We start from the raw sequence: 72,089 nt of genomic DNA on the forward strand, positions 1-72,089 counted from the left end.
CTAGTATTCTTCTGCAAAAAAAATTAGCACAGCTGATGCTAATGCAAAATGAGTTATTGCCTTTTTTATGCATTTAAAAATTGTTAAAATTAGAGAAACGAGAAAAGTTGGAAAAATTACGAGAAGAAAGAAAATATTACTTTTCTTTTTAGTAAATTTTGTATCAGTTGTGAAAACTTAGGTTTCGTACCTGATTAGGTGATCAATGGCTTTGGAGCGAGAAAAACTGGTTTGTATGAGGGAAAAAAGAATGAATGGGCTACAAATTTTATAAATAAGAGGTTGCAAGTTCTAAAAAATCGGTTATGAGAAAAATACAAAGTTAAAAAAGCGTTGAAAAAGTTGAAAGAAAGGTTGAAATGAAAAATTTGATTTGCTGAAATGAGTTTGAAAGGAGCACTTGAATATTAACATATATTTTTTGGAGTTGAAACCAAGTATGTTCGAATTGGTTGTTGATTTTGACAATTGGGTTGGGTATGAAGAGTAGTTTTTGGTGAAAGGAAGTCTGGGTGATTGGATGTTAAATTTTTGAGTCTAGTTTTTCATTTGTGAGATGATTGGGGCGTTTTGAGAGGTAGAACAGCTTTAGGCTAAGTGATCGTGTCAAATTTTATCTTTCAGGCTGACTTAATTTTTTTCATCTGGAGGAAGGCGGGGGGATCTAAATTGAGACAATATTGTTGGTTTTTGTGTTGATTGCTAGAAGAGGGTTTTGACTTTTCATGATATTTATTTCAGTTGTCAAGAAGAAGGGTAGTGCTCATTTTCGACCTGATTTTCTTTTAGTTATAGTTTAAGATTTAGTTCAAAATGGAGTTATATCGGCTAATAATAGTGGTGGTGTATAGAAAGAAATGAGATGATATCAAATCTATTTGATTGGCTGAAATTAAACTAGTTATTTTGAGAGAGAAACTGAATGTTTGTAATTAAAAATTGTTTTCAATTTTTCCTTAAAAAACTAATTAGAGTTGTCTAATTAATCAGAAGGTTTCTAAAATTCTATTTTCTTTAATACTTTAGATTGTAGAATAAAGGTTTTTTAATCTTTTCTTGGTTGATTTCTAAGGCGAGATGGGTTGATTTTTTGTGATTTTTGTTTGAATTTGGATAAGAGTGAGAGTTTATGATTAAAATTTTGCTTTTGATCTATTTGTTTATGATATGTCTTTTTGAAGTATATCTGATGACTAGGGTAGAGAATTAGAGTTTGTTGTTTTCTATTGATCGTTGTTTTCTGTGGTTTTGTCAACGATGTGTTGTCCTGTGAAGGAGTATAATTGTGTTAATTCGCGAAAGGCGTATTCCTTCGGATAGTATGGTAAAAGATTATTTCTATGTTGTATTGTTTCTTTTTTATTGTGACCTATAAGTTTGTAGGTGACGACTGTAGGTTTTTCTATAATTTAAAAAGGTCCTTTTTAAATAGATTGTAGCTTTTTACGGTTCCTTTTAATATTACAAAACTTGGGGAAAAATCTGTTTCTATTTTCAGGTTTGATGTTGGTAAAAAACTTGATTTTTTTTTCAGGCTGATTAGTTTGTCTTTGTAGCATTTTTTTGAAAAATTTTTGATAGATTTCATTATATTTTTAATCCCGGCTTAAGATCCTTCTTTATGAGTTCCAGAAGCTAATTTTAAAAATTAAAGATGGTGGAAATAGTCTTCGTCAGGAGTGTGAAGTGGTAGATTACAACAAACTGAGTCTTTATTGGGTTCACAGTAAGCTTGTACATTTTTGAAAGGTTTCATATGAACATTTTTGCTTTACGTGGTTTTTGGTTAAAAGTCAATTCATATGGTAATAGTCCAAGTGATGTTGTGGTTTTAGAATTATGTCAAATGAGAATAATTTTACATCTGCTGACCTTTCGGTGTACTTTTTATCGTCTCCAATTTTAATACAACGGAGGTATTCTTGTAGTGAACGATTCATGCCTTCAACTATTCAGTTTGTCGATGGGGCATGGGATGTTCTAGGTTGTGTTTGATTTTTTAGAGGTGACATATTGTAATGATTTCGTTATTTTTAAGTTCTGTTCCATTGTCTGAGACAATGATTTCAGGTAATTCAAATTTTGCTATCCAGTGTTCAAAAATTGTTGTATAAGCATGATAAGCGTTGCCGCGAGGTACAGAGTTGAGTGCTACATAGTGTGTAAATGCATCTACTTTTACCTATAAATATAAATTTGCTTCTAGGAGGGTGACATAGGGTCTTTGGTATCAAAAGAGATTTGTTATTGAAATAAGGACTTCGTCCTTTAAAATCTTGTTTTTTCGCTATTTGATTTTGATGTAGGAAAGGGTTATTTAACTGACGTGCTATGCAATCATTGCGAAGTACTTTTATCCAAATTAGTTCATTTGAAAAGATAAAAGTTTTGAGAGAAAATTGATCATGACTTTTTCTGATCCTGTATGTCCTTTTGTATGCACGGAATGTGAAATATGAAATTAAAATTAGGCTAATGGGAAGCAGGGTAATTTTGTTTCAAGTGAATGATTTTCTATGAAGTCAGTTTTTTCTGTTTATTGGTGTAATATTAAATTTTTGTAAAAGTTTTATTTCCTAGAATTGTGATATCGGGTTTTGTTCTTTATATTTGTGCCAAGATTCAAGTTATCAGATAACAGGGTCCAAATTCCGGTGTTTTTGTAAAAACTGAAGTGCTATTGTTTCTGTGTTTGGTAGAAAAGTGTTTGAAGTTTCTTTTTTTGAATGAGGTATATTATCAAGATGGTTTTGTTAATTAAATAGAATTTTTGATTGTATATTCTTGGTTTGAATGGAGGGGTCTGGCAAATTTATGGCTTCTGCTAGGTTTTCCTTTTCCAATAATGGGAATGAGTTATTCCGATGTGGTTTTTGGCTAGACTTCTTTTTTTGTGTATTATTTTTTTAACCATGATGAGTATAGTATTGGTTTGACTGAGATTTTTCCTAATGAATCTACTTCATAATGGCTGTTTTGGTAAACAAAGTATAATGTAAAATAGTCTAATGTGTTTATTTGTTTATAACCAGAGTCAATTTTCGCTGCATATTTATATTCTGGTCTTGATTTTTTTGCAAGGAAGAAGTTTTTTGGTGGTTTTTCTACAGTTGTTTTTCGTGTTACCAGTGCGTTCCGGCTAAGTGTATCTGGTAAAGCAAGGTTTTTGTCTGCTGTCCAAACAGTATGTAGGTTTGGAAAGTTCAATAAAACAAGTTGAACTCTTAAAAATTTATGGTATGGATTAGATTTTTGTTTGAATAGAAAAATTATAAGTTTATGATCTGCGAAAAAAACTGTTGGATGTTTTGATCCAAAGTTTAAGATTTCATATTCTGTTAAGGTATATATTATGGTTGTAAATTCTCTCATAAGGGCAGAGAGTCTAATTTCTGCTTGCCTATAAAGTCTTGAATTTGCTGATTTGAGGTTCAATTAATTTGTATCTTTATGTTATTGTAGAAGTGCTGCGCCAATTCCGAAGTTGGAAGCATCGCAAATAGCGTAAAACATTCGGTCTGGATCTGGGAATGTGTTCGGAACTTGCTCCATTAGAAGAGTTTTTTTTCATCAAAGCGTTTTTGGATGATCATATGTGCGTTCAATTTGTTGTCGGAGAAAATTCTAAGTTGGTCTGAGATATTGTAGCAGTTTGTATGCGTATTTACTTAACAAGCTTAACATTCGAAAGAATTCTTAGATTTTTTTTGTTTGGTGGGAGTTGGAGTTTTAATATTGCATCTGTTTGCGATTTCAAAGGTGTAATTGTGATGCCTTCAATGATATGTCAAAAGAATTTTTTTACGAAAGAGGAACAAATGTGATTTAATCTGGGGATGCTATCATGTTATCTTTCAATAAAAACTGGTGGTATTTAGTTGTGTGACTGTATGAAAACATCGTAAAAAAATGTTCATAAGATTTTGCTAAGAAAAAGTGGTCTAAAAATCTTACTCATAAATAATGAAAAAGCTGCTGGTATATGGATATACCATAGAATAGTCTATTAAATTCGAATTGCTGATTTCTAATAACAAATTGTGTTAGTCGACATGATTTTTTCTCTAAATGCTTTTGATTGTATGCGCTATTCATATTGGGCCAATTGCATTTCGATTTATCGATTGGAGAGATTAAATATCGTGCGTCTAGAACGATTTTAAGTGACTCTCCTTTAGCGAGATTATTTACGGGTTTGATGAATGTGTTTCTTTTGGGTCGTTGCTTTTTGTTTACCGGTGAGATAATTTCATAGTGTTCGAGAATATCTATTTAAAGTCTATTTTCTTTGTTTTGTAATTTTTTTTGGTTCATTACTTGCGCGTTTTTTTGAAAACTGTGTCGGGTTTCAGTGGAAGATGTAAGGGTGAATATATTTTTGCAGCATCAAATGTTGTCCAAACACTTGTTGATTAACTTGGGACTGTTGAAAATTGAACATGGTCAAAAATTGTTGTTTTTCATTTGTATATTTCGAGATTTGGAAAAATGGTTCAAAATAGGAGGTTTTTGTCAGAAATTGTGTTTCGTTTTGAATCAATAATAATATTAATAATGATTAATAATGGGTAATTTTTCATTAAAAATTTTTGATTGACAATTATCTAGTAATTTACTCTGAAAGCTTTTTCTTGTGTAGGGTGAATTGTTGCATTTGTTTCGCAAATTCTAAAATTCCTTAAGGAAGTGTAAATTTGGTAGGTGAATTTTTGTATACATGTAGGGCTATTAAATCTGTGTTTGTATCTTTAGTGTAATCGATAGTTGAAATCGTTAATTTAATGAACTGATCAATTGGCTGGTTCCTTTTTGGTATTAGGATTTTTTTTTAGCTGGTTCCTTTTTAGTATTAACTAGGATTCCAACTATCTTGTGTTTAATGTCCTTTATGTGGTTTTTTATTTGAAGGGCTTACGTAAAAATTTGATTTGTTCTATTGTTCGAGTTGGAATAAGCAACAATTGATTTTTTCTATAGTTTGTTAAACTTCTGCTCTGTGCAGTAGCTAGTTTACTTGAGGTTTTTGAGGGGAAAATTTTGGATGTGATGTTGAACTTCAATCCATGTAGGTATGTTAATTATGTTTGGTTATGCGCAAATATCAATTAGAAACATTATTTCAAGATCTGGTCATTGAAAGTATTTTGTTTTTCGGGCTTTTTTTTAAAAGTGGTTTTTTCCAAATTTTTTTTTTGGTGATAATATTTTATGTGTTGTATTCTGGTAACTATTGTAGAGTTTCTTTTATATGTGGAGTGTAATTTGTTGTTTCTTGGTTGTTATCTGGTTTTTGAGGATTAGAACTGATATTTTCCTTTTGGTAATGATTCGATTCAATTGGTGTTTCATTTTCACGTTCTATCTGTGCTTTCACAGTGTATGTGGTTTAAATGTGTTTTTGAAATTTCCGTGTTGTCGATACCTGGACGGTCTGAAATTGTTTTATCTGTAGAATGTACTTGATTAATTTGTCTTTGATTCGTCGGTGTACTACTTCTGTAGTTTTGATTTGTTGTGTTTGAATATCGAAAATTATTTCGCTGTGGTGACTGAGAATGATTTTTTGATCTGTTCCAATAATCAAAATTTTTTTCCTTCTGTGGTTATCACGGATTTTGTTTTGATAATTTTTATAATATGGTCTGTTGTTAAAATAGTTTTGTGGTCTATTAGTTGAGTAGTTCCGATTTTGTTTACTTCAAAAGTTTCGATTTCGATTATTTGAAGAGTTTCTTGAACGGTCATTGGAATAGTATCTATTCCGAGAGTTTGAAAATGAACGGTTTGTATTATAGCTTGAGTAATTACTTCTATTTAGGTTTGATCTAGAAAATTGTTTTGAGACCAGTTGTTTTGAATATATGATCTGCTATATCTGTTTGGTGAGTAATTTTGTGAATCTAGTCAATCTGGTGATTTTCCGAGATCTTTTTTTTTGTAAAAAATTGTGGTTAGTTGTTGCCATAGCTATATGGGAGTTTTTTTGAGCTAATGTTTTTTTGAATAGTTTTATTCGGTAAAATTGTAGAAAAAAACATATTTTTTCATGTTTTGATGAGAAGTTTTGCTTGGTTCTCTGTGTTTTGGTGGTCTATTTTGATGGTCTTGTTGTTTTTGTCTACATTCAGCAATGCTAAGTCCATATATGCGGCAATAATTACACCATTTTTTGAATAAAGGTTTGTCTTTGAAGTTTGGATTATTTTCCTAGATGTTATTTTTTTCAGTTAATTTCTTTGCTAGTTCAACTTGGGCATCTGTGAAGTTGTAGTATGAACGTTGTTTACATATTTTAGTTTCAAATTTTTTGTTTCTTTTAATTTTAGTGTGGTTTCGGCTTTTTCTAGCTTGTCTACTTATTTTCGAAAAACTTTTTTGGGCTCTCGGATTGATAATAGATGTGATGCTTTTTTTTTGCAATTTTGCGTAATTGTGGTTTTAGAGTCATCATTAATTTTTTGGTCATTTTTGTGTGTTTGTCATAATTTGTTTTGGAACAATTAGTTTTTTGTGCTTAGGTTCCATTTCTTACGGCGAATTGTTATTGTTCGTTTGGAAGTCTGCAATTTTTGTTTCAAAAAATTTTTTGAAGTTGTTTGCTTCTTTCAGAGATGAACCTTTTTGGAAATTCTAATAAGAATCGTTACCAGTCACGTTTAGATTCTATAGGTAAAACTGAAAACCATTTTTGAGCTGCGCCATCTTGTGTGATTTATTTGATGCTGTAAGCCTATTAATCCAATTTTGATGAAGTGGTGTAATTTTTGGTTCTGGACCTATGTTAAAAATTAAATTTATTGTAACTGAATTTAGCTAGTCTTCTACTGAATATTCAGGGTCTGTTCCTGTGAATACCACGAGTGGTTCATTAGATGTGATAGATGACCCACCCATAAGGTTTGGATTCATTGTCATTTGAAGTGATTCTGCTGTGTTTGGCGGGTGTTTAAAATTTGTCAGTTGAGTTTTTGTAATTTCGTTTTGTTGTAAATAATATGGTAAAAGAATATCTTTTGTCTTGCGTCATGTTGGTAACCTTGGATTTCTGTATGATTTTGTGATTGCATGTTAATACTTGATTGTGCCAATTTTTATCGTAGAGGAAGAAGTTGTTGTGTTTGTCGTGTTTGTTCTGATGTTCTGAGTTCATGTAGGGTTCAAATATATCTGGTTGTTAAATTTCATCTGGCTGGGTAATTTGTACCAATTGGCTTTTGAGGGTTTTTTTTTGTATTATCGTTAGTTTTGGTTATTTAATCTTCTTCTTCAGAATAGTGTGGTTGACTTCTTGTAAAGTGTCTGTTTCTTGAATTTTTATTGAAATTTTCGTTTTTCATTAGAAAATGCTGATTGAGATACTGGTTTTGGTATCTGTTGGGTGTAACTCTATTCTTGGAATTTATTTTGCGTTGTGTAAAGAGGTTTAGTTTTCGGGTTGTTAATGTTATTGTTTGCAAAAAAAGTCATGTTTTTTGATTTGCAAAGTTATTTCTGTACATATGTTTTTGGTTTGTTAGTTTGTCGTATTCTAGCTATTGGTCTTTTTGTTTGATAATCCATATTGAAGTAATTTGGAATAACTGATGGTTTGACTGAGGGTTGTAGTGTTGTTTATGGGAAGGGAGTGTTCTTTTATCTAATGTTGTGAGTGTTGGTTGAATTGGCGAAAAACTCTGTTGTCTTGTTGTAGTTATTGTTACTACTACTTCTTCGCTTTCAAATTGTGATGGGGTTTACATATCGTGTTGTCTCAGATTTCTAATTCCATTAGGGGTGTTCTGTTTGTTTATATATGCTGAAATTAAAAATTTTTTACTTGTTCTATCATTAAATGGTGTGTTATATTTTAAGGGTGTGTTGTCAGTGGTGAGTGAGAGTACTCTTAGAGAATCTTTGTGAACAGAGACAATGGCCGTTGCTGCGGTTCCATTTCGTACGGCGAATTGTTATTGTTCGTTTGGAAGTCTACAATTTTTGTTGCACAAAAACGTTTTGAAGTTGTTTGCTTCTTTCAGAGAAGAACATTTTTGGAAATTTCAATGTGAATCGTTACCAGTCAGGTTTAGTTTCTATAGGTAAAACTGAAAACCATTTTTGAGGTGCGTCATCTTGTATGATTTAATTGATGCTGTAAGCTTATTAATCCTATTTTTATGAAGTTGTGTAATTTTTGGTTCTGGACCTATGTTAGAAATTAAATTTATTGTAACTGAATTTAGCTAGTCTTCTACAGAAAATTCAGGGTCTGTTCCTGTGAAAACCACGAGTGGTTCATTAGATGTGATAGATGACCCACCCATAAGGTTTGAATTCATTGTCATTTGAAGTGATTCTGCTGGGTTTGGTGTTTGTTTGAAATTTGTCAGTTGAGTTTTTGTAATTTCGTGTTGTTGTAAATAATATGGTAAAAGAATATCTTTTGTCTTGCGTCATGTGGGTAACCTTGGTTTTCTGTATGATTTTTTGATTGCATGTTAAAACTTGATTGTGCCAATTTTTATCGTAGAGGAAGAAGTTGTTGTGTTTGTTGTGTTTGTTCTGAGTTCATGTAGGGTTCAAGTATATCTGGTTGTTAAATTTCATCTGGCTGGGTAATTTGTACCAATTGGCTTTTGAGGGTTATTTTCGTATTGTCGTTAGTTTTGGTTAATTTAATCTTCTTCTTCAGAATAGTGTGGTTGACTTCTTGTAAAGTGTCTGTTTCTTGAATTTTTTTTTGAAATTTTCGTTTTTCATTAAAAAATGCTGATTGAGATGCTGCTTTTGGTATCTGTTTGGTGTAACTCTATTCTTGGAATTTATTTTGCGTTGTGTAAAGAGGTTTAGTTTTCGGGTTGTTAATGTTATTGTTTGCAAAAAAGTCATGTTTTTTGATTTGCAAAGTTATTTCTGTTCATATGTTTTTGTTTTGTTAGTTTGTCGTGTTCTAGCTATTGTTCTTTTTGTTTGATAATACATATTGGAGTATTTTGGAATAACTGATGGTTTGACTGAGGGTTGTAGTGTTGTTTATGGGAAGGGAGTGTTTTCTTATCTAATGTTGTGAGTGTTGGGTGAATTGGCGAAAAACTCTGTTGTGTTGTTGTAGTTATTGCTCCTACTACTTCTTCGCTTTTAAATTGTGATGGGGTTTAAATATCGTGTTGTGTCAGATTTCTAATTCCATTAGGGGCGTTCTGTTTGTTTATATATGCTGAAATTAAATTTTTATTACATGTCCTATCATTAAATGGTGTGTTATAATTTAAGGGTGTGTTGTCAGTGGTGAGTGGGATTACTCTTAGAGAATCTTTGTGTACAGAGACAATGGCCGTTGCTGCGGTTCCATTTCTTACGGCGAATTGTTATTGTTCGTTTGGAAGTCTGCAATTTTTATTTCATAAAGTTTTTTGAAGTTGTTTGCTTGTTTCAGAGATGAACATTTTTGGAAATTCTAATGTGAATCGTTACCAGTCAGGTTTAGTTTCTATAGGTAAAACTGAAAACCATTTTTGAGCTGCGCCATCTTGTGTGATTTCATTGATGCTAAAAGCCTATTAAATCATTTTTGATGAAGTTGTGTAATTTTTGGTTCTGCACCTATGGTAAAAATTAAATTTATTGTAACTGCATTTAGTCTTCAGCTAGTCTTCTACTGATTATTCATGGTCTGTTCCTGTGAAAACCACGAGTGGTTCATTAGATGTGATAGATGACCCACCCATAAGGTTTGTATTCATTGTCATTTGAAGTGATTCTGCTGTGTTTGGTGTTTGTTTAAAATTTTTCAGTTGAGTTTTTGTAATTTCGTGTTGTTTTAAATAATATGCTAAAAGAATATCTTTTGTCTTGCGCCATGTTGGTAACTGTGGATTTCTGTATGATTTTGTGATTGCGTGTTAATACTTGATTGTGCCAATTTTTATCGTAGAGGAAGCAGTTGTTGTGTTTGTTGTGTTTGTTCTGAGTTCATGTAGGGTTCAAATATATCTGGTTGTTAAATTTCATCTGGCTGGGTAATTTGTACCAATTGACTTTTGAGGGTTATTTTCGTATTGTCGTTAGGTTTGGTTAATTTAATCTTCTTCTTCAGAATAGTGTGGTTGACTTCTTGTAAAGTGTCTGTTTCTTAGATTTTTATTGAAATTTTCGTTTTTCATTAAAAAAATGCTGATTGAGATACTGGTTTTGGTATCTGTTGGGTTTAACTCTATTCTTGGAATTTATTTTGCGTTGTGTAAGGAGGTTTAGTTTTCGGGTTGTTAGTGTTATTGTTTGCAAAAAAAGTCATGTTTTTTGATTCGCAAAAGTTTTTCAGTTCAAATGTTTTTGTTTTCTTAGTTTGTCGTGTTATAGCTATTGGTCTTTTTGTTTGATAGTACATATTGGAGTATTTTGGAATAACTGATGGTTTGACTGAGGGTTGTAGTGTTGTTTTAATGGAAGGGATTGTTTTTTATCTAATGTTGTGAGTGTTGGGTGAATTGGCGAAAAACTCTTGTGTTGTTGTAGTTATTGTTTCTACTACTTCTTCGCTTTCAAATTGTGATGGGGTTTAAATATCGTGTTGTGTCAGATTTCTAATTCCATTAGGGGTGTTCTGTTTGTTTATATATGCTGAAATTAAATTTTATTACTTGTTCTATCATTAAATGATGTGTTATAATTTAAGGGTGTGTTGTCAGTGGTGAGTGGGATTACTCTTAGAGAATCTTTATGTACAGAGACAATGGCCGTTGCTGCGCTTGAAATATCGTTAGAGATTTTGACAAACAAAATATGAGACTTTTCACTGTCCCATAAATAATCTGTTTCGTTTGCTAATTTTTTTACATTGTCTGAAGTGTGTGGTCAAAATTTTTTTATTTTGAAGAGGTTAAATCTAAATTTCGTTGCAAATAAACTATGCTCAACCGTGCTAGGATTCTTTGTAGGTCACTTGCATGTCGAGATATTTGCCGTGGTGATACATATAATTTTTTTGTTTGATTCTAATAAAGAAACATAACAACTAATTGTAGAACAAACATCATTTGTGGGAACTGCGATTGCTTTTGTTAGTTTTTATGTTGAATATTTTTGATACATTCTTTGAAAAGTTTTGAGAAATTTGATTCTATATCATTCGTTTGTATTCGCTGTGAAGTTTGATGTGTCTTTGGTTTTAAAACTTAAATGTAAATATTCCGTAATATGAAGTAAATTTACTGATAATCTTGGATTATATAATGTCCAGTGTAGATGGGTTGGAGAGAGAGTATATCGATTCGTTAGAATGATTTTGTACTTTCTCGCTAGCTAAGTTTTTGTTAAGAGAAATTAATTAACCTTACATAGGGTTGTGATTTGTGATCAAGGGTTGGAGGATAGGAAATTAACTCACAAGGTTCGGGTATAATTAGAACATAAATAGATTGTTGGATACTACTTTAGATTTTTCTAAGCTTATGATTGTTTCAACCTGGGTTACCTAAGAGAGGTGGTTCAAGTGAAGGATGAGTAACCGAAAATCTTTGCTGTTCTTCTTAGTTGGAAGGGTTAGTTGTTCAAAAATATCTACTTATATTTGGTCGTTGATAAGGGTTGGAGAGTGAATCGACGTTTGAGGTCGTTTGACACTTTTTACTAGGAGGTGGGGAGAACAAAATTGTTCTGATTGATCCAAGGAAAGCCTTGATGATTAAATATCTTTTAATAAAATAAAAGTTAGAATGAAGTTTTAAATTAAATATCCGAGGATAGCCTTGATGATCTGATTTAAGGAAATTTTTGTTATTACAAAACAAAGATAGGCGTTGGCATTTTTTAAGCTTAGTAAAATACAACAAAAATGGAAAAAAGGTTGACTTAAAATTTAGAGATTTATATGATATTATTTTTCAAATGAGTATGGTTGTGCTTTTGAAGAACAAAGATCCTGTATTGTACAAGGATGAAGGTGTGAATCCTTGAGAAACATGGACCCTTTTATAAACTTAAACGAATTTTATATTAATTTTTTAACTAATTTTCGTATATTTTTTTGAAAATTTTCAATTTCACAAAAATTGTTAACTTACTGCAGGTTTAATGAAATGATCGAGACTTGTATCTTTTTTTCAGTCATTATTATGTTATAAAACATGGTTATACATCATAGAGATACTTTGTTTGGGTATGAATTTTAGTGCTCCTAGTTTTAAAAGTAAAATTTTATTACGCTAATGAATAAAAGTCTACTGCATAGAGAATTTTGTAGAGAAATAGTCGTTGCACGATATACATGTGCTCGGTCTGGTGTTTGGATTTTGAGATGGTGTTTGCTGTGTTGTTTGAAGTAATGAATTAGACTTTTTGAGACATAGAGACATACCTAATAAGTTTTCTATACTATCTAACATTTTGAGATATGCCTTTGAAATTTGGATTATTTTCATAGATGTTTTAGATTTGAGTAATTTTCTCTGCTAGTTCAACTTGGGGTTTTTAAAATCTGTGATGTTGCTGTTTGAATGTTGTTTACTTATTGTAGTTTCAAATTATTTTTTTTTTTTTAGTTTAGTGTGATTTCGGCTTTTTCGAGCTTGTCTACTTATTTTCGAAAAGATTTTTTGGGCTCTCGGATTGATGATAGATGTGATGCTCTCTTTTTTTAAATGCAATTTTGCGTAATTGTGGTTTTAGAATCATCATTAATTTTTTGGTCATTTTCGTGTTTTTGTCATAATGTGTATTAAGACAATAAGTTTTTTGTGCTATGGTTCCATTTCTTACGTCAAATTGTTAATGTTCGTTTGGAAGTCTACAATTTTTGTTGCACAAAAACGTTTTGAAGTTGTTTGCTTCTTTCAGAGATGAACGTTTTTGGAAATTTCAATGTGAATCGTTACCAGTCAGGTTTAGTTTCTTTTAGGTAAAACTGAAAACCTTTTTTGAGCTGCGCCATCTTGTGTGATTTCATTGATGCTAAAAGCCTATTATTTCAATTTTGATGAAGTTGTGTAATTTTTGGTTCTGGACCTATGGTAAAAATTAAATTTATTGTAACTGCATTTAGCTAGTCTTCTACTGATTATTCAGGGTCTGTTCCTGTGAAAACCACGAGTGGTTCATTAGATGTGATAGATGACCCACCCATAAGGTTTGGATTCATTGTCATTTGAAGTGATTCTGCTGTGTTTGGTGTTTGTTTAAAATTTGTCAAATGAGTTTTTGTAATTTCGTGTTGTTGTAAATAATATGCTAAAAGAAAATCTTTTGTCTTGCGTCATGTTGGTAACCTTGGATTTCTGTATGATTTTGTGATTGCGTGTTAATACTTGATTGTGCCAATTTTTATCGTAGAGGAAGAAGTTTCAAATTATTTGTTTTTTTTAGTTTAGTGTGATTTCGGCTTTTTCGAGCTTGTCTACTTATTTTCGAAAAGATTTTTTGGGCTCTCGGATTGATGATAGATGTGATGCTCTCTTTTTTAAAATGCAATTTTGCGTAATTGTGGTTTTAGAGTCATCATTAGTTTTTTGGTCATTTTCGTGTTTTTGTCATAATGTGTATTGAGACAATAAGTTTTTTGTGCTATGGTTCCATTTCTTACGGCGAATTGTTATTGTTCGTTTGGAAGTCTACAATTTTTGTTGCACAAAAACGTTTTGAAGTTGTTTGCTTCTTTCAGAGATGAACATTTTTGGAAATTTCAATGTGAATCGTTACCAGTCAGGTTTAGTTTCTATAGGTAAAACTGAAAACCTTTTTTGAGCTGCGCCATCTTGTGTGATTTCATTGATGCTAAAAGCCTATTAATTCAATTTTGATGAAGTTGTGTAATTTTTGGTTCTGGACTTATGGTAAAAATTAAATTTATTGTAACTGCATTTAGCTAGTCTTCTACTGATTATTCAGGGTCTGTTCCTGTGAAAACCACGAGTGGTTCATTAGATGTGATAGATGACCCACCCATAAGGTTTGGATTCATTGTCATTTGAAGTGATTCTGCTGTGTTTGGTGTTTGTTTAAAATTTGTCAGTTGAGTTTTTGTAATTTCTTGTTGTTGTAAATAATATGGTAAAAGAATATCTTTTGTCTTGCATCATGTTGGTAACCTTGGATTTCTGTATGATTTTGTGATTGCGTGTTAATTCTTGATTGTGCCAATTTTTATCGTAGAGGAAGAAGTTGTTGTGTTTGTTGTGTTTGTTCGGAGTTCATGTAGGGTTCAAATATATCTGGTTGTTAAATTTCATCTGGCTGGGTAATTTGTACCAATTGACTTTTGAGGGTTATTTTCGTATTGTCGTTAGTTTTGGTTAATTTAATCTTCTTCTTCAGAATAGTGTGGTTGACTTCTTGTAAAGTGTCTGTTTCTTAGATTTTTATTAAAATTTTCGTTTTTCATTAAAAAATGCTGATTGAGATACTGGTTTTGGTATCTGTTGGGTGTAACTCTATTCTTGGAATTTATTTTGCGTTGTGTAAAGAGGCTTAGTTTTCGGGTTGTTAATGTTATTGTTTGCAAAAAAAGTCATGTTTTTTGATTTGCAAAGTTTTTTCAGCTCATATGTTTTTGTTTTGTTAGTTTGTCGTGCTCTAGCTATTGGTCTTTTTGTTTGATAATATATATTGGAGTATTTTGGAATAACTGATGGTTTGACTGAGGGTTGTAGTGTTGTTTTAATGGAAGGGAGTGTTTTTATCTAATGTTGTGAGTGTTGGGTGAATTGGCGAAAAACTCTGTTGTGTTGTTGTAGTTATTGTTTCTACTACTTCTTCGCTCTCAAATTGTGATGGGGTTTAAATATAGTGTTGTGTCAGATTTCTAATTCCTTTAAGGGTTTCCTGTTTGTTCATATATGCTATAAATAAACAATTCTTACTTGTACTATCATTAAATGGTGTGTTATAATTTAAGGGTGTGTTGTCAGTGGTGAGTGGCATTACTCTTAGAGAATCTTTATGTACAGAGACAATGGCCGTTGCTGCGCTTGAAATATCGTTAGAGATTTTGACAAACAAAGTATGAGACGTTTCACTGTCCCATAAATAATCTGTTTCGTTTGCTAATTTTTCTACATTGTCTGAAGTGTGTGGTCAAAATTTTTTTATTTTGAAGAGGTTAAATCTAAATTTCGTTGCAAATAAACTATGCTCAACCGTGCTAGGATTCTTTGTAGGTCACTTGCATGTCGAGATATTTGCCGTGGTGATACATATAATTTTTTGTTTGATTCTAATAAAGAAACATAACAATTAATTGTAGAACAAACATCATTTGTGGGAACTGAGATTGCTTTTTGTTAGTTTTTATGTTGAATATTTTTGATATATTCTTTGAAAAGTTTTGAGAAATTTGATTCTATATCATTCGTTTGTATTCGCTGTGGTGTTTGATGTGTCTTTGGTTTTAAAACTTAAATGTAAATATTCCGTAATATGAAGTAACTTTACTAATAATCTTGGATTATATAATGTCCAGTGTAGATGGGTTGGAGAGAGAGTATATCGATTCGTTAGAATGATTTTGTACTTTCTCGCTAGCTAAGTTTTTGTTAAGAGAAATTAATTAACCTTACATAGGGTTGTGATTTGTGATCAAGGGTTGGAGGATAGGAAATTAACTCACAAGGTTCGGGTATAATTAGAACATAAATAGATCGTTAGATACTACTTTAGGTTTTTCTAAGCTTATGATTGTTTCAGCCTGGGTTACCTAAGAGAGGTGGTTCAAGTGAAGGATGAGTAACCGAAAATATTTGCTGTTCATCTTAGTTGGGAGGGTTAGTTGTTCAAAAATATCTACTGATATTTTGTCGTTGATAAGGGTTGGAGAGTGAATCGACGTTTGAGGTCGTTTGACACTTTTAACTAGGAGGTGGGGAGAACAAAATTATTCTGATTGATCCAAGGAAAGCCTTGATGATTAAATATCTTTTAATAAAATAAAAGTTAGAATGAAATTATAAATTAAATATCCGAGGATAGCCTTGATGATCTGATTCAAGGAAATTTTTGTTATTACAAAACAAAGATAGGCGTTGGCATTTTTTAAGCTTAGTAAAATACAACAAAAATTGAAAAAAGGTTGACTTAAAATTTAGAGATTTATATGATATTATTTTTCAAATGAGTATGGTTGTGCTTTTGAAGAACAAAGATCCTGTATTGTACAAGGATGAAGGTGTGAATCCTTGAGAAACATGGACCCTTTTATAAACTTAAACGAATTTTATATTAATTTTTTAACTAATTTTCGTATATTTTTTTGAAAATTTTCAATTTCACAAAAATTGTTAACATACTGCAGGTTTAATGAAATGATCGAGACTTGTATCTTTTTTTCAGTCATTATTATGTTATAAAACATGGTTATACATCATAGAGATACTTTGTTTGGGTATGAATTTTAGTGCTCCAAGTAAAATTTTATTACGCTAATGAATAAAAGTCTACTGCATAGAGAATTTTGTAGAGAAATAGTCGTTGCACGATATACATGTGCTCGGTCTGGTGTTTGGATTTTGAGATGGTGTTTGCTGTGTTGTTTGAAGTAATGAATTAGACTTTTTGAGACATAGAGACATACCTAATAAGTTTTCTATACTATCTAACATTTTGAGATATGCCTTTGAAATTTGGATTATTTTCATAGATGTTTTAGATTTGAGTAATTTTCTCTGCTAGTTCAACTTGGGGTTTTTAAAATCTGTGATGTTGCTGTTTGAATGTTGTTTACTTATTGTAGTTTCAAATTATTTGTTTTTTTTTAGTTTAGTGTGATTTCGGCTTTTTCGAGCTTGTCTACTTATTTTCGAAAAGATTTTTTGGGCTCTCGGATTGATGATAGATGTGATGCTCTCTTTTTTTAAATGCAATTTTGCGTAATTGTGGTTTTAGAATCATCATTAATTTTTTGGTCATTTTCGTGTTTTTGTCATAATGTGTATTAAGACAATAAGTTTTTTGTGCTATGGTTCCATTTCTTACGTCAAATTGTTAATGTTCGTTTGGAAGTCTACAATTTTTGTTGCACAAAAACGTTTTGAAGTTGTTTGCTTCTTTCAGAGATGAACGTTTTTGGAAATTTCAATGTGAATCGTTACCAGTCAGGTTTAGTTTCTTTTAGGTAAAACTGAAAACCTTTTTTGAGCTGCGCCATCTTGTGTGATTTCATTGATGCTAAAAGCCTATTAATTCAATTTTGATGAAGTTGTGTAATTTTTGGTTCTGGACCTATGGTAAAAATTAAATTTATTGTAACTGCATTTAGCTAGTCTTCTACTGATTATTCAGGGTCTGTTCCTGTGAAAACCACGAGTGGTTCATTAGATGTGATAGATGACCCAACCATAAGGTTTGGATTCATTGTCATTTGAAGTGCTTCTGCTGTGTTTGGTGTTTGTTTAAAATTTGTCAAATGAGTTTTTTGTAATTTCGTGTTGTTGTAAATAATATGCTAAAAGAAAATATTTTGTCTTGCGTCATGTTGGTAACCTTGGATTTCTGTATGATTTTGTGATTGCGTGTTAATACTTGATTGTGCCAATTTTTATCGTAGAGGAAGAAGTTTCAAATTATTTGTTTTTTTAGTTTAGTGTGATTTCGGCTTTTTCGAGCTTGTCTACTTATTTTCGAAAAGATTTTTTGGGCTCTCGGATTGATGATAGATAGGATGCTCTCTTTTTTTTAAATGCAATTTTGCGTAATTGTGGTTTTAGAGTCATCATTAATTTTTTAGTCATTTTCTTTTTTGTCATAATGTGTATTAAGACAATAAGTTTTTTGTGCTATGGTTTCATTTCTTACGGCGAATTGTTATTGTTCGTTTGGAAGTCTACAATTTTTGTTGCACAGAAACGTTTTGAAGTTGTTTGCTTCTTTCAGAGATGAACATTTTTGGAAATTTCAATGTGAATCGTTACCAGTCAGGTTTAGTTTCTATAGGTAAAACTGAAAACCTTTTTTGAGCTGCGCCATCTTGTGTGATTTCATTGATGCTAAAAGCCTCTTAATTCAATTTTGATGAAGTTGTGTAATTTTTGGTTCTGGACCTATGGTAAAAATTAAATTTATTGTAACTGCATTTAGCTAGTCTTCTACTGATTATTCAGGGTCTGTTCCTGTGAAAACCACGAGTGGTTCATTAGATGTGATAGATAACCCACCCATAAGGTTTGGATTCATTGTCATTTGAAGTGATTCTGCTGTGTTTGGTGTTTGTTTAAAATTTTTCAAATGAGTTTTTGTAATTTCGTGTTGTTGTAAATAATATGCTAAAAGAATATCTTTTGTCTTGCGTCATGTTGGTAACCTTGGATTTCTGTATGATTTTGTGATTGCGTGTTAATACTTGATTGTGCCAATTTTTATCGTAGAGTAAGAAGTTGTTGTGTTTGTTGTGTTTGTTCTGAGTTCATGTAGGGTTCAAATATATCTGGTTGTTAAATTTCATCTGGCTGGGTAATTTGTACCAATTGGCTTTTGAGTGTTATTTTCGTATTGTCGTTAGTTTTGGTTAATTTAATCTTCTTCTTCAGAATAGTGTGGTTGACTTCTTGTAAAGTGTCTGTTTCTTGATTTTTTTTTTGAAATTTTCGTTTTTCATTAAAAAATGCTGATTGAGATACTGCTTTTGGTATGTGTTGGGTGTAACTCTTTTCTTGGAATTTTTTTTGCGTTGTGTAAAGAGGCTTATTTTTCGGGATGTTAATGTTATTGTTTGCAAAAAAAGTCATGTTTTTTGATTTGCAAAGTTATTTCTGTTCATATGTTTTTGTTTTGTTAGTTTGTCGTGTTCTAGCTATTGTTCTTTTTGTTTGATAATACATATTGGAGTATTTTGGAATAACTGATGGTTTGACTGAGGGTTGTAGTGTTGTTTATGGGAAGGGAGTGTTTTCTTATCTAATGTTGTGAGTGTTGGGTGAATTGGCGAAAAACTCTGTTGTGTTGTTGTAGTTATTGCTTCTACTACTTCTTCGCTTTCAAAATGTGATGGGGTTTAAATATAGTGTTGTGTCAGATTTCTAATTCCATTAGGGGTGTTCTGTTTGTTTAAATATGCTAAAATTAAATTTTTATTACATGTCCTATCATTAAATGGTGTGTTATAATTTAAGGGTGTGTTGTCAGTGGTGAGTGGGATTACTCTTAGAGAATCTTTGTGTACAGAGACAATGGTCGTTGCTGCGGTTCCATTTCTTACGGTGAATTGTTTTTGTTCGTTTGAAAATCTGCAATTTTTATTTCATAAAATTTTTTGAAGTTGTTTGCTTCTTTCAGAGATGAACATTTTTGGAAATTCTAATGTGAATCGTTACCAGTAAGTTTTAGTTTCTATAGGTAGAACTGAAAGCCATTTTTGAGCTGCGCCATCTTGTGTGATTTCATTGATGCTAAAAGCCTATTAATTCAATTTTGATGAAGTTGTGTAATTTTTGGTTCTGGACCTATGGTAAAAATTAAATTTATTGTAACTGCATTTAGCTAGTCTTCTACTGATTATTCAGGGTCTGTTCCTGTGAAAACCACGAGTGGTTCATTAGATGTGATAGATGACCCACCCATAAGGTTTGGATTCATTGTCATTTGAAGTGATTCTGCTGTGTTTGGTGTTTGTTTAAAATTTGTCAGTTGAGTTTTTGTAATTTCGTGTTGTTGTAAATAATATGGTAAAAGAATATCTTTTGTCTTGCGTCATGTTGGTACCTTGGATTTCTGTATGATTTTGTGCTTGCGTGTTAATACTTGATTCTGCCAATTTTTATCGTAGAGGAAGAAGTTGTTGTGTTTGTTGTGTTTGTTCTGAGTTCATGTAGGGTTCAAATATATCTGGTTGTTAAATTTCATCTGGCTGGGTAATTTGTACCAATTGGCTTTTGAGGGTTATTTTAGTATTGTCATTAGTTTTGGTTAATTTAATCTTCTTCTTCAGAATAGTGTGGTTGACTTCTTGTAAAGTGTCTGTTTCTTAGATTTTTATTGAAATTTTCGTTTTTCATTAAAAAATGCTGATTGAGAAACTGGTTTTGGTATCTGTTGGGTGTAACTCTATTCTTGGAATTTATTTTGCGTTGTGTAAAGAGGTTTAGTTTTCGGGTTGTTAATGTTATTGTTTGCAAAAAAAGTCATGTCTTTTGATTCGCAAAGTTTTTTCTGTTCATATGTTTTTGTTTTGTTAGTTTGTCGTGTTATAGCTATTGGTCTTTTTGTTTGATAATACATATTGGAGTATTTTGGAATAACTGATGGTTTGACTGAGGGTTGTAGTGTTGTTTTAATGGAAGGGAGTGTTTTTTTATCTAATGTTGTGAGTGTTGGTGAATTGGCGAAAAACTCTGTTGTGTTGTTGTAGTTATTGTTTCTACTACTTCTTCGCTTTCAAAATTTGATGGGGCTTAAATATCGTGTTGTGTCAGATTTCTAATTCCATTAGGGGTGTTCTGTTTGTTTATATATGCTGAAATTAAATTTGTATTACTTGTACTATCATTAAATGGTGTGTTATAATTTAAGGGTGTGTTGTCAGTGGTGAGTGGGATTACTCTTAGAGAATCTTTATGTACAGAGACAATGGCCGTTGCTGCGCTTGAAATATCGTTAGAGATTTTGACATACAAAATATGAGACGTTTCACTGTCCCATACATAATATGTTTCGTTTGCTAATTTTTTTTCATTGTCTGAAGTGTGTGGTCAACATTTTTTTATTTTGTTGAGGTTAAATCTAAATTTCGTTGCAAATAAACTATGCTCAACCGCGCTAGGATTCTTTGTAGGTCATTTGCATCTCGAGATATTTGCCGTGGTGATACATATAATTTTTTGTTTGATTCTAATAAAGAAACATAACAACTAATTGTAGAACAAACGTCATTTGTTTATGCTGAAATTAAATTTTTGATTGCTTTTTGTTAGTTTTTATGTTGAATATTTTTGATATGTTCTTTGAAAAGTTTTGAGAAGTTTGATTCTATATCATTCGTTTGTATTCGCTGTGGTGTTTGATGTGTCTTTGGTTTTAAAACTTAAATGTAAATATTCCGTAATATGAAGTAATTTTACTGATAATCTTGGATTATATAATGTCCAGTGTAGATGGGTTGGAGAGAGAGTATATCGATTCGTTAGAATGATTTTGTACTTTCTCGCTAGCTAAGTTTTTGTTAAGAGAAATTAATTAACCTTACATAGGGTTGTGATTTGTGATCAAGGGTTGGAGGATAGGAAATTAACTCACAAGGTTCGGGTATAATTAGAACATAAACAGATTGTTAGATACTACTTTAGATTTTTCTAAGCTTATGATTGTTTCAGCCTGGGTTACCTAAGAGAGGTGTTTCAAGTGAAGGATGAGTAACCGAAAATCTTTGCTGTTCTTCTTAGTTGGAAGGGTTAGTTGTTCAAAAATATCTACTGATATTTGGTCGTTGATAAGGGTTGGAGAGTGAATCGACGTTTGAGGTTGTTTGACACTTTTTACTAGGAGATGGGGAGAACACATTGTTCTGATTGATCCAAGGAAAGCCTTGATGGTTAAATATCTTTTAATAAAATAAAAGTTAGAATGAAGTTTTAAATTAAATATCCGAGGATAGCCTTGATGATCTGATTTAAGGAAATTTTTGTTATTACAAAACAAAGATAGGCGTTGGCATTTTTTAAGCTTGGTAAAATACAACAAAAATGGAAAAAAGGTTGACTTAAAATTTAGAGATTTATATGATATTATTTTTCAAATGAGTATGGTTGTGCTTTTGAAGAACAAAGATCCTGTATTGTACAAGGATGAAGGTGTGAATCCTTGAGAAACATGGAACCTTTTATAAACTTAAACGAATTTTATATTAATCTACTAACTAATTTTCGTATATTTTTTTGAAAATTTTCAATTTCACAAAAACTGTTAACTTACTGCAGGTTTAATGAAATGATCGAGACTTGTATCTTTTTTTCAGTCGTTATTATGTTATATAACATGGTTATACATCATAGAGATACTTTGTTTGGGTATGAATTTTAGTGCTCCAAGTAAAATTTCATTATGCTAGTGAATGAAAGTCTACTGCATAGAGAATTTTGTAGAGAAATAGTCGTTGCACGATATACATGTGCTCGGTCTGGTGTTTGGATTTTGAGATGGTGTTTGCTGTGTTGTTTGAAGTAATGAATTAGACTTTTTGAGACATAGAGACATACCTAATAGGTTTTCTATACTATCTAACATTTTGAGATATGCCTTTGAAATTTGGATTATTTTCATAGATGTTTTAGATTTGAGTAATTTTCTCTGCTAGTTCAACTTGGCTTTTTTAAAATCTGTGATGTTGTTGTTTGAATGTTGTTGACATATTGTAGTTTCAAATTTTTTTTTTTTTTTTTAGTTTAGTGTGATTTCGGCTTTTTCGAGCTTGTCTACTTATTTTCGAAAAGATTTTTTGGGCTCTCGGATTGATGATAGATGTGATGCTCTCTTTTTTTAAATGCAATTTTGCGTAATTGTGGTTTTAGAATCATCATTAATTTTTTGGTCATTTTCGTGTTTTTGTCATAATGTGTATTAAGACAATAAGTTTTTTGTGCTATGGTTCCATTTCTTACGTCAAATTGTTAATGTTCGTTTGGAAGTCTACAATTTTTGTTGCACAAAAACGTTTTGAAGTTGTTTGCTTCTTTCAGAGATGAACGTTTTTGGAAATTTCAATGTGAATCGTTACCAGTCAGGTTTAGTTTCTTTTAGGTAAAACTGAAAACTTTTTTTGAGCTGCGCCATCTTGTGTGATTTCATTGATGCTAAAAGCCTATTAATTCAATTTTGATGAAGTTGTGTAATTTTTGGTTCTGGACCTATGGTAAAAATTAAATTTATTGTAACTGCATTTAGCTAGTCTTCTACTGATTATTCAGGGTCTGTTCCTGTGAAAACCACGAGTGGTTCATTAGATGTGATAGATGACCCAACCATAAGGTTTGGATTCATTGTCATTTGAAGTGCTTCTGCTGTGTTTGGTGTTTGTTTAAAATTTGTCAAATGAGTTTTTGTAATTTCGTGTTGTTGTAAATAATATGCTAAAAGAAAATATTTTGTCTTGCGTCATGTTGGTAACCTTGGATTTCTGTATGATTTTGTGATTGCGTGTTAATACTTGATTGTGCCAATTTTTATCGTAGAGGAAGAAGTTTCAAATTATTTGTTTTTTTAGTTTAGTGTGATTTTGGCTTTTTCGAGCTTGTCTACTTATTTTCGAAAAGATTTTTTGGGCTCTCGGATTGATGATAGATAGGATGCTCTCTTTTTTTAAATGCAATTTTGCGTAATTGTGGTTTTAGAGTCATCATTAATTTTTTAGTCATTTTCTTGTTTTTGTCATAATGTGTATTAAGACAATAAGTTTTTTGTGCTATGGTTCCATTTCTTACGGCGAATTGAGCTAATGCTTTACGCCTATGTATCCAATTTTGATGAAGAGGTGTATTTATTGGTTCTGGACTTATGTTTAAAATTAAATTTAATGTAACTGCTTTTAGGTAGACTTCTACTGAATATTCAGGGTCTGTCCCTGTGTATACCATTTGTGGTTCATTAGATGTGATAGATGAACCACCCATAAGGTGTGGATTCATTGTCATTCGATGATTCTGCTGTGTTTGGTGTTTGTGAAAAGTTTGTCATTGAGTTTTTGTAATTTCGAGTTGTTGTGAGAAATATAATAATAGAATATCGTTTTGATTTGCGTTGGGTTGGTTTCTGTATGGTTTTTTGATTGCATGTTGATACTTGGTTATGCCAAATTTTATCCTTGAATAAGATTTTGTTGTGTTTGTCGTGTTTGCACTGAATTCATCTAGGGTTCAAAAATATCTGGTTGATGAATATTATCTGGCTGGTCAATTTGTACCAATTTAATTTTGTGGGTTATTTTTGCATTGTTGTTGGTTTTGGTTATAATACTCTTCTTCTTCAGAATAGTGTGGTTGACTTCTTCTAAAGTGTCTAATTGTTGAGTTTTTATTGTGTTGAAAAATGGGTAATTGTTGATGCTGTATGTAGGAATTTTTCGTTTTTCATTGAAAATACTGTTGATGTACGTTTTTAGTATCTGTTGGGTGTAACTCTATTCTTCAAATTTATTTCGCGTTGTGTAAAGAAGTTTAGCTTTCGCGTTGCTAATATTTTTGTTTGCGAAAAAAATCATGATTTTGATTTGCAAAGTTATTTTCGTTTATTTGTTTTGGTTTATTAGTTTGTCGTGTTCTATATATTTATATTTTTGTTTGATAACCCTTATGGGAGTATTTTGGAACAACTCTTGGTTTAACTGTGATTTAAAGTTTTGTTTGCCGGAAGGGAGTGGTTTTATTATCTGTTGTTGTGAGTGCTGGATGAATTGGGGAAAAACTCTGTTGTGTTGTTTTAGTTATTGTTTCTACTATTTCTTCGATTTCAAAGTGTGATGAAGTTTGAATATCTCGTTGGGTTAGATTTCTAATTCCAATAAATGTTTCCTGTGTGTTGAAATATGCTGAAATCAAACTATTATTACTTGTCCTATCATTAAATGTTTTGTTATAATTTAAGGGTGTGTTGTCAGTGGTGAGTGGGATCACTCTCAGAGAATCTTTGTGTTCAGAGACAGTGGCTATTGCTGCACTTGAAATATCGTTAGAGATATTGAAAAACAAAATATGAGACGGTTCAGGGTCCCATGCATAATCTGTTTCGTTTGCTAATATTTTTTATTGTCTGAAATTTGTGGTCAATTTTTTTTTTGCTGTTGAGATTAAATCTGAATTGTGATGGAAATTATCAATGATGAACCATATACGGATTCTTTGCAGGTCAGTTTTCACTATCTGTGATAGTTCATTAAGAGTGAGTTTTTCATGGATTTCTTGTCTTTCTTTTCATGAATTTCTTGTCTTACTATTGCATGTCGAGATATTTGAGTTGGTGATTCATAAAAAGTTTTGTTTGATTCTAATATAGAAATATAACAAAAAAGATAGGGGAAACATCAATTGTGGAAACTGAGTTTGCATTTTTGTGAGTTTTCATTTTGAAAACTTTTGATATAATCTGTGAAAATTTTTGAGAAATCTGACTCTATATCATTTGTTTGTATTCGGTGTGGTGTTTTATGTGTCTTTGATGGTAAAAATTCAAGATATTATTTATTACGTAATATAAGGTAATTTCACTGATGCCTGGTAGAAAGTGATCGAGTATTCTGTTGATGAATGACAAAATGAAGAATAGAAATAGCATCAAAAATTTCGTCATATATAATAATTTTTGTGCTGTACTACGGTTAGTGTGTATTTTTCATTATGTTTTAGTGGTTGATTCCAATTTTAGAGTCTTACTGGTTTGCGAAGGTATGAATTTTTTTTCTGCGTTTACCTTTCATAGATGATGGTGTTGTGGATTCTGATCCCGAAAAAAATATTCGGTCGTTCATTGGCTTATTTTTGTCGTCGAGTAAATCCCCAGGATTTCTCATGTTCTTGGAGTGTAGTTGTGTGAGATTCCAAAACTGCGTTTCGAGTTTTGGATTTTTTGAACTTGTTTTTGTTTTTTGATTTTGCATTCTTTTTTGTTTATTTTTTGTTCAGATATATCCTATATTTTGTTTATGTGGGGTATTTACAAGATCGTATCTTTTTTGTTTTTATTTAAACAGTTGTGGAATACTATTGTTTGTTTGTTTCCTAGATTATCTCTTGACACTTTTTATTAGGAAGTGGGGAGAACAAATTTGTTCTGATTGATTCAAGGAAAACCTTGACAATTAAGTATCTTTAAAAAAATTTATATTTAGAAGGAAGTTTAAAATTAAAGATCCGAGGATAGCCTTGATGATCTACTTAAGTAATTTTCTATACTATCTAACATTTTGCGATGTAATTTTGATTTTAATTCTATTAAACTTGCTAAATCTAGATTTGTTGAGCTCTTCTTTGAGATCATTGGTCGCACCAGAAGAGCTTATGTCCGGGTTGGCCCACTCATAAAGTAGATTCAGATAAGGTGCACCGATTATAGATTCGTGCAACTACTTAGTCTAATGCCGATCTTATTCCTACTATTATATATCCCAGTCTCAATAGATCTAGTGTATACTGGTAATTGCGAGTTAGATATCAGGAACTATTTAGAAGGAGAACGATTGTCTTCTAAGTTATTTTTATTTTGTTCCGTTGCTAAAACTATGAATAGTTTCGAAGTTACAAATAAATGTAAGTGTTAGTTATGGATCATCACAGGAAATTAGGAGTAGAAAACTTAAAAAATGACGTCCTGACCAATCCAGGAACTGTTTCACATGCAAAAATGTAACTTGTTTTGTCTAAAACATAGTCCAGATTTAATTTTCATACAAAAGAGCCAAAAATCAAAAATAGTTTGAATGAAGTCACATATTTTCAAAAACTTTTCATAATGGTAAAATAAACTTAAATATGTCACAAAAATTATAGGTCACAGTTGCAAGCTTTACTAGGAAATTGCAAAGTTTACTTCTGGCCAAAACATTTGACATTCCTCGCCTTTTTTACGAGAAAATTCCTTGAAAGCCAGCCCTTGGAAGTCCAAATTAATCCAAGCAAATCTTGATATAGTTTTCCTTCGTCTAGGCCTGGCTCCAAGCATGGACTTTCATGGACAGGTTAATTGGGCGCATTTTAGGCAAAAATTAAACGCTTATTTTCATATGTGATAGCCATTTGCATTGCTTTTTTTTCAAGAACATACTTCAAATTTTTGGTACGATCATGTTCTTTTTTGGTTTGATAATCTTTATTTAGAAAAAACATGTACTTAAGTCTGGCCAAATTAGAGCGGAAAAACTAACCGTATTATTTTGGGCGATTGGACGCTCGAATTTGGCTCCTCCTATGAGTCCAACATGGAACAGCGAAACACGTTTGATAGTTCTCAGAAAATTGAGAAAATTGGCCTCTTAGCTATTATCGTCGTCTTCAAAGGAAATAACTCAATTGTTGTATGGGTTGCTGCTGTCGTTCATTTGGTAATTATGCTATAGCGATTCAATCAGTTTTTGTCCCATATTTTGTTGGATTCCTTCTTTAAGCTTGGATAGTGAGGCCGTGTTAAGCCCTAGTCGGATGGTGAGACCGAATAATAGAGACGCCTGATAATTACTGCGTTGTAAATAATATGGTAATAGAATATCGTTTTGATTTGCGTTGGGTTGGTTTCTGTATGGTTTTTTGATTGCATGTTGATACTTGGTTATGCCAAATTTTATCCTTGAATAAGATTTTGTTGTGTTTGTCGTGTTTGTACTGAATTCATCTAGGGTTCAAAAATATCTGGTTGATAAATATTATCGGGCTGGTTAATTTGTACAAATTGGTTTTTGTGGGTTTTTTTGTTTTGTTGTTGGTTTTGGTTATAATACTCTTCTTCTTCAGAATAGTGTGGTTGACTTCTTTTAAAGTGTCTATTTGTTGAATTTTTATTGTGTTGAAAAATAGGTAATTTTTGATGCTATTTGTGGAAGTTTCCATTTTTCATTAAAAATACTGATTGAGATACTGGTTTTGGTATCTGTTGGGTGAAACTCTACTCTTCAAATTTATTTCGCGTTGAGTAAAGAGGTTTAGCTTTCGGTCTGCTAAGGTTTTTGTTTACTAAAAAATCATGATTTTGATTTGCAAAGTTATTTTTGTTTATATGTTTTTGTTTGTTAATTTGTCGTGGTCTAGTTATTGGTCTTTTTGTTTGATAATCTTTATGGCAACATTTCGGAACAACTCTTGGTTTAACTGTGAATTTTAGTTTTGTTTGTCGGAAGGGAGTGTTTTTATTATCTGGTGTTGTGAGTGCTGGATGAATTGGGGAATAACTGTGTGGTGTAGTTCTAGGTATTGTTTCTACTATTTCTTCGCTTTCAAAGTGTGATGAAGTTTGAATATCTCGTTGAATCAGATTTCTAATTTCATTAAGGGTTTTATGTTTGTTTATATATGCTGAAATCAAACTTTTATTACTTGTCCTATCATTAATTGTTGTGTAATAATTAAAGGGTGTGTTGTCAGTGGTGAGTGGGATCACTCTCAGAGAATCTTTGTGTTCAGAGACAGTGGCTATTGCTGCACTTGAAATATCGTTAGAGATATTGAAAAACAAAATCTGAGACGATTCAGGGTCCCATACATAATCTGTTCCGTTTGCTAATATATATTTTTTATTGTCTTAAGTTTGTGGTCAAAATTTTTTTTTTTGCTGTTGAGAAATGAACTATGATGAACCATATTACGATTCTTTGTAGGTCAATTTTTGCTATCTGTGATATTCCATTAGGAGTGAGTTTTTCATGGATTGAATCTAAAACTTGATTTCTTGTCTTACTATTGCATGTCGAGATCTTTGAAGTGGTGATACATATAAATTTTTGTTTGATTCTAATATAGACTTATAACAAAAAAAGATTGGGAAAACATCAATTGTGGAAACTGAGTTTGCATTTTTGTGAGTTCTTATGTTGATTATTTTTGATATAATCTGTGAAAATTTTTGAGAAATCTGACTCTATATCATTTGTTTGTATTCGGTGTGGTGTTTGATGTGTCTTTGGTGGTAAAAACTCCAGATTAGTTATTACGTAATATGAGGTAATTTTACTGATGCCTGATAGAAAGTGATCGAGTATTTTGTTGATGAATGACAAAAGGAAGAATAGAACTAGCATCAAAATTTTTGTCAAATTGAATCATTTTTGTGATGTACTACGGTTAATGTGTTTTTTTTATTATGTTTTAGTGGTTGATTCCAATTTTAGAGTCTTACTGGTTCGCGAAAGTATGAAATTTTTCATTCTGCGTTTACCTTTCATAGATGATGGTGTTGTAGATTCTGATTCAGAAAAAATTTTTCGATCTTTCATTGGCTTATTTTTGTCGCCGATTAATTCCCCGGGATTTCTCATGTTCTTGGAGTGTACTTGTGTCAGATTCCAAGACTGCGTTTCGAGTTTTGGATTTTTTTTTCAGAAAAATTCTGTTTTTATTTTGCGATTTTTGCATTCTTTTTTGTTTATTTTTTTTGATCAGATATATCGTATATTTTGTTTATGTGGGGTATGTACAAGATCGTATCATTTTTGTTTTTAAATGAACAGTTTTGGAATACTATTGTATGTTTGTTTCCTAGATTATCTCTTGACATAAGTGTTAGAACGATGGTTGCGAAATCCAGAGTTAAGGTTTCTTACTTCCTAAATTTTTAGTTCATACAAATTTTGCGAGGTTATCCTAATCTTGGGGCATATATTGTCCAGTGTAGACGGTTTGGAGAGAGTAGATAGATTCGTTAGAAATATTTAATTTTTTCTCGCTAGCTAAGTTTATTTTAAGAGAAACTTACTCAATCTTACCTAGGGTTGTGATTTGTTATCAAGGGTTGGAGGACAGTAAATCAATTCACAAGGTTCGGGTATAATTAGAACACAAAAAGATTATAAGATTTAGATTTTACCAAGTTTATGATTGTTTCAGCCTGAGTTACCTGAGAGGAGTGGCTCAAGTGAAGGCTGAGTAGCCGAAGTTCTTTACTGTTTATTTTAATTGGAAGGGTTAGTTGTTCAAAAAATTTTATTGATCTTGGGTCTTTGATAAGGGTTGGAGAGTGAATCGACGTTTGAGGTCGTTAGACAATTTTTACCAGGAGGTGGGGAGAACAAAATCGTTCTGATTGATCCAAGGAAAACCTTGACAATTAAATATCTTTAAAAAAATTTAAATTTAGAAGGATGTTTAAAATTGAAGATCCGAGGATAGCCTTGATGATCTACTTGAAAAATTTTCTATACTATCTAACATTTTGCGATGTAATTTTGATTTTAATTCTATTAAACTTGCTAAATCTAGATTTGTTGAGCTCTTCTTTGAGATCATTGGTCGCACCAGAAGAGCTTATGTCCGGGTTGGTTCACTCATAAAGTAGATTCAGATAAGGTGCACCGATATCTTATTTTCGGCCGTATAGATTCGTGCAACTACTTAGTCTAATGCCGATCTTATTCCTACTATTATATATCCCAGTCTCAATAGATCTAGTGTATACTGGTATTTGCGAGTTAGATATCAGGAACTATTTAGAAGGAGAACGATTGTCTTCTAAGTTATTCTTATTTTGTTCCGTTGCTAAAACTATGAATAGTTTCGAAGTTACAAATAAATGTAAGTGTTAGTTATGGATCATCACAGGAAATTAGGAGTAGAAAACTTAGAAAATGACGTCCTGACCAATCCAGGAACTGTTTCACATGCAAAAATGTAACTTGTTTTGTCTAAAACATAGTCCAGATTTAATTTTCATACAAAAGAGCCAAAAATCAAAATTAGTTTGAATGAAGTCACATATTTTCAAAAACTTTTCATAATGGTAAAATAAAGTTAAATCTGTCACAAAAATTATAGGTCACAGTTGCAAGCTTTACTAGGAAATTGCAAAGTTTACTTCTGGCCAAAGCATTTGACATTCCTCGCCTTTTTTATGAGAAAATTGCTTGAAAGCCAGCCCTTGGAAGTCCAAATTAATCCAAGCAAAACTTGATATAGTTTTCCTTCGTCTAGGCCTGGCTCCAAGAATGAACTTTCATGGACAGGTTAATTGGGCGCATTTTAGGCAAAAATTAAACGCTTATTTTCATATGTGATAGCCATTTGCAGTGTCTTTTCTTCAAGAACATAGCTCAAGTTTTTGGTAAGATTTTCTCTTTTGGTTTGATAATCTTTAATTAGAAAAAACAAGCACTTAAGTCTGGCAAAATTAGAGCTGAAAAACTAACCGTATTAGTTTGGACCGCCGAATTTTGGACGCTCCTACTGAGCTCCTCCTATGAGTCCAACATTGAACAGAGAAACACGTTTAGTAGTTCTCAGAAAAATGAGAAAAATTGGCGTCATAGCTAGTATTCTCGTCTTCAAAGTAAATAATTGAATTTTTGTATGGGTGCTGCTGTCGTTCATTTGATAATTGTGCTATAGTGTTTCAATCAGTTTCGGTCCCATATTTTGTTGGATTTCTTCTTTAAGCTTGGATGATGAGGCCGTGTTAAGCCCTTGTTGGATGGTGAGGCCGAATAAAATAGACGCCTGAAAATTACTGCATTGTAAAAAAGATATGATAATAGAATATCGTTTAGCTTTGCGTTAGGTTGGTTTCTGTATGGTTTTTTGATTGCATGTTGATACTTGGTTATGCCAAATTTTATCCTTGAATAAGATTTTGTTGTGTTTGTCGTGTTTGTACTGAATTCATCTAGGGTTCAAAAATATATGGTTGATGATTATTATCTGGCTGGTTAATTTGTACCAATTTAATTTTGTGGGTTATTTTTGTATTGTTGTTGGTTTTGGTTATAATACTCTTCTTCTTCAGAATAGAGTGGTTGACTTCTTCTAAAGTGTCTGTTTGTTGAATTTTTATTGTGTTGAAAAATGGGTAATTTTTGATGCTGTATGTAGAATTTTTTCATTTTTCATTTAAAATTACTGATTGAGATACTGGTTTTGATAGGTATCTGTTGGGTGTATTTCTTTTCTTCAAATTTGTTTCACGTTGTGTAAAGAGGTTTAGCTTTCGGGTTATTGTCATTGTTTGTGAAAAAAATCATGATTTTGAATTGCAAAGTTATTTCTGTTCATATGGTTTTGTTTGTTAGTTGTTGTGTTCTAGTGATTGGTCTTTTTGTTTGATAATCCATATGGGAGTACTTTGCAACAACTGTTGGTTTAACTGTGGATTTTAGCGTTGTTTGTGGGAAGGGAGTGTTTTATTATCTGGTGTTGTGAGTGTTGGGTGAATTGTGGAAAAACTCTGTTGTGTTGTTGTAGGTATTGTTTCTACTTTTTCTTCGCTTTCAAAATGTGATGGGGTTTGAATATCTTGTTGTGTCAGATTTCTAATTCCTTTAAGGGTTTCCTGTTTGTTCATATATGCTATAAATAAACAATTCTTACTTGTCCTATTATTAAATGTTGTGTTATTTTTTAAGGGTGTGTTGTCAGTGGTGAGTGGGATTACTCTTAGAGAATCTATGTCTTCAGAGGCAGTGGCAACTGATATTGAAAAACAAAATATGAGAAAGTTCAGGGCCCCATACATAATCTGTTTCAATTGCTAATATTTTTTCATTGTCTGTAGTTTGTGGTCAAAGTTTTTTTTCTTGATGTTGAGATTAAATCTTAACTGTGTTGGAAGCTATATATGATGAACCATGCTAGGACTCTTTGTAGGTCAATTTCTACTATCTGGGTTATTTCATTATCAGTGAATTTTTCACGGATTGAATCCAAAACTTGCGAGAAAATGTTGATTGCTTGTGTTAGTATTGCATGTCGGGAAATTTGTGGTGGTAATAGAAATACATTTTTTTAAATTCTAATATAGGAAAACAACAAAAAATGATTTAAAAAAACATTTATTGTGAAAACTGATTTTGATTTCATTAAAAATTTTTGAAAAGTCTGACTCTATATCATTTGCTTGTATCCGGTGTGGTAATTGATGAGTCTTTGGTGGTAAAAATTCAATAGTAAATATTCCGTAATATGAAGTAATTTTACCGATGCCTGGTAGAAAGTGATCGAGTATTTGTTTTGGCTTTTTTCCTTTTTTTGAACAAAATTATATTAAAATAGGCAAAATGGTACTTATCCTCTAGCGGGATCACTTTGTTGATGAATGGCAAAAGGAAGAACAGAATAAGCATCAAAATTTTTCTCATATTGAATCATTTTTGTGCTGTATTACGGTTGATGTGTATTTTTCATATATTTTAATGGTTGATGGTTGATGTTGTGGATTCTGATTCGGAAAAAAAATTTCGGTCATTCATTGGCTTATTTTTGTCGTCCCAAAAACCCCCAGGTTTTCTCATGTTCTTGGAGTATACTTGCGTCAGTTTCCAAAACTGCGTTTCGAATTTTGGAATTTTTTTTTTAATTTGTTTTTTTTTTGTAATTTTTGCATTCTTTTTTGTTTATTTTTTTTTGATCAGATATATCCTATATTTTGTTTACTTGGGGTATTTACAAGATCGTATCTTTTTAGTTTTTAATTAAACAGTTCTGGAATACTATTGTTTGTTTGTTTCCTAGATTATCTTTTAACATATATGTTGAAATGATGGCTGCAAAATCCAGTTGTTAGGTTTCTTACTTCCTAAACTGTTAGTTCTTACGAATTTTGCGTAGTTATCCTAATCTTGGGGCATGCATTGTCCAGTTTAGACGGGTTGGAGAGAGAACATATAGATTCGTTTGAAAATTCAATACTTTCTCGCTAGCTGAGTTTAATTTAAGGGAAAATTACTCAATATTACATTGGGGTTGTTAATTGTTGTCAAGGGTTGGAGGATAGTAAATCAATTCACAAGGTTTGTGTATAATTAGAACACAAAGTATTTTAAGATAAAACTTTAGATCTTACTAAGTTTATGATTGTTTCAACCTGAGTTACCTAAGAGGAGTGGCTCAAGTGAAGGATGAGTAACCGAAGTTCTTTACTATTTATTTTAATTAGAAGGGTTAGTTGTTCAAAACTTTTTATTGGTCTTGGGTCGTTGATAAGGGCTGGAGAGTGAACCGTTTGAGGTTTGAGGTCGTTAGACACTTTTTACTAGGAGGTGGGGAGAACAAAAACGTTCTAATTAATCCTAGAAAAACCTTGACGATTAAATATCTTTAAAAAAAATTAAATTTAGAAGGAAAATTAAAATTAAAGATCCGAGGATAGCCTTGATGATCTACATAATACATTTTCTAAACTATCTAACTTTTTGAGATTTAATTTTGATTTTAATTCTATTAAACTTGCTAAATCTAGATTTGTTGAGCTCTTCTTTGAGATCATTGGTCGCACCAGAAGAGCTTATGTCCGGGGTGGCCCACTCATAAAGTAGCTTCAGATAAGGTGCACGCTATAGTATTTTTGGCCGTATAGATTCGTGCAGCTTCTTAGTGTAATGCCGATGTTAATCCTACTCTTTTATCTCCCAGTGTCAATAGATCTAGTGTATACTAGTAATTGCGAGTTAGATATCAGCAACTATTTAGAAGGAGAACAACTGTATTCTAAGTTATTTTTATTTTGCTCTGTTGCTAAAACTATGAATAGTTTCAGAGTTACAAATAACTGTAAGTGTTAGTTATGGATCATCACGAGAAACAAAGAGTAGAAAACTTAGAAAAGGACGTCCTGACCGATCCAGGAACGGTTTCACATGCAAAACTGTAAATTTTTTGTCTAGAGCATAGTCCAGATTTGAGCCAAAATTCAAAATTAGTTTGAATGAAGTCACAATTTTTCAAAATTTTTTCATTATGTTAAATTAAACTTAAATCTATCATGAAAATTAAAGAACAGTTGCAAGCTTTACTAGGAAATTGCAAAGTTTTTTTTGGCAAAGTAATTTGACATTCCTCGCCTTGTTTTTGAGAAAATTCCTTGAAAGCCAGCCCTTGGAAGTCCAAATTAATCCAAGCAAAACTTGATATAGTTTTCCCTCGTCTAGGCCTGGCGCCAAGCATGGACTTTCATGGACAGGTTAATTGGGCGCATTTTAGGCAAAAAGTAAACGCTAAATTTCATATGTGATAGCCATTCGCATTGCCTTTTTTTCAAGAAAATAGTTCAAATTTTTGGTAAGATCATGTTCTTTTTTGGTTTGATAATCTTTATTTATAAAAAACATGTACTTAAGTCTGGCCAAATTAGAGCGGAAAAACTAATCCTATTATTGTGGATGATTGGACCCTCGAAGTGAGCTCCCCCTATGAGTCCAACATTGAACAGCGAAATACATTTAGTAGTTCTCAGAAAATTGAGAAATTGGCGTCATAGCTAGTATCGTCGTCTCCAAAAAAAATAACTGAATTGTTGTATGGGTTGCTGATGTCGTTCATTTGGTAATTGTGCTATAGTGTTTCAATCAGTTTCAGTCCCATATTTTGTTGGATTACTTCTTTACGCTTGGATGACGAGGCCGTGTTAAGCTCTTGTCGGATGGTGAGGCTGAATAATTTAGACGCCTGAAAATTACTGCGTTGTAAATAATATGGTAATAGAATATAGTTTTGCTTTGCGTTAGGTTGGTAACCTTGGGTTTTTGTATGTTTTTGTGATTGCATGCTGATTTTTGGTTGAGCTAAATTTTATCGTTGAGGAAGAAATTGTTTTGTATGTGTCATAGTTGTTCGTGTTTGTTCAATCGAGTTTGTTCTATGTTTTTATTGTGTGAAAAAATGGGTAATTTTTGATGCTGTCTGTAGAAGTTTTTCATTTTTCATTTAGAAATACTGATTGAGATACCGGTTTTGGTAGGTATCTGTTGGGTGCTACTCTTTTCTTCAAATTTATTTCACGTTGTGTAAAGAGGTTTAGCTTTCGGGTTGTTGTTATTGTTTGTGGAAAAAATCATGATTTTGATTTGCAAAGTTATTTCTGTTCATATGTTTTTGTTTGTTAGTTTGTTGTGTTCTAGTATGGGTCTTTTTGTTTGATATTCTATATGGGAGTATTTTGGAACAATTGTTGGTTTAACTGTGAATGTTAGTGTTGTTTGTGGGAAGGGGGTGTTTTTATTATCTGGTGTTGTGAGCGTTGGGTGAATTGGAGAAAATCTATGTTGTGTTGTTGTAGGTATTGTTTCTACTATTTCTTTGCTTTCAAAGTGTGATGGGTTTGATTATCTGGTTGTGTCAGATTTCTAATTCCATTAACGGTTTCCTGTGTGTTTATATACGCTGAAATTAAACTATTATTGCTTGTCCTATTATTAAATGTTGCGTTATATTTTAAGGGTGTGTTGTCAGTGGTGAGTGAGTTTACTCTTAGAGAATCTTTGTGTTCAGAGAAAGTGGCAACTGCTGCACTTGAAATATTTTTAGAGATATTGAAAAACAAAATATGAGACAGTTCAGGGTCCCATACATAATCTGTTTCAATTGCCAATATTTTTTCATTGTCTGTAGTTTGTGGTCACAATTTTTTTCTTTCTGTTGAGATTAAATCTAAATTGTGTTGGAAATTATCTATGATGAACCATGCTAGGATTCTTCTTAGATCATTTTCTACTATCTGGGATATTTCATTATCAGAGAATTTTTCACGGATTGAATTTAAAACTTGCGAGAAAAGGTTGATTGCTTGTCCCACTTTTTGCATGTCGAGATATTTGCGGTGTTAATAGATATAAATTTTTGTTTGATTCTAATATAGAAATATACCAAAAAATGATAAAAAAAACATCTATTGTGGAAACTGAGTTTGCTTTCATTAAAAACTTTTGAAAAATCTGACTCTATATCATTTGCTTGTATTCGGTGTGGTGTTTGATGTGTGTTTGGTGGTAAAATTTCAATAGTAAATACTCCGTAATATGAAGTAATTTTACCGATGCCTGGTAGAAAGTGATCGAGTATTTGTTTTGGCTTCCATTTTTATTTCAGGAAATTCTTTTTTCTACAAAGACTATTTCCTTTTTCGAACAAATTTAAATTAAAATAGGCAAAATGGAACTTATCCTCTAGCGCGATCACTTTGTTGATGAATGGCAGAAAGAGGAATAGAATAAGCATCAAAATGTTTGTCATATTGAATCATTTTTGTGCTGTATTACGGATGATGTGTATTTTTGATATATTTTAGTGGTTGATGGTTGATGTTGTGGATTGTTATTCGGAAAAAATTTTTCGTTCGTTCATTGGCTTATTTTTGTCGTCGATTAAATCCCCAGGATTTCTCATGTTCTTGAAGTGTGTTTGTGTCAGATTCCAAAACTGCGTTTCGAGTTTTAGAATTTTTTTAAAAAAATTTGTTTTTGTTTTGTGATTTTTGCATTATTTTTTGTTTATTTTTTTGGTGTCTTGTTATTCTATATTTTGTTTATAAGGGGTATTTACAAGGTCGTATCTTTTTTGGTTTTAGTTAAACAGTTGTGGAACACTACTGCTATTTTGTTTCCTATATTATCTCTTGACATAAGTGTTAAAAGGATGGCTGCAAAATCCAGGGGTTAGGTTTCTTACTCCCTAAACTGTTAGTTCTTACAAATTTTGCGAGGTTATTCTAATCTTGGGGCATATATTGTCGTGTGTAGACGGGTTGGAGGGAGAGTATATAATTCGTTTAGTACTTTTTTGCTAGTTAAGTTTATTTTAAAAGAAACTTACTCAATCTTACATAGGGTTGTGATTTGTGATCAAGGGTTGGAGGATAGTAAATCAATTCACAAGGTTCGGATATAATTAGAAAACAAAAAGAATGTAAGATACTACTTTAGATCTTACTACGTTTATGATTGTTTCAGCCTGAGTTACCTAAGAGGAGTGGCTCGAATGAAGGATGAGTAACCGAGGTTCTTTACTGTTTATTTTAATTGGAACGGTTAGTTGTTCAAAAATTTTTATTGATCTTGGGTCGTTGATAGGGGTTGGAGAGTGAATCGACGTTTGAGATCCTTAGACACTTTTTACTAGGAAGTGGGGAGAAAAAAATTGTTCTGATTGATCCAAGGAAAACCTTGACGATTAAATATCCATAAAAAGTTTAAATTTAGAAAGAAATTTGAAATTAAAGATCCGAGGATAGCCTTGATGATCTACTTAAAAAGTTTTCTATACTATCTATCTTTTTGCGATGTATTTTTGATTTTAATTCTATTGAACTTGCTAAATGTAGATTTTTTGAGGTCTTCTTTGAGATCGTTGGTCAGACCAGAAGAGCTTATGTCCGGGGTGGCCCACTTATAAAATAGTTTCAGATAAGGTGCACCGTCTGTTCGTCACGCTATCTTATTTTCGGCCGGATAGATTCGTGCAGCTTCTTCTTAGTCTAATGCCGATCTTAATTCTACTCTTATATCTCCCAGTCTCAATAGATCTAGTGTATACTGGTAATTGCGAGTTAGATATCAGGAACTTTTTGGAAGAAGACAACAGTCAAAAGTTTTTTGTAATGGTAAATTAAACTTAAATCTGTCACGAAAATTATAGGTCACAGTTGCAAGCTTTACTAGGAAATTGCAAAGTTTACTCTTGGCCAAAACTTTTGACGTTCCTCGCCTTGTTTTTGAGAAAACTCCTTGAAAGCCAGTCCTTGGAAGTCCAAATTAATCCATGCAAAACTTGATATAGTTTTCCTACGTCCAGGCCTGGCTCCAAGCATGGACTTTCATAGACAGGCTAATCGGGCACATTTTGGGCAAAAAGTAAACGCTAAATTTCATATGTCATAGCCATTCACATTGCCTTTTTCAAGAACAAAGTTCAAGTTTTTGGTCAGATCATGTTCTTTTTTGGTTTAATAATCTTTATTTAGAAAAAATATATACTTAAGTCTGGCCAAATTAGAGCGGAAAAACTAACCCTATTAGTTTGGACCCCTAAATTTTGGACGCCCGAATTGAACTCCTCCTATGAGTTCAAAATTGAACGGCAAAACATGTTTAGTTGTTCTCAAAAAATTTAGAAAATTGGCGTCATAGCTATTATCGTCGTCTCCAAAGTGAATAACTGAATTGTTGCATGGGTTGCTGCTGTCGTCCATTTGGTAATTGTGCTATAGTGTTTCAATCAGTTTCAGTCCCATATTTTGTTGGATTCCTTCTTTAAACTTGGATGGTGAGGCCGTGTTAAGCCCTTGTCGGATGGTGAGGCCGAATAATTTAGACGCCTGAAAATTACTGCGTTGTAAATAATATGCTAATAGAATATCGTTTTGCTTTGCGTTAGGTTGGTAACCTTGGGTTTTTGTATGTTTTTTTGATTGCATAACGATTTTTGGTTGTGCCAATTTTTATTGTTGAGGAAGAAATTGTTGTGTATGTGTCATAGTTGTTCGTGTTTGTTCAGTCGAGTTTGTTCTGTGTTTTTATTGTGTTGAAAAATGAGTAGTTTTTGATGCTGTCTGTAGAATTTTTTCATTTTTCATTTAAAATTACTGATTGAGATACTGGTTTTGATAGGTATCTGTTGGGTGTATTTCTTTTCTTCAAACTTGTTTCACGTTGTGTAAAGAGGTTTAGCTTTCGGGTTATTGTTATTGTTTGTGAAAAAAATCATGATTTTGATTTGCAAAGTTATTTCTGTTCATATGGTTTTGTTTGTTAGTTGTTGTGTTCTAGTGATTGGTCTTTTGGTTTGATAATCCATATGGGAGTACTTTGCAACAGTGAGAAATATGATAATAGAATATCGTTTTGCTTTGCGTTGGGTTGGTTTCTGTATGGTTTTTTGATTGCATGTTGATACTTGGTTATGCCAAATTTTACCCTTGAATAAGATTTTGTTGTGTTTGTCGTGTTTGTACTGAATTCATCTAGGGTTCAAAAATATATGGTTGATGAATATTATCTGGCTGGTTAATTTGTACCAATTTAATTTTGCGGGTTATTTTTGTATTGTTGTTGGTTTTGGTTATAATACTCTTCTTCTTCAGAATAGAGTGGTTGACTTCTTCTAAAGTGTCTGTTTGTTGAATTTTTATTGTGTTGAAAAATGGGTAATTATTGATGCTGTATGTAGGAGTTTTTCGTTTTTCATTAAAAATACTCTTGAGGTACGTTTTTAGTATCTGTTGGGTGTAATTCTATTCTTCAAATTTATTTCGCGTTGTGTAAAGAGGTTTAGATTTCGCGTTGCTAATGTTTTTGTTTGCGAAAAAAATCATGATTTTGATTTGCAAAGTTATTTTCGTTTATTTGTTTTGGTTTATTAGTTTGTCGTGTTCTATATATTTATATTTTTGTTTGATAACCCTTATGGGAGTATTTTGGAACAACTCTTGGTTTAACTGTGATTTAAATTTTTGTTTGCCGGAAGGGAGTGATTTTATTATCTGTTGTTGTGAGTGCTGGATGAAATGGGGAAAAACTCTGTTGTATTGTTGTAGGTACTGTTTCTACTATTTCTTTGCTTTCAAAGTGTGATGGGGTTTAAATATCTGGTTGTGTCAGATTTCTAATTCCAGTAAGGGTTTCCTGTGTGTTTATATATGCTGAAAAAAAACTATTATTGCTTGTCCTATTATTAAATGTTGCGTTTTATTTTAAGGGTGCGTTGTCAGTGGTGAGTGGGAATACTCTTAGAGAATCTTTGTTTTCAGAGAAAGTGGCAACTGCTGCACTTGAAATATTGTTAGAGATATTGAAAAACAAAATATGAGACGGTTCAGGGTCCCATACAAAATCAGTTTCAGTTGCTAATATTTTTTCATTGTCTGTAGTTTGTGGTCAAAATTGTTTTCTTGCTGTTGAGAGTAAATCTAAATTGTGTTGGAAATTATCTGTTTTGAACCATGCTAGGATTCTTTGTAGATCAATTTTTACTATCTGGGATTTTTCATTATCAGTGACTTTTTCACGGATTGAATCTAAAACTTGCGAAAAAAGTTTGATTGCTTGTTTTACTTTTGCATGTCGAGACATTTGCGGTGGTAATAGATATAAATTTTTGTGTGGTTATAATATAGAAATATAACAAAAAATGATAAAGAAAACATCAATTGTGGAAACTGAGTTTGCTTTCATTAAAAATTTTTGAAAAATCTGACTCTATATCATTTGCTTGTATTCGGTGTGGTGTTTGATGTGTAATTCATGGTAAAATTTCAATAGTAAATATTCCGTAAAATGAAGTAATTTTACCGATGCCTGGTAGAAAGTGATCGAGTATTTGTTTTGGCTTCCATTTTTTTTCAGGAAATTCTTTTTTTTTAGACCATTTCCTTTTTCGAACAAATTTAATTTCAAACAGGAAAAATGGTACTTATCCTCTAGCGGAATCACTTTGTTGATGAATGGCAAAGGAAGAATAGAATAAGCATCAAATTTTTTGTCATTTTGAATCATTTTTGTGCTGTAATACGGTTCATTGGCTTTTTTTTCGTCAATTAAATCCCCAGGATTTCTTATGTTCTTGGAGTGTACATGTGTCAGATTCCAAAACTGCGTTTCGAGTTTTGGAATTTTATACTATTGTTTGTTTGTTTCCAAGATTATCTCTTGACATCAGTGTTAGAATGATGGCTGCAAAATCCAGGGGTTAGGTTTCCTACTTCCTAAACTGTTAGTTCTTACGAATTTTGCGAGTTTATTCTAATCTTGGGGCATATATTGTCCAGTGTAGACGGGTTGGAGAGAGAGTATATAGATTCGTTAGAATGATTCAGTAGTTTCTCGCTAGCTAAGTTTATTTTAAGAGAAATTGACTCATTTTTACATAGGTTTGTGATTTGTGATCAAGGGTTGGAGGATAGTAAATCATTTCACAAGGTTCAGGTATAATTAGAACACAAAAATATTGCAAGATACTACTTACTAGATCTTACTAAGTTTATGATTGTTTCAGCCTGAGTTACCTAAGAGGAGTGGCTCAAGTGAAGGATGAGTAACCGAAGTTCTTTATTGTTTATTTTAATTGGAAGAGTTAGTTGTTCAAAATTTTTTATTGGTCTTGGGTCGTTGATAAGGGTTGGAGAGTGAATCGACGTATGAGGTCGTTAGACACTTTTTATTAGGAGGTGCGGAGAACAAAATTGTTCTGATTGATCCAAGGAAAGCATTGATGATTAAATTTCTTTAAATAAATCAAAACTTAGAATGAAGTTTAAAATTAAAGATCCTAGGATAGCCTTGATGATCTACCTAATAAGTTTTCTATACTACCTCACATTTGGTTATGTATTTTTGATACTAATTCTATTGAGTTTGCTAAATCTAGATTTTTTGAGGTGTTCTTTGAGATCCTTGGTCGCACCAGAAGAGCTTATGTCCGGGTTGGCCCACTCATAAAGTAGATTCAGATAAGGTGCACCGATTATAGATTCGTGCAACTACTTAGTCTAATGCCGATCTTATTCCTACTATTATATATCCCAGTCTCAATAGATCTAGTGTGTACTGGTAATTGCGAGTTAGATATCAGGAACTTTTTAGAAGGAGAAAAACTGTCTTCTAAGTTATTTTTATTTTGTTCTGTTGCTTAAACTATGAATAGTTTCAGAGTTACAAATAATTGTAAGTGTTAATTATGGATCATGACGATAATTAAGAGTAGAAAACTTAGAAAATGACGTCCTGACCAATCCAGGAACGTTTTCGCATGCAAAATTGTAATTTTTTTGTCTAGAACATAGTCCAGATTTAATTTTCATACAAAAGAGCCAAAAATCAAAATTAGTTTGAATGAAGTCACAATTTTTCAAAAGTTTTTCATAATGGTAAAATAAACTTAAATCTGTCACGAAAATTATAGGTCAAAATTGCAAGCTTTACTAGGAAATTGCAAAGTTTACTTTTGGCCAAAACATTTGACGTTCCTCGCCTTGTTTTTGAGAAAACTCCTTGAAAGCCAGTCCTTGGAAGTCCAAATTAATCCATGCAAAACTTGATATTGTTTTCCTTCGTCTAGGCCTGGCTCCAAGCATGTACTTTCATGGACTTGTTAATCGGGCAAATTTTGGGCAAACAGTAAACGCTCAATTTTATATGTGATAGCGATTCACAATGCCTTTTCTTCAAAAACATAGTTCAAATTTTTGGTAAGATCTTGTTCTTTTTTGGTTTGATAATCTTTATTTAGAAAAAACATGTACTTAAGTCTGACCAAATTAGAGCGGAAAAACTAACCGTATTATTTTGGACGATTGGACCCTCGAATTGAGCTCCTCCTATGAGTCCAACATTGAACAGCGAAATACGTTTAGTAGTTCTCAGAAGATTGAGAAAATTGGCGTCATAGCTATTATCGTCGTCTCCAAAGTAAATAACTGAATTGTTGTATGGGTTGCTGCTGCCGTTCATTTGGTAATTATGGTATAGTGTTTCAATCAGTTTCAGTCCCATATTTCGTTGGATTCTTCCTTTAAGCTTGGAGCCCTTGTCGGATGGTGAGGCCGAATAATATAGACGCCTGAAAATTACTTTATTAGGCCAGGCCGCCTCCTAACTTCAGAGGACACTAGACCTTATTTGATCACTCCCAAATTTTTAGCTCTACTTTTGGCTCTCCGATAAATAGCCTTTTTTCAGATGTTATCTCTCTACAACGCTGATTCAAATTAAACGGACTAAAGGAGCACCATTGGAAAATTTAAAAGCAATTTTCTTAAACTTGGTCAAGATTAATCGAGCTTCTCGACTCGGGAAAATTGTGAGAAGAGTGAAGCAAAGCTGTAGAATTAATTGACACGTTTAAAATTTTGCTAGTGCAGATTGCTTGTATAAGAGAGAAATATGTTTTTGCTAAATAAAACTCAAATTTTTGCTTTAAAACAAATTTTTAACAGTTTGCGCAATTTTTCAGAAATTTCATCTTCTGAAGTTTTTTGAGCTGTGAAAGGGGCTTCTTCTCATAAAAGTTTCTCATTGATGATTTTAGTGGGTTTCTTGATTAACTAAAATAAGTCACCAGTTCTTCCCATTTTTAGAATTAAAATTTGATTTTGAATTCCACAAGGTAAGATTTTATAATAAAATTCTGTAAAAGTCCTAAGCAAGTTTTGTTCTCTTCATTGTTTGTCTAACCGAAACCCAGTTCGAGAAACGCGTTTAAAAATATCTTTTTTATCTGTCCAGAAAATGTACATCAGTACTGTAGTTAACAAACCGTTAAGCCACAAGGCTCAGCAATCGAAGCTGTCTGCGAAGTAGCAAAATGTTAAGCGCATCAGTTGGTCCTTCCGCTTGGCTTTACATTGCTCGCAACTTTCCCGCGTCGTGGTGCTCGATATAGGTGTTGTTTTTGATAAAATCGTGTTTATTTTATCGGTTTTAGTCAATTTTCGGTGTCTTTTGAGTTACTCGACACACGAAACAAAATGTTCGAGATTGCACGAGCCATTTCAGATATAATTCAAATTTTCCGACATAATTTTGATAGTTTTTGACTCTCTCGGTTGAAACTTTGGTTGCTTATTTGATCGACCCCGCTAAGATCTTTGCCGAGTTTTTTTCTCCGAAAAAGTTTGTTTTGATATCTCGACTTTCGCAACAAAACTTGATTACCTAGACTCTCTAGTAAAAAAAAAATGTGTTTTTCAGAAAATTTCGTAGAAATGCTGAAAGAATAAACTTAAAGCATAAATGTATTTTGATTTGCGCAAAATGTTACGAAATGAAAGAAAAAATATAGTTTGTGTGATGTATGTACGTATGTTTTTATGTAAGTATGTTCGTATGTTTGTATGTATCTTTGTATGTATGTTTGTATAAATGAATGCATGTATGTATGTATAAATGAATGTATGCATTTTTGTATGTATGTATGTATTTATGTATGTATGTATGCATGTATGTATGTATGTTTTTCAGATTAATTACACTAAGATAAGGATCATTATTGTAAACTTACTGCTATACCAACATAGGAAGTGGATGAAAGCTTATTAAAAGTATATTGGAATGTGGACGAAACTGAATCAAATCTATTTCATATCTGACCCATTATCTCTCTTCTGCTTCTACAACATAATTTATCATGAATTTTCCATAAAAATTTTGTGTTATAGTGTTATTCCTGTTTTCTGCATTATACAATTTCTCGCTTCTGATTTCACTTTGCATGGGAATTTATTCAGAGCTGGAGAATATAGGTAAAAATAGTATCAATTGAACGAACAATTTTCTGGCAGTGGTAAAATTAGAACTGCAAACGTCTAATTGTTACTCTGCTCTTTGCAAAATTCTATATTTAGCAGAGCACAATTCTAGAGTTTAGTTGGTATTGCGTAACTATTTTAAAGCGAAATTACAATTTTTGTATTAATTAACTATCACTTTTATTACAAAATATTCTCAAAATCTCTTTTCTGTATTACTTTTTAACCGAAATTTCTCAATAATGTTTAAGTGAGAAAAACTTAGGGTTCATTAAAAAAATCAAGAATACACAAGAACAAGAAGCTGGTAAAAGTATAAGAACAAAAATAGGTATATTTCTACGTTGAGTTTGGTGAAAAACTTAAGATCAAATCTATTGGTTGTAACCTGAAAACCTTCAAAAGTTGAAAAACGAATAAAAACCCAGTTCTTTTTTTCAGATCTAGGTAGAATTTTCCAAAACAAAGCTCCATAAAAAATTAAATTCATAAGTAAATCTAAGAACAAACTGCGTCAATTGAACAAGTTTCTAACAAATGTGACAAAATTTTTGAAGCAATAAATCCAGTAGCACCTAGTTTCCTAACTGAAATCAAATTGAAGCTAACCAGAGAAAAAAAACAGTTTTCATAGTGTGTCTATTTGAAAGACTTCATGTTAACTATCATATCATCAAATGAAATTTTATACATCTGATTCTTTTTAATTTATCAGTTTGCCTAAAAGTTTCAAACTAAACCCTTATTACTTTCTATACAATTCTTTCGTCAACAAATTTATAACTTTTTTAAGCAAAACTAAACATATGTGGATCTTGAAAAAAGATTGGTCATCTATTTTTATTTTATATCTTCCATAAAAACTATTTTTACTAAATTTCAACAAAAGATTTTTATTTTATTGGAAAACTGTGTCAATAAACCGAACTTTTTTTGTCTACAGTTGTTTTATTGAAAAAAATATTCGGAAATCATCTGAATTTCACAGTAACTAAATTCATTTCAACAAGTTTCAACAAAATTTTGACAAAGTTACCAAGAGGGTTTTTATACTTTAGTTTTTCTTTAGCTATAACTTCTAACCTTAATTGAAACAAAATGATCTCAAAATTCCCAAATAAAAGTCTGATTTAATTTGCCAAAAAATTTCAATTTGGGTTATTCTCGGTTACTGCGTGAGTTACAAGTTTCTAATTGAATCTAATTTGAACAACATTTTACTCAAAAATTGATTTTCAGATGGAAAACGGTTTCATTTCAACAGTATCTCACTAATCTAAAGCAAAGTTTGAAACAAAAACTCTATTTTTTCTCAGAACATTCAAATTATTCTCAAAAAAAGGAAAGTAAATAAAAACAATTATTCAATTATCTTGACTGATGGTTTTTTAACTTGAAAGGATATCAAAAGAGATTTCAAGCTCTTCGATGTAGCTGAACTGAAAATCAGTCAACCAGAATGGAGCTCTACTTGACACTTTTTTTTCAAAAGGTTTGATATCAAACTATCAGAATTAAGCTTTACTTATCAGGAACTTATCTACTAATCAAAATCAATTTAAACCTACAATTGAATTTTTATACATTTCAGCAGAAATCAATTCTAATCAAGTTTGATTTACAAGGGAAATTTCAACCAATCAGAACTGAGCATACCTTCTTTTGAAATTGCTTAATGATTTTTGACATTAACTAACAAAATGATGCGTTTACAGATTTTTTTTTAAAAAAAAACCCCACTTTTTCGGAAAGCCTATGTGTAACAAACTTCAAAATCCATCAAAGATTTTGGTTCACTCAAAACTTTTTTGCTTACCCCTTCTTCAATTTTGTTTTAGGAGATTTTCTAACTGTTTGTTGTTCGATGCTTGATCCATCAGTCTGAATTAACTCTTGTAAAAACACTTATTATTATTTTTATCATAATAGACAAAACTTTTTTTTCATAAAGTCTTCTCTCGAATTTTTTGAAGAAAAAAAAATGAATAAATGGTGTTTCTGTTCAACGAAAAGCTAAAAAAATCTACATCAACGACATCAATCCGCTTCTTTCAAAAGTTTTACAATTTTTTTTTTCAAAATCTGAATAATAGCTATTTCAGTGATTAGGAAAACTTCTGATGGAAATTATTTCCCAGCTAAAGGACACTTTAAAAAAAAACAAAAAAAACCAGCAAAAGAAACTGTAATACTTTCTTTTGCAATTTTATATATGTTTTTTTTAACGATTAAGAGTTACAACAAATCTTATTAAACTTCCCTTACTCTGCATTGTAACCATAAAAAATACGGTAAAGTAAAGAAACTCATCAGAACTTAAAAAGATCAATTTACTTTCTTTTGATTACTTTTGTTCAAATTATTTCTAGATTTAGCTGTTTTTAGATGGTAAAAATCATTTACAAAAGTTTGTTTAGTATTTTTTTTGTTTCATACTGGAAAAAAGGTTGGTATTAAGTTTTTACCATCAAACCACCAGTTTTAACTTGGTTGCTTGTTTTTGCACCATTTTAGGTAAAATCCAAACTTCAAGCTCAAAATGACCAGTTAATTGGAAAAAAATAATTGAAAGAATCATAACTTGTTTCATAGCTTCTTTTTACCTTGCTGTGACCAACACAGTTTTAAAGTGAGCTGCCCTTGTTGACATTGTGTTTCTTCAATGTGAGACAGACTCGACTTCCATTGAAAGTTGCTTTGTCATACACTTTGTTGCTTTTAGCCGGTTCCTGATCCGTTGACGACTTTGTAACAGAAATCAGTTAAATTTTAGGAACGTTTCAGAGGTTTTCAGCTTTGTGAGCAACTGTGTTTTCAACTGTCGAGAATAACTGCTTATCCTTCTTTTTGACAGACCAAAATTTCCAGTTTTTTTGCAGTTTTTTTTTCAAATTTGCTGCTTTTTTCTTCCTTTATTTGCCATGTTTGTTTGTTTTTTCTTGACAGATGTAGAACATTTTGAGGGACTGAAACACTTCTGTGAATCTCAGAAGAAGTTGTCAAGTCAACCAATTTTTTAGAGATTTAATTTGTAGTGAACGTTCTTTTCAAGCAAAAGAAATCTTTTTCCGTATTCCGGATCCGCAATTTCATCAATTTTTTTCGTTTGAATCATGTGTCTTAGACATAACTGACTTTTTTGTAGGTTCTTTAGTTTTTTACTCTCAAGGAGTTTTCTCAATTATGAAAAATTTAAGATTTTTTGATCACTAGATTGGTAGTTTTTATCAAATTTGACCATTTTGTTTGGTTCGATACCATCTTCAAACTGAATGCAGCAACTCGCTTGTCTATGATGATTGCGCTTGTTTTTTGGGAGAGATTTTCATTTCTTCGATGATTTTTTTTGTTGATGGCCCAGTTGAAACGAACTTTGAACTATATTTGTTTCAGCTGTATCTATTTACCAGCTATTCATTAGGTTTTGCTCAATTTTTACTACAAAAAACCTACAAAGTATCTGAAATGATTCAAAAAAATTTCTACAATTCAGCCATTTTGTTTGAGTCCTGCTTTGTGGAATCAAAACGGTTGATCTTTTTTAGTTTATAAGAGAATTTTTAGAACAAATTGAAAAATTGAAAAATTGACACATTTGATTGAGTATCCTAATTTAGATTTAAAAAACGAAAAAAATCGGGGCACTCTGAATTGACAATTCAACTCATCAATCTAATCACTTTCATAACAAAAAAAAATTGCTCTGGAATTCGGATTGTTGATTTTTAATGAATAGTCCTGAAAGTTAGAAGATTCTAAAAACTAATCTGTAATGACGTCTTAGAAACATCAAGGAGTTAACTATAGACTTCAACATTTGGAAGACTCTTGAAGTGAATTTGCGATGTCTTCACTTTCTCTGGTTCAATTTTTCGAAAAGTTTCAATGTTCTATTAGTTTTTTTTGCTTCATTTCTGGAGTTTTTGATCAAATAAACAAACAAGTTGCCTTAAATTTTCAAAATACAGCATCTAAGCACCGTTCAGAAGTTTGAGTCTCAGATCAGCTGTTTTTGCAAAGGACCTAAAGTTTAAAACTCAAAATATCACCCAGATTGGTTGAATATTTTTCATTGTTTCACTGATGGTTGCAGTTCAGTAAATAGTCAGCGCTTCCATTTTTCTATGAAAATTGAAATCTTTTCTACAACAGTTTTACCAAAAAAATTCAGCTTAAACGTTTTTTAACATATAATTCCATGTGAATTCAACATGTGTTTAAAATTTATCTCAGAAGTTATTGCAAAGTGTAAATTTTGAATTGATTTTGTAAACAAATGTGAAACGGTTGATCAAGTTGTTTTTTGCACACGACCCAACATCTTTTTGATATTTTCACAAAGTGTGCCGATTTTTTTGAAAATTTTTTCGGATGCGAAAACTATTTGGAGTTTCCCAACAAGTGTGCAAAAGTTCATAGATGTTTTTTTTTGTAAGATGCAAGTTTTTTAAGGTTTTTCAAAAAAATTGTATGCTGAGCCGCATACCTAGAGTCAGTAATCTCTGAATATATCGTTCCAACTTGCTTAGACACTTCCTCCATTTTTTGCATTCATCCAATCTGGTTCTCTGTGATGGGTAGTTTTTATCATATGATGCTCAATGAAGTCTTCACACATCACTTCCACCAGGTGCAATAAATAGATTGGGATGACCGTTCTAGCAAAAAATACTCCCGAGAGGGCCTCTCGAACTGTTTCCATTCCACTAGTAAGGAATGAATCGCTAATTCTAATTCTGAGTCGTTTCAGACACGTTCCCCCAGGTTTGAGACTTCGAACCATCGCGCGAGCAGAACTGAGTCTGCACAGTCGCCTTCGGACCTACTCTTCATAATTCTCTACTAACCTTAAAAATTCTGCCCCTCGGTCATCCTGGCATCGACTTCCCGGACAACTCATTATGGACGGGCCCGATGGAAGTCGACTCCTCGGACAATTACGCATCCCTATCACTTTCCTGAATTGACAATGTCTCATCTCCGGTTGAACAGCCCGAGCACGGCTCGTACTCCTTTTTGCATCAACGAACTGAACTCTCCTGGAATTACTAGATTTGAAATTAACACTGAATCCCTGCTGGGTGCGTTGAGTGCTGGTAAGTTGTTGATGTTCAATGTACGATGTTCTCAACAGGACATCCTTCGGTATCGAACTCACCAGCTGGCTTACTATTCATTGGCAATCCCGTTCAACATCCCGAATCGGGATCGCTACCGGTTTTGTATCTGTCTGACCCGTGATGGTCAGTCTCTGCACCAACAAGTCCAAAGGAACCGGATCACCCATCGTCACACCTTTATCTCGGCGGCAGTTTCAGCGGGATGTTCGGGGTGTCCTGGTATGGGGTGCCCCGACGTTATCAAGCCATCGAGTGAGTGGCAGCCTGTCATAGGTATCCTTGTCGTAAAAGGAAAAACTATCGTTAATCTCTGCCTGGTTAGCTTTTTTCTCTTCAAATCGCTCATAAAACTCCGTTTTTTCTGAGGCTGTCGGCATTTGGGTATTTGTCACGGGTTCGGTGCTCATTAACCATGTGGCAGCCATCCAGGCTTAAAATCCAGCGAACGATATACCTCTGATCCATCAAATAAGATTTCAGCCAGATGAGAGCTCGATTGTCTACGCGCAAATTAAAGGGAGCACTCCCTAAATAGACTCTATACTTTACCACAAAAGTAATTACTGCGAACATCTCGGCTTTTGGTGCACCGTATTTCATCTCGGTATCGCTTAGAATTATACTCCCATAAACTATGGGTCGTAGAACAGTCCTCCCATTTGATTCCTGTTTCTGATGGAGTATAACCGATTAGCAACAAATGATGCGTCCTTGTCCAGCACAAACATTCCTATCTCGGTCGGCATGACGAGGACTGAAACCTCGAAAATCTCGCGTTTGATGTTCACAAAAGAGACTTGAGCCTTGTCAGTCCAGCTAAAAATGTTGCCCTTATTTCAGATCATTTGCTGCATAGGGTATATTTTGTCGGCATACTCTTAGATGAATTCTTGACAGTAGTAATTAACGAAGCCGAGAAAGATCAATAATTGTGTATCGGTCTTCTGTGCCTTCCATGTCAGCACTGCTTCAACTGCTTCAGGGTAGATCTGCAAGGCGACCTAGATCTTTTTGCACTGTATGTAAACATGTATGCAGGTATATATGTATATAGGAAAGTATCTATGTATGTATCTATGTATGTATGTAGATTAGCATACATGTATGCATTTGATTTGTGTGTGTATCTACAATTGTATGGATGTATGTTTGTATGTAGGTATGTATGTATGTATGTATGTATGTATGTATGTATGTATGTATGTATGTTTGTATGTATGTGTGTTTGTATGTATGTATGTATGTATGTATGTATGTATGTATGTATGTATGTATGTATGTATGTATGTATGTATGTATGTATGTATGTATGTATGTATGTATGTATGTATGTATGTATCTATGTATGTATTGTGCCATTCTGCCAGATGGCACAGCGCAACCTTCCGGCGACACGAAAAAAAACAAATAAAGGCCTTAGGAACGAAAAAGTATTGCAAAGGAGAGTAGGAATATTCTAGAATTTTTAATTTCAAAATTTCGATTGAAGAGTGAATATTTCTGAGAAATAGAAAAGGACGGCCAGTTTGACGAGAAAGGACGAAAAAACAAAACAACGACAAATATTGTGGAAAACGGTCGCACAAGAGACGAGAAATACGAAGCCTCTTATCGTGGCAACAACACACGATAAGGCTCTTAGCGGTGGATATTAGTGGAGAAGGAAGCTTCAGTGGGGAAGGAATATTCCACGGAACCCTCCCGTGCCACAAATTGGAAGAGTTAAGAGCGTTATCTCAGGAAGATTACGGGAGCGGAGGCTTAGTCCCCCAGAGACTGTTTTATGTGAAGGGAATAAATAAAACTAACTTTGTAGCTACTTGGATGTCGTAGAAGTCTGAATTAACACCGGTATTATTTGATATTTTAGAATATGAGTAGCTAGAAAGAGGAAAGGGTCAATCCATCTCCAATGGATTTAATATAGGACTGTCACACAAAAACATATTAAAATAGGTTGTTCGAGCCGTGTTTTTAATGGCAATCACGTAGTCTGAGGATCCGAGACTCAGCTATGTGGTTGTGTTCGCATGTAAACGAAAGCTGATCAAAAGTCTTTTGACTGATGGCCTAAAAATAGTAACTTTATACTTAGCCCTAAACAGACCAGAAAATCAACTGGCAAGGTCGAGACGGTACAAAACGAGTAGGATTAAGGTAACTGACGCCTGCCAGTCGTTAATAGGTACTTTTTCTACGCTCCGTCGCTGTGTAGTAATTGGGCGAATGTTACATAGACGTTTTTATGGCGCTCCTGGGTGGGTCTGTTAAAGGCATGAGACCATCATGATCAGCAAGCGTTTCAGCGACGAACCCTCCGCTCCGGGCGTATGCCCGAGTTAGAGGCCTTAATGACCGTTATCGTACTAGGGGGAAGTTGCGTACCCTCCGTCTAGTACTATTTAGCTTTTTAACTTAGTTAACACCGAAAATTCCGGGGGCCGGAGGGTTAGGTGGGAAATCTAGAGCCCGCTTGTCCCGAGGTCCCAGGACCAAAATCAATTAAAGAGAAAGCGTAAAACCAAACAAAATAGTGTATAACCAAGAAAAAGCCAAAAACAAATTTATTTGAAAACAAAAAAGTACAAAAAAAACAGTGAAAAATCCAAAAAAGACCAAAAACAATAAAAAAACATAAAGTGACAGTTTATATGTTATTTCCGGACGAGATGTGATCTGACCTTCCCATTTGTTGTTGTTTCAGATTGATCTATATCATTTCTGATAGAAAGATTGTGTGTTTTGGTGAAGGGTTGGACACCCTCCCTTGAGTGTAATTTGAGTATTTAAGCACGTTAATGGTCATTTTGCCGGTGACCGGAGGGTAGAGTGGCAAGCTGACCGACGTGTTCCACACACAACAGGGACATAGAGAAAACATCCACAACGACTGTTGGGTATCGTTGAAACAATTTTAGTATCGTTCGGGTACTATTTCATTAAAACTTAAGTGGTGGGGGCACGATTGGCGCTGTCCGATTGTACCCTCCATCGATTACAAATTTCCGAGTTAAGGGTCTTAATTCGGGTATTTTGGTGCAAAGGAGGGTATAGTACTATTCATTAACGACTACTAATAGGTTATTATCCTTATTACATATTACTTATCTCCTAATTAGACCCAAGAAACACCCAAATTTCGTCGAAAATTATCGATTTTTGACAAACTAAAGACCCCCAATTTTTTGGATATCCGAGCTTTTCCGAACAGCAAAAAGCTTTCACATAGGGAGTAGCTACGTAGTTCGATCCCCCTAACTAAAGAAACCGCGTGAACGAAGACTCAGTAAAAGTTAGAAAAAACCAAAATTTTTCGATCAAAATTTCGATAATTTTCTAAATTTTGTCAATCTGTTTTGGGGATAGAGTTTTTGAGTTTCTAGAGTTAGAGCAATAAAATTTTTTGTGTTAGGAGCGTGCTAGCATAACGTGCTCGGTTGCCAGAAAATTTTTTGAGTTACCCTCCGACTAGCTCCGTAGATAGAGCTAACGACTTAAGGATTGGAAAAGGAAGGAATCGGAGGGTCCAAATTTGATAGTTATTGGCCAAATTTTGTCTCCAAACCAATTTTGATCCAGTTTTTTGCACTATTCCAGTGCCGTACAGGGCTACTACGCTCGTTTCAATTATTTTTAGGCATTTTCAATAGGAATTGCGGAAAAAGTTTCTCAGAACCTATATAGGTGGTGAAAAAAGGCCGTTTGGACAAACACGTTTTTGGTAATTTCTCAAAGACTAGCTAACCGATTGGGATAATTTTGGTACCATAAGTCGACGTTTTGGACCATTTTTTCGGACCGCAACCGTTTTTGGGTTGATAATCTCGGAAGATAAAATTTTTTTTTAGAATTTGTTGGTTCGGAGGGTCCAAATTACAGGTAACCCTCCGAACGGCAGAAAATTTCATCAAAACACCTTTTTATCCTGCTGGGAAGGTTGACCGTGTCAGCCAACCTAGTTTTAAGTCAGGTGTACCGCTTTTGGAGACTTTATCGCGGTAACATAACCTTTTTTCTTGATTTTTGGGGAACCCTCCGAAGTAACCCCCCGGAGTCAGCTAAACCCTTTAGCAACCCTCCTTAGTGGAAAACTTCCACGAGATCATCCAAAGAAGTTAAAACAGCCCCCTCATAGAGAATTTAGCTTGTTTTGACGCTTCCTGAAGTTAATTGAAGGCCCTTCTAAGTGAGGTTCAGAAATTTGAAAATTTTGGAGGTACCCTCCGAAGTAACCCTCCGGAGCATATTAAGCATCTTGTTGACACTCCTTAGTAAATTTAAGGGGACCCTCCGAAGTAACTTGGGTGATTAAGGTACCCTCCGAAGTAACCCTCCGAGGTAGGCTAAGTGTCTTAACAACCCTCCGAAGTAACCAACCGGAGTGACTTAAACATCTTAGCAACCTTCATTGTTAGAAACTTGAGGAAACCTTCTGTGGCAATTTGGGAGACGGAAAATATCCATTTAATTAAGATCATATTAGGATATTAGGCGTGCTTATTAGGATCATAAGAGCCCATTTTGAACCGGAAATTCGTGATCAATTTTGGATTCTAGATCGGGTGTATCAGAAGTACCCGAACAAAAATTTTTTTTTGGTTGTGATTTTGGTTGAGCGGTTGCCTTGAGCTACTTAATAGGAAAGTTCGGGCAATCCGGGAACAAATAAAGGAATACCTCGGTGAGTGTATTAGGCAAAAACACACTCACTTGGGAAGAAAAGTTGTTCCCTGCTCTCGTGCATTGGAGCGTTACGGGTGTGGGGGAGCTTTTTCATAGACTTTAGAAAATTTCGATCAGAGGTTGCCTTGATCTACTTAGTAGGACAGCTCGGGCAATTACAGGGCATCTAAAAGAAGACCTCGGTGGGTGTATTAGGCAAATACACACCCACTTGAGAAGACTGTGTCCTGGGCTTTGTTCTTTCGGATCGTTCCGATTGAGGGAAGTCTTTTTCTTTAAGACTAAGTTTTATTGATCTGTTTCTGAATCATCGCTCTTTTTTTATCAAAGATTGTTTGACTTTAACAGAGCAGTGACTTGATAAATTGTGTGGCGATAAATTGATACTGACGAAAGGTCGCTGTCACCTGTAGGATATTCTTATCTGATTATCCATTGTGTTTTTTATATCTTGTGAAAATTTTGTGATACTGTTATACTATACAACAGGGTTGAGTTAGCATTATATCAATACTGAGCAGGCCCTGTGTGTGTAATTCTAGCTGAGTCACTAAGATTGTTATTGAGAAACCTAAGAGAGACTCTTGAGACTTACGAGATCGAAGAGGCAGCGTTAAGTAATTTAACTAGAACTTGTTTGCGGTACGTGTGCATCGCCATTAAAATATACAAATATTGTTTTTTATCACAAAGCATGCAGCGCAGGGACTCGTTAGGATCGACTACTAAAATTCCCAGGCTGAGCAAGGGCAGCACGCGAAAATTCAAAACTAGGCGTAGCCAGTCCTCCTTTAGCAGCGCCTCCGACGTATTTGCCGAAACCGAATCGACCAAAGGTCAACCTGATCTTTCAGTGAGTGAAATGAAACTAAGGAGCGAGAAAAACCTCGATGGCGATGAAGGGCGGAGCGCCGAGGCCAAAACCGCGAGCGAAACGCTTGTGGACCCCTTTGACGAGGGAGAACAGACGCTCATTCGACCCGACTTTGAGCCGAGCGAGGACCTCGAGCAGGAGGAAGTTGAGAGGACGGAAGAGACCTCGGAGCGTTCCGAGGTCGAGCCGCGAGAGGAAGTGTTATTCAAGGGAATGTCCAAATCGGAGACCAAGAGTCATAGGTGGAGGAGAGAATATTCACATTCGGCTAATACCCACTCATCTCTGACCAAGCAGAGCAACAACGCGATGATGTCGAGTATAAGCCCGAGTGAAGAACAACCGGGTTCGAAGGCCAAGAAGAGCTGGAAGTCTTTGTACGATGAGCGAATGGCGTCACTACAAACTGAAGGTTTATCTTCCAGTTATGGCTACCCGGAGATAACCCCTCCGGATGTGAACTTCACACCGTGCCCAAGGAACGACATGAGCAGGAAGGCGTCGTCCGCCTCGCCGACCAAGCCCATGTCAGATGGGATAACGATGGGAGCGTCATCAACGTTCGACAGATTGATGACGTCGATGAGCAAGCAAAAAGGCGGTGCGTCATCAAGCACCAGGCTGCAGCCGCAGTTGACCTAATCTTCTTTGGGACTAACCCCGTCATTTGGGGCCACTGGCGTCATAAGTGACATGTTCGCTGGCGTAATGAATGGTCTGGATGAACTGAGACGGGACATGACTAAGAGAAGAGATCAGGTTGACGAGAGAGCTCACCAGGGTCGAGAGAATCTGAGAGATGAACTAACGCACGTGAAGTCGCAGGCGAGGGTTGATCAGGCTCAGTTGATTCGCAACACCAATCAATGCCTGGCGGAGAGCCTGGCACATGCAAACAAGGAGTCGTACGAAAGAGAGGCTAGGATGACGAGGGAGATCGAGCGATTGTTGAACGATCATGATAGTACCTACGCCCACACGATGACTAGCCTGGAGAAAAGGTTAGATGCCAAGTCTGACTTAATGATGCGGAAGCTTGACGCGATCCTGAATGGGAGCAGTTGGAAGGAGCGTTCCAACCCAAGGGAGCGCTCACGCCATGCGAATGATGGAATTGGTACAGGCAGCAATGCCAGAGCCCAGCAAAGCTCGAGAACGAACTACGAACCTAGAAACAAGGAGCGGCCAAGGGCAGCCCCGTCGAGGCCTGGCTGGACGAACCCAGTCCCGCCGGAGGCAGATGCTACCCCGGAGACAAGGTTGCCAACCGTGCCAAAAGTCAGTTCAGTACCAGATCTGACTACAGTCTCACAGGACACAACGATGTATGCCTCGATGTTTGAGCCTCTGAACAGATCTCTCGAAACATTCATCACCAAACTCTCGTCAACCGAAAGAGGAGACAGGTCAAGAAGGACACTGAAAAAGCCGAAGTCATATAAAGACGAGTCAGACGGCTGCATTGATACTTGGATAGAGGTGATGAAATTACACTTTGAGGAAGAGAGTCTCTCCAAGAAACAAGAATGCAGCGCGCTAACGAGCAACCTGGAGGGTACTGCACTGAATTGTGTAATGGCGAAAAGAGCCAATGAGAGAGACAACGCTCGCAAGATGCTCGACATCCTGCTGAATCGTTTCGGCTCTGGAGTACAAGAGCACCAGGCTATGGTGAAGTTCGAAAAGAGGCGTCAAAGAGATGACGAATCCATAGACAAATTTTTGGACGATCTTGAATTGCTTAGGAGGAGAAGCAATCCCGATGAGAGAATATCCGAGCGAAACTTGGCAATTGCTTCGAAGTTCATGGACGGAGTAAAGAGTGAGGAGTTGAAGACAATGTTGGCCATACACTTCACCCTTTCACTTGACCAGGTACCCACGCTCGATGGTTTGCGTATGAAGTCACGCGAATATTTACTCATAAAACCAAGGGCGCAGAACCGTTACAGCAATTATGGTAACTATAGCGGGACGAACACTGGTGCGAATTCCAGTTGGTACAAACCTCGCGATGACATGGATAAGAGGAGGTCGTGTGCGAATTGTGGTTCGATGGACCATCACGTTTCCGCGTTTTCTGCATACAAACAGAACATGAAGGCAATAGGCTACTTTCTCGAGGACGCCGACGCGACCGACGAGGATCACGAAGAGTACGTCAGAGAACTCATCATGAAATATGGTGCGAGGTGTTTCTTTTGTAATTTGGAGGGACACTTCAAGTCGGATTGTACTCAATTTTGGGATGCAGTGGCGGACGCGAAACATCCCCGCCACAAAGAGGCGCTTTCGGGTGTCAAGGCCAGTCGAGCACGTCTGACGAACGAGGCCGAGTCTCGGAGAAAGGAGACGATACCGAGCACCTTCACGACCAAAAAGGTAAAGACACTGCCTGATGAGGTGGTAGCCTCGAGCCTGGAGGCAGAGTCGTCTAGCCCACTCAAGGTGGATTACGGCCTGGCGGTAAGGACAGCGCTGCAGAATGTCAAACAGGACCTAGCCACGAAAGAAGTGGAGCAATGGGTAAGGTCGGAGCTGGAGAGCGCAGATCTTCGGGAAAGTTTTAATATTCTGGGTAAAACGACGAAAGTAGAAGACAAAGAGGAACCCAGGAAACAGGGACTAAAACTGAACGTTATATCTGGGAGAAATTTCGGCAGGGCGAAGGAAGGGACGAAAATAATGTCCATTATCTCAGTCACAGGGCACCAGTTGGTCAAGAACTTGAGTGAACCATCCGAGATTACACTAGTCCACCTGGACATCTCTGCCGACTACCTGAAGGAGAAAGATCCCAAACTGGACTCCAGGGCAGTGCGAGCGCTGCTCACAACAGGAGGTCCGAGGCTGGTGAAAGTGGATGGACATTATATCGATGTCCATGGCCCTTATCCGATTCTAATGAATGTGGATGGCATCAATATCTACACAAAAGCTCACATAATTGATGCGAACGATCAAATTGGCCGGATATACATTGGTCAAGAGGAGCTGAAGGTTAGACGAATCGGACACAACGCGATGCTCGAATAAGATGCGGTGCATATAGGTTGCGAGGCCGATCTGGCCGCACACGTGCTGGACGTGCAAGGCAGACAACTTTCAGTAAAGGGACTGCTAGACACGGGAGCAGCGGTTAGTGTCATGTCAGTAAAAACTTGGACCGACATGGGTTTCGAAAGGTCGGATCTCATACCGACAAACATCAGGTTGGCAGCTGCCAATCAGGGAGCGATCTATGTGACTGGACGAACCCCGATCATTTCACTGCAGCTCGGAGGAAGACATCTTTAAATGAGCTTCCTAGTAGTGGAGAATTTGGACGAATCCGAACAGTTCATCTTAATAAAGGGATTTCGTGCGCAACTTTGATGTCATGATCGATCTCAATGATGGGTTGATTAGGATCAAGGATCTTGAGAGAAAGTATGAAAAGAGACCCCTTAATAAGATCTTAATTAACTAGGCCAAGGTGCCGATTTTTCTGGATCGAAAAGTTAGATTAAAACCAAACCAAACCGTAGTAGCGACGTTTAGGATGAGGAACTTGAATGAACTCAGCAATGACAGACAGGTGTGTCTGGTACCAAATCCAAACAGTAAAAGCTCGGCTATTTTAGGAAGAAGCTTCTCACTCACTCAGAGCGGACTGTGTGAGAGTGTGTTATTGAACACAGAAGCAACAACAGTGACAATACAGAGGGGAAAGAAACTTGGCTATGCTTTGCCTCTGAACACAGACTTTCAGAGTGTGGAGAACTTGATAAAGTTTGATGTAACTAAATGTCCATTGCATGCGAACCAAGAATGTATAATGAAGAGAGTGAATGAATTGAAATCTTCTAGGAAATTGTTTTCAATGAAGTCGGAAACAAATGATGGGCTGTCTAGTTGTTCCAACTTTCCTGAGAGGCCGACAGAAACAGAGTTAGCAGCGAATAAACCAGTCCTACCTGAGATAGAACATTTGAAGGGTAAAATATCAGACAAGGAACTAGATTCGCTCAGAGCGGTGCTAAGTCGGAACGCAGACGTTTTTTCGAAACATAAGGCCGACATAGGTTGCTGCAATTTTGTAGAACACGAGATTGAGATAGAAGAGGGCTCGGTACCTCATAGGGAAGGGGCGAGAAGAATGACCCCTCACAAGTCAGAAGCGTGTAGGAAGGAAATCGAGATGTTAATGGAGTCCCCGTGGGCTTGTGGCGTGGTCATGGCGAAAAAGAAAGGGGGACAACTCAGATTTTGTTGTGATTTCCGTTATCTGAACGCGGTGACTATAAAGGACGCATACCCGATCCCCCGCATCGATGAGAGCCTATCCAAGCTGGGAGACGCGAAGTTCTTCACGACGTTGGATTTGGGCTCTGCGTTCTGGCAAGTGCCACTCAGAAAGCAAGATCGAGACAAAACAGGCTTCGCGTGCGAGCTGGGATTGTTCCAGTGGAAGAGGATACCGTTCGGATAGTGCAACGCGACGGGCACATTCCAGCGACTGATGGCCCAGGCGCTCACGAGCGTCACTAAGAAATACGGGAATCTCATCATGTGTTATGTTGATGATGTCGTGATTGCAACACCAACCTTAGAAGACCACATAGAGAGGTTGGAGGAGGTGTTTTCTTGCATGAAGCAGGCGGGTCTGAAATGTAAACCCTCTAAGTGTGAAATCCTCAGAGATTCCATAAAGTATCTGGGCCGCCTGGTGGACAAACATGGAGTGAGACCAGATGAAGTCACGCGAATATTTACTCATAAAACCAAGGGCGCAGAACCGTTACAGCAATTATGGTAACTATAGCGGGACGAACACTGGTGCGAATTCCAGTTGGTACAAACCTCGCGATGACATGGATAAGAGGAGGTCGTGTGCGAATTGTGGTTCGATGGACCATCACGTTTCCGCGTTTTCTGCATACAAACAGAACATGAAGGCAATAGGCTACTTTCTCGAGGACGCCGACGCGACCGACGAGGATCACGAAGAGTAAGTCAGAGAACTCATCATGAAATATGGTGCGAGGTGTTTCTTTTGTAATTTGGAGGGACACTTCAAGTCGGATTGTACTCAATTTTGGGATGCAGTGGCGGACGCGAAACATCCCCGCCACAAAGAGGCGCTTTCGGGTGTCAAGGCCAGTCGAGCACGTCTGACGAACGAGGCCGAGTCTCGGAGAAAGGAGACGATACCGAGCACCTTCACGACCAAAAAGGTAAAGACACTGCCTGATGAGGTGGTAGCCTCGAGCCTGGAGGCAGAGTCGTCTAGCCCACTCAAGGTGGATTACGGCCTGGCGGTAAGGACAGCGCTGCAGAATGTCAAACAGGACCTAGCCACGAAAGAAGTGGAGCAATGGGTAAGGTCGGAGCTGGAGAGCGCAGATCTTCGGGAAAGTTTTAATATTCTGGGTAAAACGACGAAAGTAGAAGACAAAGAGGAACCCAGGAAACAGGGACTAAAACTGAACGTTATATCTGGGAGAACTTTCGGCAGGGCGAAGGAAGGGACGAAAATAATGTCCATTATCTCAGTCACAGGGCACCAGTTGGTCAAGAACTTGAGTGAACCATCCGAGATTACACTAGTCCACCTGGACATCTCTGCCGACTACCTGAAGGAGAAAGATCCCAAACTGGACTCCAGGGCAGTGCGAGCGCTGCTCACAACAGGAGGTCCGAGGCTGGTGAAAGTGGATGGACATTATATCGATGTCCATGGCCCTTATCCGATTCTAATGAATGTGGATGGCATCAATATCTACACAAAAGCTCACATAACTGATGCGAACGATCAAATTGGCCGGATATACATTGGTCAAGAGGAGCTGAAGGTTAGACGAATCGGACACAACGCGATGCTCGAACAAGATGCGGTGCATATAGGTTGCGAGGCCGATCTGGCCGCACACGTGCTGGACGTGCAAGGCAGACAACTTTCAGTAAAGGGACTGCTAGACACGGGAGCAGCGGTTAGTGTCATGTCAGTAAAAACTTGGACCGACATGGGTTTCGAAAGGTCGGATCTCATACCGACAAACATCAGGTTGGCAGCTGCCAATCAGGGAGCGATCTATGTGACTGGACGAACCCCGATCATTTCACTGCAGCTCGGAGGAAGACATCTTTAAATGAGCTTCCTAGTAGTGGAGAATTTGGACGAATCCGAACAGTTCATCTTAATAAAGGGATTTCGTGCGCAACTTTGATGTCATGATCGATCTCAATGATGGGTTGATTAGGATCAAGGATCTTGAGAGAAAGTATGAAAAGAGACCCCTTAATAAGATCTTAATTAACTAGGCCAAGGTGCCGATTTTTCTGGATCGAAAAGTTAGATTAAAACCAAACCAAACCGTAGTAGCGACGTTTAGGATGAGGAACTTGAATGAACTCAGCAATGACAGACAGGTGTGTCTGGTACCAAATCCAAACAGTAAAAGCTCGGCTATTTTAGGAAGAAGCTTCTCACTCACTCAGAGCGGACTGTGTGAGAGTGTGTTATTGAACACAGAAGCAACAACAGTGACAATACAGAGGGGAAAGAAACTTGGCTATGCTTTGCCTCTGAACACAGACTTTCAGAGTGTGGAGAACTTGATAAAGTTTGATGTAACTAAATGTCCATTGCATGCGAACCAAGAATGTATAATGAAGAGAGTGAATGAATTGAAATCTTCTAGGAAATTGTTTTCAATGAAGTCGGAAACAAATGATGGGCTGTCTAGTTGTTCCAACTTTCCTGAGAGGCCGACAGAAACAGAGTTAGCAGCGAATAAACCAGTCCTACCTGAGATAGAACATTTGAAGGGTAAAATATCAGACAAGGAACTAGATTCGCTCAGAGCGGTGCTAAGTCGGAACGCAGACGTTTTTTCGAAACATAAGGCCGACATAGGTTGCTGCAATTTTGTAGAACACGAGATTGAGATAGAAGAGGGCTCGGTACCTCATAGGGAAGGGGCGAGAAGAATGACCCCTCACAAGTCAGAAGCGTGTAGGAAGGAAATCGAGATGTTAATGGAGTCCCCGTGGGCTTGTGGCGTGGTCATGGCGAAAAAGAAAGGGGGACAACTCAGATTTTGTTGTGATTTCCGTTATCTGAACGCGGTGACTATAAAGGACGCATACCCGATCCCCCGCATCGATGAGAGCCTATCCAAGCTGGGAGACGCGAAGTTCTTCACGACGTTGGATTTGGGCTCTGCGTTCTGGCAAGTGCCACTCAGAAAGCAAGATCGAGACAAAACAGGCTTCGCGTGCGAGCTGGGATTGTTCCAGTGGAAGAGGATACCGTTCGGATAGTGCAACGCGACGGGCACATTCCAGCGACTGATGGCCCAGGCGCTCACGAGCGTCACTAAGAAATACGGGAATCTCATCATGTGTTATGTTGATGATGTCGTGATTGCAACACCAACCTTAGAAGACCACATAGAGAGGTTGGAGGAGGTGTTTTCTTGCATGAAGCAGGCGGGTCTGAAATGTAAACCCTCTAAGTGTGAAATCCTCAGAGATTCCATAAAGTATCTGGGCCGCCTGGTGGACAAACATGGAGTGAGACCAGATGAAGTCACGCGAATATTTACTCATAAAACCAAGGGCGCAGAACCGTTACAGCAATTATGGTAACTATAGCGGGACGAACACTGGTGCGAATTCCAGTTGGTACAAACCTCGCGATGACATGGATAAGAGGAGGTCGTGTGCGAATTGTGGTTCGATGGACCATCACGTTTCCGCGTTTTCTGCATACAAACAGAACATGAAGGCAATAGGCTACTTTCTCGAGGACGCCGACGCGACCGACGAGGATCACGAAGAGTACGTCAGAGAACTCATCATGAAATATGGTGCGAGGTGTTTCTTTTGTAATTTGGAGGGACACTTCAAGTCGGATTGTACTCAATTTTGGGATGCAGTGGCGGACGCGAAACATCCCCGCCACAAAGAGGCGCTTTCGGGTGTCAAGGCCAGTCGAGCACGTCTGACGAACGGGGCCGAGTCTCGGAGAAAGGAGACGATACCGAGCACCTTCACGACCAAAAAGGTAAAGACACTGCCTGATGAGGTGGTAGCCTCGAGCCTGGAGGCAGAGTCGTCTAGCCCACTCAAGGTGGATTACGGCCTGGCGGTAAGGACAGCGCTGCAGAATGTCAAACAGGACCTAGCCACGAAAGAAGTGGAGCAATGGGTAAGGTCGGAGCTGGAGAGCGCAGATCTTCGGGAAAGTTTTAATATTCTGGGTAAAACGACGAAAGTAGAAGACAAAGAGGAACCCAGGAAACAGGGACTAAAACTGAACGTTATATCTGGGAGAACTTTCGGCAGGGCGAAGGAAGGGACGAAAATAATGTCCATTATCTCAGTCACAGGGCACCAGTTGGTCAAGAACTTGAGTGAACCATCCGAGATTACACTAGTCCACCTGGACATCTCTGCCGACTACCTGAAGGAGAAAGATCCCAAACTGGACTCCAGGGCAGTGCGAGCGCTGCTCACAACAGGAGGTCCGAGGCTGGTGAAAGTGGATGGACATTATATCGATGTCCATGGCCCTTATCCGATTCTAATGAATGTGGATGGCATCAATATCTACACAAAAGCTCACATAACTGATGCGAACGATCAAATTGGCCGGATATACATTGGTCAAGAGGAGCTGAAGGTTAGACGAATCGGACACAACGCGATGCTCGAACAAGATGCGGTGCATATAGGTTGCGAGGCCGATCTGGCCGCACACGTGCTGGACGTGCAAGGCAGACAACTTTCAGTAAAGGGACTGCTAGACACGGGAGCAGCGGTTAGTGTCATGTCAGTAAAAACTTGGACCGACATGGGTTTCGAAAGGTCGGATCTCATACCGACAAACATCAGGTTGGCAGCTGCCAATCAGGGAGCGATCTATGTGACTGGACGAACCCCGATCATTTCACTGCAGCTCGGAGGAAGACATCTTTAAATGAGCTTCCTAGTAGTGGAGAATTTGGACGAATCCGAACAGTTCATCTTAATAAAGGGATTTCGTGCGCAACTTTGATGTCACGATCGATCTCAATGATGGGTTGATTAGGATCAAGGATCCTGAGAGAAAGTATGAAAAGAGACCCCTTAATAAGATCTTAATTAACTAGGCCAAGGTGCCGATTTTTCTGGATCGAAAAGTTAGATTAAAACCAAACCAAACCGTAGTAGCGACGTTTAGGATGAGGAACTTGAATAAACTCAGCAATGACAGACAGGTGTGTCTGGTACCAAATCCAAACAGTAAAAGCTCGGCTATTTTAGGAAGAAGCTTCTCACTCACTCAGAGCGGACTGTGTGAGAGTGTGTTATTGAACACAGAAGCAACAACAGTGACAATACAGAGGGGAAAGAAACTTGGCTATGCTTTGCCTCTGAACACAGACTTTCAGAGTGTGGAGAACTTGATAAAGTTTGATGTAACTAAATGTCCATTGCATGCGAACCAAGAATGTATAATGAAGAGAGTGAATGAATTGAAATCTTCTAGGAAATTGTTTTCAACGAAGTCGGAAACAAATGATGGGCTGTCTAGTTGTTCCAACTTTCCTGAGAGGCCGACAGAAACAGAGTTAGCAGCGAATAAACCAGTCCTACCTGAGATAGAACATTTGAAGGGTAAAATATCAGACAAGGAACTAGATTCGCTCAGAGCGGTGCTAAGTCGGAACGCAGACGTTTTTTCGAAACATAAGGCCGACATAGGTTGCTGCAATTTTGTAGAACACGAGATTGAGATAGAAGAGGGCTCGGTACCTCATAGGGAAGGGGCGAGAAGAATGACCCCTCACAAGTCAGAAGCGTGTAGGAAGGAAATCGAGATGTTAATGGAGTCCCCGTGGGCTTGTGGCGTGTTCATGGCGAAAAAGAAAGGGGGACAACTCAGATTTTGTTGTGATTTCCGTTATCTGAACGCGGTGACTATAAAGGACGCATACCCGATCCCCCGCATCGATGAGAGCCTATCCAAGCTGGGAGACGCGAAGTTCTTCACGACGTTGGATTTGGGCTCTGCGTTCTGGCAAGTGCCACTCAGAAAGCAAGATCGAGACAAAACAGGCTTCGCGTGCGAGCTGGGATTGTTCCAGTGGAAGAGGATACCGTTCGGATAGTGCAACGCGACGGGCACATTCCAGCGACTGATGGCCCAGGCACTCACGAGCGTCACTAAGAAATACGGGAATCTCATCATGTGTTATGTTGATGATGTCGTGATTGCAACACCAACCTTAGAAGACCACATAGAGAGGTTGGAGGAGGTGTTTTCTTGCATGAAGCAGGCGGGTCTGAAATGTAAACCCTCTAAGTGTGAAATCCTCAGAGATTCCATAAATTATCTGGGCCGCCTGGTAGACAAACATGGAGTGAGACCAGATCCTGAAGCGGTTGAAGCGGTGCTGACCTGGAAGGCACCTAAAACAGATACACAGCTGATGAGTTTTTTGGGATTTGCTAATTATTATCGAGAGTTCATCAAGGGGTATGCTGACAAAATATACCCCATGCAGCGGTTGATGAGAAACAAGGGCAAAAAGTTCACTTGGACTGATGAGGCACAAGTTTCATTTGAAAACATCAAACGTGAACTTTGCGAGGCACCGGTCCTCGGCATGCAAACAGAGAAGGGGATGTTCGTGCTGGACACGGATGCATCAGTGGTTGCGATATCGGGCATACTTCACCAGGAGCAGGAGTGGAACGGGAGAACGGTTCTTCGTCCGATAGCTTACGGGAGTAAAGTCCTGAGTGATACTGAGATGAAGTACGGCGCTTCAAAAGCGGAGATGTTTGCGGTGATCACTTTCGTGGAGAAATACAAGGCCTACTTGGGGAGTGCTCCCTTCAAGTTACGTGTGGATAATCGCGCCCTTGCCTGGCTGAAAACATATTCGATGGACCAAAGTTATATTGGTCGTTGGATCGTGCGCCTGGATGGATACCACATGATCATAGAGCACCGTACCCGTGACAAGCACCAGAACGCAGATAGCCTCAGCAAAAAGACCGAATTTTATGAGCGCCTCGAGGAGAAGCAGGCTAACCAATCAGAAATCAAAGACGGGTTTTCATTTCTGGACAAGGAAACCTACGACAAACTACCACTTACAAGGTGGTTAGACAAGTCAGGGCATCCTACATCCGGACACCCTGACCTTCCAGTGGAAACGGCCGCGGAGATAAAGCTTTTAGCCAGAGGCGAGCCCGTTCCGTTGGATCTGCTAGTCCGATCCAATTTGGTACAGCAAGAACTTACCGGGCTGGGTATAAACAGCATGGCTCTATTGAACAGGACGGTGAACGTGGCGCCGGACGTCATGGGAAAGCTCCGTGACTTGCTGGACAGGGAAGTGGATAGGCATGATCGTGAGTGGATGGAGACCATGCAGCGATTGACTGTCACCGAGAGAACAGAGAAGAGGCCAGTGTCCATTCGCAGCCGAGGCGTTGAACGGGATTGCAGGTCGATAGTCAACCAGCTGGTGAGCTCGATGCCGAAGGAGGTCTTGTTGAGAACTTCGTTCACTAAATATGGGACACTGAATCAGACCCAAGCCACTGAGGAAGTCCGGATGAAGTCGAAATCTAGCTTCGAGAGGAGAGTGCATTCACGGATGCAAAAGAAGAATACGAGCCGAGCCCAGATTGTTCGTCCGGGGACGAGACAATGTCCGGGAGTCTGATACATTCGAGCCAGTCAAAGACGACTTGTCTGAGGAGTCAGACACCTTTGAGCCCGTGCAGGCCGACTTGTCCGGGGAGAGGTTGACGAGACCACCTAGGGGCAAAATTTTGTCCGGGGAGTCGGGTTCAAAGCGACCAATGGACAGAGTTTTGTCCGGGGAGTCGAGAAACATCTCAGACAACTTGGAATATGATGTTGGGGAATCAGTCAACTCAAGTGTTGACTCGAGGCTCCAGTCCTGGGACAACACATCTGAAACAACTTCCAATTCCGATATGTCAGAGATCGCAATCCACTATTTATTGGTAGACTGGAAACAGCGCGGGCTGGACCTAGAAACGCACCAGGATCCAGACAGGGACAGATACACCTCAGATGAAGAGGGCACTGTGGTAGATAATGCCGCAGACGAACTCGAGCTGATAGCAGTTTTGAAACGCCCAACCAGATTGCTGCCACATTAACGGTCGTCCGTACCAATCTGGAACTATCTGTGCAGGAAGCGACGCCTTTGAAAAAGATATGGTGTGTCAAGTTGATGGACGATGCTCATGCTCCGGAGATAATGAGTGGGCAAATGAACGTGGTAAAGACCTATTTGAAAGCCAGATACAGGCTGTCGGATCTCCTAAGGGCTCAACGAAATGATAGGATGACGAGCAGTCTGAAGAGATGGATCGAGAATGGAGCACCTGACAAGGGAGACTTGGAAGAAGACAGCTACAAGATCTTGAAGCAATTCTACCTGAAGAGAAACGACTTGTTGTACCTGAACAAGGACGGAATCGTAGCCTGTAAACGTAAAGAGGAGGACAAGGTCCTTTATAAATACAATTCAATAGTGTTACCACAGTTGTACCAGACCGAATTGCTCTTTCGCTCACATGATCAGATGGGCCATCAAGGCGTGGACAAAGTGTACAACAGGATACAGAAACGATTCGAATGGCCGTGATTGAAGAAGGCTTGTGAGAAGTGGATCGCCGCATGCCTGTCATGTCAGCAGGCGAAGGATCCCTGGAAACTAAGGTTCCCCCTACAGTCAATAGAGTCGTCGAGTTTCAACGAAGTGGTGCAAATTGATCATCAGAAAATCTGCATGACAGCAACGGGCTATAATCAGGTGCTGGTAATTATCGACCATTTTGCGAAGTATGCGTAGGCAGCACCCTGCATGACAGCATCGGCGGAAGAAACATGCGATCATTTGATAAATGTGTGGATAGCGAGGCATGGCTGCCCCATCACGTTGCAATCGGACAATGGCAAAGCATTCGTTGGTGATCTCACGAAGGAGTTAATGAAAAGGTCGCAGGTAGCGCAGGCCCACTCGACCACTTATTACCCACAAACGAATGGCCTAGTCGAGAGGCAAAATCGCACACTGGTATCCATGCTGAGAGTCTATTGCTCGCGTTACATGGATGACTGGGACAAGCACTTGCCGCATGTGATGGGTGCTTACAACAGCACGGAGCATTCCACCACGGGAATAAGTCCGCACATGATGCTAACGGGTCACGAAAAAGCGCTCCCGTTGACGTTTTTCTACCCTGAATATGAGGGGAAGAGGACAGCACCGCAAACGTACGTGCGGGATGTTATTAGAAGACAGCAGGACCTCAATGACTTATGCAGGAGGAACACGCAACAGGCGCAAATTAGACAAAAAAGGAGGTTTGACAAAAAGACAGCCGATGCGAAAGCCTACTCAGTTGGCGACTACGTCTGGGTGTTCCAGGAAGTGGTTCCACCAAAAGGAACCAAGAAATTATTAAAGAAATGGCGTGATCCATTTCAGATAACAGAGGTGCACCAAGGAGGTCGTTTTTATCGACTGAGCACTGGAAGAGCAGCTCATCACGAAAATATCAAACCACAGAACGCCTCGTCAGAGGACTGGTGCATCCCAGCGGACATGCAAAAGGGAGACTATTCGATAGTGGATCCTGCTTGTGAAGTGAATGAAAGGGGTACTCGCGACAAAAACGACAGGAATGAGTTGGTGGACGATTGCGACCTACCACCGGATCTGGAGCTGACCGAGCGAGTAGAGGTGGACGATGAAACTCTACCTTATGCCGAGGAAGACTGGGACTGCCCGGAACAAATCGAAATTGACAAAGGAATACAGTCTGACTTTCCTCTCACCATGGAAACACGCCAGAGCAAGAGAGGAAAAAACAAGAACAAATACAATCCGTACGGCGAGGATTTCGTTGTAGACAGGATAGTTGTAAGTGATGTCATGGACTCGCTAGTGGGACTGGACGAAGTGGCGGTGCTCGACGAAATCGACTTGGTGAATGATATGGATCAGGATTGGATCGACGATCGATCAGAGCCGGAAGTGGAGTTCGAACCAGAAGCGGAACAGACTCATGAGCAAGAACTAACGAACTTGCGCGTGCTCGAAAGGCTCCATGTTCTGCCGACAGATCCAAAAGAGATGATCCTGACGATTCAGGACGTCGATAAAGACGGCATCAAATACATCAGTCATGACAATACCGAGTCCAACTGGGTCGCCCCAGATGTTCCTCTACGTGTTGCACAATCCAACCTTGATCTCCTAGACTTTGGGCGATCGACGGGGACGTCGATGGATATTTTCGTCCGGAGAGTGGGGGTAGGACTCACCCACACCGAAAATCTGATAATAAAAAAAATTGAAATCGGCAAGAGAAACCGGAGAACTAAAGACAGAGGGCGAGAATGCTAAAAAACCACCTTTTGAACAAATTTTTGAATCGTATTTTGATCTACCGAACCATTTTTCAAACAATATCGTCATAACGGACAGCAATTTCATACTCACGGAACGCACGTGCGCTATAGCGATAACCGCGGACATAAGCTTCAAAACAGCACTAGCGGCTGATTTCAAAAAAGAGTATAAGAACATCAAATTTTTATGGAAACAGAGGCCTGGTGTAGGAAGGATGATAGCGCTACCCCCTGTTGCATCACAGATACCAGGGAAATTTTTGTGTTTTCTGGTTACCAAGACCACTGATAGGCAACACGTGGAGCCAAAGAGCTTGTTATTGGCCTTGACTCGACTTAGGGATTTTTTAGTTGAGAGAGGAGTGACCTCTCTCTCGTTACCAGTATATGATCCTAATAGGGGAAAACTACATCCGAGAGAGTTGTACGCACTTCTACATGTGATATTTTCAGAAACTGACATAGATTTTTACTTACATAAAAAATACTATCTGAGCATATGCTAGGAATCGCATCTGGCGATAAGTGGTTTTTATTAAGTTACTTGATAAGAATTAGTGTCAGGTTTTAGATTAGGTTAGGTTTTAGGTACAATATTAGGGATTATGTTTTTATGTGATGATATAGATGTATTTGTTTATGTGTTATGTTATTGTTATGATATTTTGTGTTTTGTGTCATAAAAGACCTGGAGTACTCCAGGTCATCAAGGTGACAGCGATCATTTGTGCTACCCTGACGCAGATACTAAATTGGTGCTAAATTTTTAAATCAGGATTGAGAAGAGACTTTCAATGAAGAGTTTTAAAGAGTTGAATGATGTTTAATCCAAAAATGATGGTTTTAAGTCGCGACTTGTTTTTTAGATCGGAAATTGTTTATTGAATTATTTAAATCAACGAAGCAGGAAGAAATTACACGACAGCAAGAATCAACACGATAAGAAATGGGTGACACGAACGAACTAATGGAATTCCTCTCAGCGAGTCTAGGAGCGACTCTAGACGAGATCTATCAGCGGCTGATCGTCTGTGATTTTACACGAGAAGACCCGGAGCTGGCGATGTTTGTGGTCGCGCTCCTCAATGCATTAGGACGAGAGGGTCGAGGGAATCGCCCTACAGAAGTCGTATTGATGTTGGCCTTCGGTGAGTCCGGGACCGCCGAGAGAGGTCGAAACCGACTTATGAGATGGCGGCGTGGAGAAATGTCTGGCCACGACCTGGCTCGTGAGCCAGGACTAGGTGAGCAGAGGGACCACCGGCTAGGTGAGATGCCCTTAACCGTCCAACCTGCGCAGCCACTCATCGGGGCAAAGAGACAACGTGATGGGCCAGGCCCGTCACATTCGGTCGACTCTCCAACAGCTGCTCCTCCTCCGAAGAGAGTGATGGTGAGTGAAATAGAGATCCAGACGTCGGAGACGATCGAGACGCTGGAGAAGAAAGAGAGAGATCAGAGCGACCTGTGTGCCAAACTCCAGGAGTATAGGGCGATAGCTCGAGAAAGAGACGAATGGAAGAAGAAATATAAAGATCTGCAGGTGGCCTACAAGGAGGATGAAACAAAGCACCTGAAGGAGCTGTATATGGCAAAGGTGAACCAAGTGTCACGAGAAGTTCTGGCGACAATGAAACCCTCGGAGCGATCCAGCGGCACACGCCCCAAGACAAGAGTACAAGAGCTGTGTGCATCGAGAGGGCCCGAGGCTCCTCAGCAGACACAACAGTCTGCTTCCAGTCAGAGGAACACGATACCAGACCCTTCTGACACCTATCTTGCTCCTCAGTTCCAAGAATCATTCAATCAAGTGGCCAGAGCAACAATGGATGAGATCAACAGAACCACTGGGCGGACATTGGGTAGGATCGTTCCTTCCCAACGTCGTGATCATTCATCCAATAGCTCGGAGCGAGCACCCCGCACGGTAGCGTCCTCGGGGACTGCGCATGGCGGAACCTTCCAAAAGTCCCGCGTGGTAGACATTAGGAAGAATCTGATGACACATCACCAGTTCACGCAAGTGGCTGCGGAGCATCCTCGAGCCTGCCTGAATGACATGAGCTGGAACCCCGCTACGAGCGACCAGGTAATTCCCCCAGGGAGTCGCCACTTGATCATAGGAGACAGTTTGGTGAGAGATCTGATTGAGATCTTCGTCTATGGTCAGACTACCACTCTGTCCCTTGGAGGAGCCTCAGTGGCTCAGGTCATCAAGATGATAGAATTCCAGAGCGCGGATCACCTGGATACGCTGGTGATAATGCTGGGGACCAACGACGTCTCGAGAGCCCCAGTGACTCCGGAGAGCAAGGGGAGCCTCTGTTGGTATGCCTCCTGAATGAACTGAAGGAGAAGTACAGGCCCAGGCATGTGGTGCTGTGCACGATACCACAAAACC

The sequence above is a fragment of the Symsagittifera roscoffensis genome, chromosome 2 (genome assembly GCF_963678635.1).
Source record: "Symsagittifera roscoffensis chromosome 2, txSymRosc1.1, whole genome shotgun sequence".
Lineage (NCBI taxonomy): Eukaryota > Metazoa > Xenacoelomorpha > Acoela > Convolutidae > Symsagittifera > Symsagittifera roscoffensis.